Genomic DNA, 72089 nt, shown 5'->3' with positions numbered 1-72089 from the left:
GTCGGGTTCAAGAGCGAGGCCTAAAGCCAAATTAAACAGATACATCGAGTAGCGGAAACTCGTAAGGGCTAAGCGGTGCCCATGCCATCAAGCCTACACCGATAGGCATTCTGACTTGGAAGCGTCCTAGATCGCAGGTTCGTCTCCGACGGCGTACTCGTCGCCAAACTCCGGTCCTTCCATGTCTGGTCAATAATATAACCAGTGGCAAGACAATGAGTACTTTGAATGTACTCGCAAATAGCCCATGATATGAACATTTATAGTGAAGAATAACAGTAACATGCATCTTTAGTGGAATGCAATTTGGTGGAATGATCAGGTATATGCAACAAGTTAAAGAATCACTCTTTGAGAACAGGTTACAGATATCAACATATCTGCTAAGGGTTGAACACACCGGGTTCACCCTATATGCCAAGTCATCGGACTTGTCATAACCTCAATGTATTAATGAGGGCTAAACCATCCGGGTTTACCCTATATGTCAAGTCACCGAACTTGATCATATTATTGTGATTATCATAACAACACCTTTTTAACACCACACACACACACTTACACTTGGTTTATGCGGAAACGCTCGACGTAGTTTAAGCAGCACCACCCAACTGTCCTTGACCATGGACACGGCTATTCGAATTGTTTACACTCTGCAGAGGTAGTACGCTGGACCCACGAGAAACGGGAAACTTCCGTGTCATCCACGACTCGCGGTATATCACATATACCCGAGGTAAGTACCCGATCATCATCTTTCCCCTGACGATACTAGACAAAGAGGTCCACTCGATTGGTACCCAGCCCACATGTTGTACGTCTTACGAGCAGCGACTCTGGACTGTATCAACCATGCAGGGACCAACGGTGTGCCTGGAACTCATAATAATGGCATAGTCGTCCTACCTGGCACGACCCCATCACGAGAGTGACACCAATCACTCCCGCCACTAGTAATGTGGCTCTTTGCTAGTATCGACCAGAGTAATCAACAAAGCCCCATCCCATAAAGGGGTAACGTGGTCGTACTGGTAAGGTTGGGACGGTCGACACATCATAAATCTAGTCCCATTTCCGAAACCATACTCACACAAAATCACCGGTGCATCACTTCACCAAAAGTGATCACCAACTCATCATCACCCTCGGGCATTGGTGGCACCCGACCGGGTTTTCATAAACTCTTTATTTAACTCATAATCATTCTCATGATAATAATATTCTCTATCTTTACTTGTCAACATGGTATTAACATGACCCTCAAGGGGTAGGGTCAAGCTCAATCCAATGATCTTACTCTACTAGTCAACATGACAGTAGCATGATCCTCATAGATGGTAGGGTCAAGCTCATCATGCTTGTTCTCCGAGGAGCCATATGAATAACATCACTACCATGCAAGTGCTTCGAAGAGGCCTTCGGTACCATCACCACAATGATGAACCGGCATCGTGATCACATGCAACGGAAAAGTACTTGCTATTCTGGCATGCATCATTTTATATGCTCAAGTCATGGTCAAAGGGCTGCTTGCCTTGGTCAGCTAGGTATCCGGGGTCTTCGAGGTCTTTCGCTCCGGATCCTCCGTCACTCGGTAACTCTACCGTCAAGAAAGGAATAAATAAATAATAGCTCTCACTAAAACAGATCACAAAGTGCTTTTAAAAATGTTGCAAAGCTTGAATAAATTCAGTTTATTATTTTGGAAAATGTTTCCTATAGTTTTTATTAGCTAAGCATATTTATTTAAAAGCAAACAGAAGCAAACAAATGCTTTTAATATCATTTTATTATACCAAAATAGTTTCTGTTTTTGATAAATGTCAAACGCTACAGAATCAATTACTACACATTTTTCGAAAATTACTGGTGGAAGAATCATATTTTTCTACTGGCTAAATATTTTTATAAAAATCATTTAAGTTGCTGGATTAAAATAAAAGGAAGAAGGCCAGGGGGAGATCCAGCCGGCCCAGCCAGCAGACAGGCCACCAGGCGCGCGCGGGCCAGGATCAAACCTGACCTGCGGCCCCCTGGGGTCAGCATCAGCGGACGCGCGTGCTGGCTGCCCCAGGACACCGACAGGTGGGCTCCACCTGTCGGGTCCTTCTCCTACCTCCAGCCAGAGAGGTGGAGACGGACGCCGGCGAGGCTATCGTTGTCCTCAGGCCAAACTAGGAGCGGGAATGGATCCCTCGTTCCTCCGCCTACCTGCTCGTGGTCGGGATGTCACCGGAGGTGGTCTGGGTCGCCGGCGACGAGGTGACCGTGGCGGAAGGGTTTCGGGTCGGCGTCGAACTAGTGGCTAGGGGCACGGATTCGCTCGGGAAAGTTGGGGGAAATGGTCCTGGCGTCAAGGGGAGTGTAATGGGAGGTCGGGCAGCGCAGGAGCCGACGTGTAGCCGGAGATCGACCGGAGCTCCGAGGCGGAGGGGCCTCGGTCGATCTCGAGCACCGGGGCTCTGCAAGCTCGATTGGGTGGCTAGGGGGAGTCTACTGGTTGTGCTGAAGCTGCCTGGGGTGTGCTGGGGTGCCGGGGGGACCTATTTATAGGCCAGCGGCGGTGAGCCGACTCGGGCGCGCCGGTGACTCACTGTGGCGCGCGTGCGAGCACAGTGAGGTGCTGGCCGCGAAACCATGGGTTCGGGACGTGGTTTAGGACCTCCTGGTGCATCGCCCGCAGAGGGAAAGCGAGTGGGGTCGAGCCGCAGCGACCGTGCATGCTCGGCCGCGTCGGGCGCGCACGGGCACGCGTCGCCTGAGCTCTTGCGCGAGGGGAGAGGGTCCCTGGGGGTAGATTTGCACTAAATGGTTGTCGGGGGAGCGTTTGGACATAACTGGGGAGGTTGGGACCGGCCGGGGCATCATCTCCTTGCTGGAGGCTCTCTGCAGCGCGCCCAGAGCGCAGTTTTGGCATGCCACGGCACGCTGGCGCGCTCTGGGGCACTTGGGATGTGTCCTCCATGTCCTGAGTGTTGCTGGGACTGAGCCTAGCCGTTGTGGGTTAGTGGGAGCACGAGCTGGTCAAGGGAGCAAGGAACACTAGTGTTGCCAGTACGGCCCTGCGGCTCAAATTGAAGTTCTTGTCACTTGTGCTTGGAGTTGGGGAGGGGCTGATTGACTGGGTGCTCAGGGTGTTCTGGGGCTCTAACCCACCAAGTTTGGGGCCTTGCCATTGGGTAAAACAGTGGCTAGGAGGGTTTTTACCTTCCTGTCAGTAGGTGTTCGACAGTGACTTGGGTGCTTCCACTCCACCACTTGAAATGAAACTTAACAGGTTTGGTCTTGGGGTGAAAACATGGGGTTTCCCCAAATTTGAGCTCCATTGAACCAGTTTGGCTTTGTAAACTTGAAAATGCCTCAAAATGACCAGTACTGTCCTTTACAAAGGAAGTGTGGCCAATCAGAGTCTCACAAATCCCATCTTTGGTGTGGAGTCCTCATATGTGGTGTCAAACACCTCTGCAAAGTTTCAGCTCCATTGGAGAAACTTTGCAATGTAGAGTTGTTCCAACTCTTCTCTGGACAAAGAGGGTTTTGGGCTCATTAGGTGCACTTCGCCACCTTGGATCAAGGTGAGATTTTATGTGAGCACCTAATATGGCTTGGGAGGGCTCCTATAATTATATGGGAATTTATTGAGATCATTTCCTTTGGAAACATCTCAAAACGCTAAAACAGACAGAAATGGTTTTCAGGGTTTTATTCAAATAATATTAATATAAAATATGGTTGAAAATCTTATATATGGAAAATATATGTCCTTCTGAGCTTCCATGAATTTATTCAGAATTTTCTAAGGCAGGAAAGCAATTTTCCTTGTGGGAATATCATTACTGGCCTTAGAAACAGACATAGATATAAAATAGGAAAATAATATTTTAAATCACCAATTAATGTTTTTAATGAATGAAAATAATATTTGGGTGAGATCCCCAACTTTGGTTGGAAGTGCCACTTGGCTTCATGAGCTAGTAGTGTATCCCAACATGATGAAGGTGATCTTGATATAAAGGAAAAAGGGTTTTTGAAGAGAGCAAATTAATAAGTTTTTCATGGGTTTGAGTCATCAACAAGCAAGCATTCACTCAAACAAGGTCTGACATTGCACTCACGACATTATTTGAAAAAGTTTTAACAAGCTCTGATTTTTGCAACATAAAATACTTGTAGTGAAAAACAGGGTGTGACAGACCTATCCCTCTTACAAGAATCTCGTCCCCGAGATTCCTAAGCTAAGCATTAAATAGCTCGGGAAATTCTGATCGGAGATAGTCTTCACGTTCCCACGTGGCTTCTGCTTCGGTATGGTTGCTCCACTCAACCTTGAAAAACTTGATGGTGCGGCTTCTAGTGCAACGTTCGGCTTCATCCAAAATGCGGATCGGTTTCTCGCGGTAGGTAAGGTCTGGTTGAAGGTCAATAGCTTGATGATCAATGTCCTTGTAAAGATCGGGACGGTTCGGCACTTGTAAACACTTCCGGAGCTGTGACACGTGAAACACGTTGTGCACGCCCGAAAGCTCAGGAGGTAGCTCCAACTGATAAGCTACTCCCCCGCGCCTTGTCGTGATCTTGAAGGGTCCAATGAACCTTGGAGCTAGCTTCCCCTTGACGTGGAAACGCTTGGTCCCCTTGAGAGGCGTGACTCGCAAGTACACCTGGTCTCCGGGAACAAACTCCACGTTTCTGCGGCGAGGGTCCGCATAGCTCTTCTGCCTTGACTTAGCTGCCTCCAAGTTCTCTCGGACAAGCTAAACCTTGTCCCCTGCTTCCTGCAGTGCTTTTGGTCCGAAAACTAGTCCTTCACCGGTTTCAGACCAATTGAGGGGGGTGCGGCACTTTCACCCATATAACGCTTCGAATGGGGCCATCTAAAGACTGGACTGGTAGCTGTTGTTGTAAGAAAACTCAGCAAACGGCAGGCAGTCTTCCCACTTGGCACCATGAGCCAAAACACAAGCGCGGAGCATATCCTCAAGTATCTGGTTTACCCTCTCGGTCTGTCCACCCGTCTGCAGGTGGAAAGCCGTACTGAAGGAGAGTTTGGTTCCGAGAGCTTCTTGAAGCTTCTTCCAGAATCTTGAGGTGAATTGCATGCCGCGGTCGAACACGATCTCCTTGGGGACTCCATGGAGACTCACCACTCGATGAATGTATAGACTGGCCAGCTGGCTGCCATCGTAGGTGGTATTAACGGGAATGAAATGGGCCACCTTGGTCAAATGATCGACTATGACCCAAATGGAGTTATGACCCTTATTTGACCGGGGCAACCCGGTGATGAAGTCCATGCCGACTTTATCCCACTTCCATTCCGGCACTTGAAGAGGTTGCAGCAATCCAACAGGTCGCTGGTGTTCAGCCTTGACTCGCTGGCATACATCGCATTTAGCAACATAGGAGCCAATTTCTCTCTTCATGCCATGCCACCAGAATCGTTCTCGGATGTCTTGGTACATCTTGGTACCACCTGGATGGATAGAGTACGGTGTGTCATGAGCCTCTTGCAGGATCAAGTCCTTAAGTTCGGCCTTGTTAGGTACGCATAAGCGCTTCCCGTACCACAGTACTCCTTGCTCATCAATCGAGAATCCTCGGGCTTTGCCTTCGCGCACCTTCCTCTTGAGGCCTTCGATACTCTTGTGCCCCTTCTGGGCTTCCTTGATGTCGTCGGCCAGAGTAGGCTTGACCTCGAGGTTGGCCAGGTATCCTGGTTCGACTACCTCAAGCCCGAAGCCTTCCATCTCTTCACACAAGACGGGTAACCTTTCCTTGAGTGTGACGTTTAAGGAACCTGCCTTCCGGCTTAAGGCATCGGCTACCACGTTCGCCTTGCCGGGAATATACTGAATGCTGAGGTCGTAATCCTTGATTAACTCAAGCCATCTCCGCTGCCTCATATTCAGCTCTCTTTGGGTGAAGATATATTTTAGACTTTTGTGGTCTGTATATATCTCACATTGCTTCCCCAGAAGGTAATGTCGCCATGTTTTCAGAGCATGCACTACAGCTGCTAGCTCGAGATCATGGGTGGCGTAGTTCTCCTCATGCGGTCGCAGTTCCCGTGACAAGTACGCCATGACCCTGCCATCTTGCATCAGGACTCCACCGAGCCCGGTTCCAGATGCATCACAATATATCACGAATTCCTTGTTGATGTCTGGGGTAGCCAATACCGGGCCGGTAGTTAGCCTCTTCTTCAACTCCTGGAAACTTGCTTCACACGGCGGTGTCCACTCGAACTTCCGGCCTTTCTTCAAGAGCTGACTCATAGGTCGAGCGATGCTGGAGAATCCTTCTACAAACTTGCGGTAGTATCCCGCGAGCCCGAGGAAACTCCTGACATCCTTCACGTCCTTTGGTGATTCCCAGTTGGTCACTGTAGTAATCTTGGACTGATCTACGGCCAAACCGCGTGCCGTCAGGGTATGACCCAGAAATCTAACTTCGTTCATCCAGAACTGACACTTGCTGAATTTGGCATAAAGTTGGTGCTCTCAAAGCTTTCCCAGAACTAACTTCAGGTGTTGCTCATGCTCCTCTTCGGACTTGGAGAAGATTAATATGTCATCGATGAACACGACGACAAACTTGTCCAAATATTCCATGAAGACCTTGTTCATGAGGTACATGAAGTAGGCTGGGGCATTTGTCAAACCGAAGGGCATAACAGTGCATTCGTATAGACCGTACCGGGTCACGAATGCAGTCTTGGGTATATCTTCAGGTAAAATCTTCAACCGGTAATATCCCGATCGAAGATCGATCTTGGAAAATACCCTGGCCCCGATTAACTCGTCAAACAGGTCTTCGATCTGATGGGAGCGGGTACTTGTTCTTAATTGTGACTTCATTAAGAGAATGGTAATAGATGCAGAGTCGAATGGTACCATCCTTCTTTGAAACAAATAGAACAGGTGATCCCCAAGGTGATGCACTCGGACGGATGAACCCTTTCCTAAGTTGCTCATCTAGCTGCTTCTTCAGCTCTGCCAGCTCTTCGGAACCCATCCGGTAAGGCTTTTTATATATATGCCTTGATCCGGGCATGAGCTCAATGATGAACTCGATGTCTCGGTCAGGAGGCATTCCGGGTAGCTCATCAGGAAAGACGTCCGGGTATTCACAGACTACATGCACTTGATCAAGCTCTACCTCAGATAGACTGTTGACTCGAGGCACTTGAGCCGATACTGGCTCAAAGACAAACTTGACCTTGACTCCTTGGTTGCTTGTCATGGTAATGGCCCTGTTGGCACAATCCAAAAGACTCTGGTGCTTGGCCAACCAATCCATGCCGAGGATTACTTCTACACCTTGCGATTTAAGCACAATGAGGTCTGCCAAGAAACTCATCCCATTGATAACTATCTCGACCCTTCTACACCCTAGGTTGGTCCTCAATACTGCTCCCGGGGTTTGAATTGCCATCTGCCCACGGAGTAGAGTGGGTTTTAAACCACACTTCTCCGCAAACCCTTGAGTAACAAAAGAATGCGAGGCACCACAATCAAACAACACTGTTGCTGGAGTTGAGTTGACGAGGAACGTACCCAGAATGCAGTCCGGGTCTTCCTGTGCCTCTTTTGCAGTGATGTGATTGATCCGTCCCCTGCCATTGAACTGCTGGTTGCGGAGGGCCTAGTTCCTTCCTGGTGCACCTTGACCGGGGTTGGGTGCATTGGGACGCGGTGCGTCGGGCTTCTTGTTGGGGCACTGCCTGGAATAGTGCCCAGTCTGACCACACCCAAAGCAGATGACCTGCCCCGGAGGGTTGGTCTTGACTCCACCGTTGTTCGGCGGGTTGACTACTGGCTTGGCTTGCTGCTGAGGCTGATAATTCTGGCGGAACACTGGATACTTGTACTGCTGCTGCTGAAAGTTGGGTCTCACAAGTGCTGACTGCCATGGTCTTGGTCTTGCGTTACTGGGTCCTCCACTGCCTATCAGTTTGCGCTTGCTGGTGTCGTCCATCACACGACGCTTGTCTTCCAGCATAAGCACCTTGTTAACCAACTCGATGAAAGTCTGGCAGTCGCAAACCACCAGCTGGTATTGCAGGGACTGCTGTAACCCTTTCGTGAAGCGTTCCACCTTAGCGGCCTCAGTGTTGACAACTTCAGGCGCGTACCTCGACAAGAGGTTAAACTTCTGCAGGTACTCCTTAACAGTTCCACTGCCCTGCCTCAAGGCTCGTAATTCCCGCTTCTTAATGGTCATCAGTCCAGGTGGAATGTGAGTCGCGCGAAATCCTTCCTTGAACATCACCCAAGTGATGACTTGCCCTATCGGCATGATCTGGAATCCATCCCACCATGCCCTGGCGGTGCCTCCGAGACAGTGAGAAGCATAAAGGACCTTCTCATGATCGTCGGTGCACTTGACCAGCGCAAGCAGGTCTTCAATGGTGCGGATCCAGTCATCGGCGTCCAGTGGTTCAGTCATCTCCGTGAATATGGGGGGCGTAGTCCGCATGAACTCAGAAAGAGTAGAGCGGCCACCGCCATTCCCATTCCGCGGCGGGTTGTCCACCAGGACTTGAGTCAGCTGCTGAATAGCGGCCTTGCTAGCTTGACGCTCCTCCCGAAGAGCTTGAATGAACTGAGCCATCGTCAAGTTCTCAGGAGGAGGTGGTGGCGGAAGTTCTCTAGGTTGCTCGTGGTGACCTCTAGCGTGAACTTCTCCTTCGGTTCCCTGCGGCGTCCCTGAGGAGCCGGCGCCGGGGTTGCCGAAGGTGCTGTTGCGGGTTGCGTTCACCATCCTGTCATAGAAACAGACAGGTCAAAATGCCACCTTGCTCGGGAATACAAGGATTCGCTCCTAGTAAGATTGGTCCAATACGTGCACGTGCCAAGTTTTCAAAACCAAAGTTTTTTGACAAACTGGAAATTGCATTCATAAAAACTAGGTGATGTAGTCACTTACAGGCTGCCTAAGGCAATATGTGACTTACATCATGCACACATATGAAAATTAAAAACGGATACATGGATACCCTATGCTCGGGGTACTCCTAATTGCCTACGCTAAATCCTACGCGGCGGACTGCTCGGTCTCAAAGGCGGATTCAACAGGATCCTCATCTTTGTCCTCGTCTTCATCAACATCTTCTTCCTTTATAGGAGTGGAAGAAAGAATTCGCACATCACGGCATCTCTTAGGCGAGGCAGCGAAGATCTCAGTGTACTCTTCCGCTGTCAGGCGGCGACTCCGAAGAGGAACTGCCTGGATGGGTAACACACCACCCCTAGTAGCAACAGTTGTCCTCCCTTCAGGTGCGCCTGCCTTCTTTACTTTGCGGTTCTGCATCTTCTCAGTGCGGAGCAGGCCCTTGACTAGGTGCAGCTCTTGGCGAAGCTTGGCTGATTCCTTAACCAGGAAGTGTGTCAGGGTGTCCCACGAGAGGCTGAAGTAGGTCTGAAACCTTAATGGCATCCCATCCTCCGTGGCTGGGGTGAGTGTCCAACTCCCATCCACTCCTTCCTTAATGAAGGGTAGGTGACGAGTGATAGGCTCATTAGCTATCTCAGGGAGGATGCTGCGGAGACGCACGAGCGCCTCTCGTGCGGCCGTCTCCACTGGCAACATCAGCTCTCCCATCTGTGGTCCTTCAAAGAACCAACTAGACGGGGAGTCATTACCCTTCACTATCACGTCCACGTGATATTCCTTAGTGTCGGCGTTGACCCAGTGCTCGTGGTAGAGGAAGATGGGCGTGCGACGTACATGGCACTTCTCGAGACAATCCACCAGGAGTAGTGGAAAGCCGGTCTCCAGAAGCGTCTCAGGTACGGCAGCCATTTACAAGGCATAGGAGAGAAGTCAGAAGGTTGTATGTGCAAAGTCTTGTGCAAGGCTGGCGTTCTAACGTTCTCGGCTAACGTCCATGCTATTTAAGGCTTCCTATAGTCAGGATGGCTTTGATACCAGTTCTGTGGGTACCCCGACTAGCAAGTCGAGTTCGCCGTGCCTAGTGACCCCAAGGATCAATGTTCACTGAACACAGATACTGAATAATAGAGTCTTACATCCAAGTACCGAAATTATTACATCAAACGACCAGAAGGTCGGGTTCAAGAGCGAGCCCTAAAGCCAAATTAAACAGATACATCGAGTAGCGGAAACTCGTAAGGGCTAAGCGGTGCCCATGCCATCAAGCCTACACCGACAAGCATTCTGACTTGGAAGCATCCTAGATCGCAGGTTCGTCTCCGACGGCGTACTCGTCGCCAAACTCCGGTCCTTCCATGTCTGGTCAATAATATAACCAGTGGCAAGCCAATGAGTACTTTGAATGTACTCGCAAATAGCCCATGATATGAACATTTATAGTGAAGAATAACAGTAGCATGCATCTTTAGTGGAATGCAATTTGGTGGAATGATCGGGTATATGCAACAAGTTAAAGAATCACTCTTTAAGAACAGGTTACAGATATCAACATATCTTCTAAGGGTTGAACACACCGGGTTCACCCTATATGCCAAGTCATCGGACTTGTCATAACCTCAATGTATTAATGAGGGCTAAACCATCCGGGTTTACCCTATATGTCAAGTCACCGAACTTGATCATATTATTGTGATTATCATAACAACACATTTTTAACACCACACACACACACTTACACTTGGTTTATGCGGAAACGCTCGACGTAGTTTAAGCAGCACCACCCAACTGTCTTTGACCGTGGACACGGCTATTCGGATAGTTTACACTCTGCAGAGGTAGTACGCTGGACCCACGAGAAACGGGAAACTTCCGTGTCATCCACGACTCGCGGTATATCACATATACCCGAGGTAAGTACCCGATCATCATCTTTCCCCTGACGATACTAGACAAAGAGGTCCACTCGATTGGTACCCAGCCCACATGTTGTACGTCTTACGAGCACCGACTCTGGACTGTATCAACCATGCAGGGACCAACGGTGTGCCTGGAACTCATAATAATGGCATAGTTGTCCTACCTGGCACGACCCCATCACGAGAGTGACACCGATCACTCCCGCCACTAGTAATGTGGCTCTTTGCTAGTATCGACTAGAGTAATCAACACAGCCTCGTCCCATAAAGGGGTAACGTGGTCGTACTGGTAAGGTTGGGACGGTCGACACATCATAAATCTAGTCCCATTTCCGAAACCATACTCACACAAAATCACCGGTGCATCACTTCACCAAAAGTGATCACCAACTCATCATCACCCTCGGGCATTAGTGGCACCCGACGGGGTTTTCATAAACTCTTTATTTAACTCATAATCATGCTCATGATAATAATATTCTCTATCTTTACTTGTCAACATGGTATTAACATGACCCTCAAGGGGTAGGGTCAAGCTCAATCCAATGATCTTACTCTACTTGTCAACATGATAGTAGCATGATCCTCATAGATGGTAGGGTCAAGCTCATCATGCTTGTTCTCCGAGGAGCCATATGAATAACATCACTACCATGCAAGTGCTTCGAAGAGGCCTTCGGTACCATCACCACAATGATGAACCGGCATCGTGATCACATGCAACGGAAAAGTACTTGCTATTATGGCATGCATCATTTTATATGCTCAAGTCATGGTCAAAGGGCTGCTTGCCTTGGTCAGCTAGGTATCCGGGGTCTTCGAGGTCTTCCGCTCCGGATCCTCCGTCACTCGGTAACTCTACCGTCGAGAAAGGAATAAATAAATAATAGCTCTCACTAAAACAGATCACAAAGTGCTTTTAAAAATGTTGCAAAGCTTGAATAAATTCAGCTTATTATTTTGGAAAATGTTTCCTATAGTTTTTATTAGCTAAGCATATTTATTTAAAAGCAAACATAAGCAAACAAATGCTTTTAATATCATTTTATTATACCAAAATAGTTTCTGTTTTTGATAAATGTCAAACGCTACAGAATCAATTACTACACATTTTTAGAAAATTACTGGTGGAAGAATCATATTTTACTACTGGCTAAATATTTTTATAAAAATCATTTAAGTTGCTCGATTAAAATAAAAGGAAGAAGGCCAGGGGGAGATCCAGCCGGCCCAGCCAGCAGACAGACCACCAGGCGCGTGCGGGCCAGGATCAAACCTGACCTGCGGCCCCCTGGGGTCAGCGTCAGCGGCCGCGCGTGCTGGCTGCCCCAGGACACCGACAGGTGGGCTCCACCTGTCGGGTCCTTCTCCTACCTCCAGCCAGAGAGGTGGATACGGACGCCTGCGAGGCTACCGTTGTCCTCAGGCCAAACTAGGAGTGGGAATGGATGCCTCGTTCCTCCGCCTACCTGCTCGTGGTCGGGACGTCACCGGAGGTGGTCTGGGTCGCCGGCGACGAGGTGACCATGGCGGAAGGGTTTCGGGTCGGCGTCGAACTAGTGGCTAGGGGTACGGATTCGCTTGGGAAAGTTGGGGGAAATGGTCCTGGCGTCAAGGGGAGTGTAATGGGAGGTCGGGCAGCGCAGGAGCCGACGTGTAGCTGGAGATCGACCAGAGCTCCGAGGCGGAGGGGCCTCGGTCGACCTCGAGCACCGGGGCTCTGTGAGCTCGATTGGGTGGCTAGGGGGACTCTACTGGTTGTGTTGAAGCTGCCTGGGGTGTGCTGGGGTGCCGGGGGGACCTATTTATAGGCCAGCGGCGGTGAGCCGACTCGGGCGCGCCGGTGACTCACCGTGGTGCGCGTGCGAGCACAGTGAGGTGCTGGCCGCGAAAACATGGGTTCAGGACGTGGTTTAGGACCTCCTGGTGCATCGCCCGCAGAGGGAAAGCGAGTGGGGTCGAGCCGCAGCGATCGTGCATGCTCGGCCGCGTCGGGCGCACACGGGCATGCGTCGCCTGAGCTCTTGCGCGAGGGGAGAGGGTCCCTGGGGTAGCTTTGCACTGAATGGTTGTCGCGGGAGCGTTTGGACATAACTGGGGAGGTTGGGACCGGCCGGGGTGTCGTCCCCTTGCTGGAGGCTCTCTGCAGCGCGCCGAGAGCGCAGTTTTGGCATGCCACGGCATGCTGGCGCGCTCTGGGGCACTTGGGACGTGTCCTCCATGTCCTGAGTGTTGCTGGGAGTGAGCCTTGCCATTGTGGGTTAGTGGGAGCACGAACTGGTCAAGGGAGCAAGGAACACTAGTGTTGCCAGTACGGCCCTGCGGCTCAAATTGAAGTTCTTTTCACTTGTGCTTGGAGTTGGGGAGGGGCTGATTGACTGGGTGCTCAGGGTGTTCTGGGGCTCTAACCCACCAAGTTTGGGGCCTTGCCATTGGGTAAAACAGTGGCTAGGAGGGTTTTTACCTTCCTGTCAGTAGGTGTTCGACAGTGACTTGGGGTGCTTCCACTCCACCACTGGAAATGAAACTTAACAAGTTTGGTCTTGGGGTAAAAACATGGGGTTTCGCCAAATTTGAGCTCCATTGAACCAGTTTGGCTTTGTAAACTTGAAAATGCCTCAAAATGACCAGTACTGTCCTTTACAAAGGAAGTGTGGCCAATCAGAGTCTCACAAATCCCATCTTTGGTGTGGAGTCCTCATTTGTGGTGTCAAACACCTCTGCAAAGTTTCAGCTCCATTGGAGAAACTTTGCAATGTAGAGTTGTTCCAACTCTTCTCTGGACAGAGAGGGTTTTGGGCTCATTAGGTGCACTTCCCCACCTTGGATCAAGGTGAGATTTTATGTGAGCGCCTAATATGGCTTGGGAGGGCTCCTGTAATTTTATGGGAATTTATTGAGATCATTTCCTTTGGAATCATCTCAAAAAACTAAAACAGACAGAAATGGTTTTCAGGGTTTTACTCAAATAATATTAATATAAAATATGGTTGAAAATTTTATATATGGAAAATATATGTCCTTCTGAGCTTCCATGAATTTACTCAGAATTTTCTAAGGCAGGAAAGCAATTTTCCTTGTGGGAATATCATTACTGGCCTTAGAAACAGACATAGATATAAAATAGGAAAATAATATTTTAAATCACCAATTAATGTTTTTAATGAATGAAAATAATATTTGGGTCAGATCACCAACTTTGGTTGGAAGTGCCACTTGGCTTCATGAGCTAGTAGTGTATCCCAACATGATGAAGGTCAGCTTGATATAAAGGAAAAAGGGTTTTTGAAGACAGCAAAATAATAAGTTTTTCACTCAAACAAGGGCTGACATTGCACTCACAACATTATTTGAAAAAGTTTTAACAAGCTCTGATTTTTGCAACATAAAATACTTGTAGTGAAAAACAGGGTGTGACAGCGCATCCGGGTCACGCCAGGTCCCGTTCGACGGTTTTCCCAACCCGGGACCACAGGGCGGGTCTCACCCCAATGATGGGCAATACCAAGTTCACAATCAGCAGTATCACCCGCCGGGAGTATTCCAGCAACCACCCCCGCAAGGGGATCCCCAGCGACAGGAAGATCGTGGCGGGTTCCAGAATAACCCCAAGCAATTAAACAGTGGGCAATATCACGTGTTCATCACCAGCACCTGCAAGCGTGATCATAAGGTGAAGCATAGAACATTCAGCATAGCTGAGCCGGCACTCCCCCGGTACCTTCACTGGTCTGAGCAACCCATAACCTGGAGCAGGGAAGACCATCCCCCCCGAGTAGACAACCCTCGCGACTTGGCTTTGGTCGTTGCTCCCCAAGTCGGAGGATACACCCTCTCCAAGGTCCTCATGGACGGAGGCAGCAAAAACAACATCCTAAATTTCGACACTTTCCGGTGGATGAACCTCTTGGAGAAAGACCTGATGCCATCATCCACGGTCTTCCACGGCATCGTCCCCGGTAAGTCGGCATATCCAATTGGGCGGATTAAGCTTAACGTGGCTTTTGGCACAGAGTCAAATTACAGGAGCGAGTCCCTCCTGTTCGAAGTGGTCAAAATCAAGAGCCCCTATCATGCGTTGTTTGGACGGCCGACGTATGCCAGATTCATGGCCCGCCCATGCTATGTTTATCTCAAACTCAAGATGGTCCTAATACCATCAGCGGCGACAGAAACATAGCCCAAGAATGTGAAGAAGGAGACGCGGCTTACGCTGAGTCGACTTGCGCGGCTGAGGAGCTCAAGTTTCACCAATCTAATGTTGACCCGACGAACATGACGCCACTCAAGAGGCCGACCATCGATTCTGAGCCGCCCCTCAAGTTTACACCAACGGACGACACCAAGGTTATCGACTTTACGCCTGGCGACTCCACCAAGCAGTTCACTATTGGGGCAGGTCTCGACCCCAAATAGGAAAGCGCGCTCATCGAATTCATCTGTAAGAATCGCGACATCTTTGCATGGAAACCTTCTGACATGTCGGGTGTACCGAGGGAATTCACTGAGCACCATCTTAATACTGACCCTAAAGTTAAGCCGGGTTAACAGTACCTTCGCTGGTTTAATGAAGAACGTCATAAGGCGATTGGAGAGGAAGTAGCCCGGCTCCTTGCCACCGGGTTTATCATCGAGGTTTTCCATCCGGAATGGCTGGCTAACACGGTCCTGGTGCTCAAGAAGAACAACACTTTCCGCATGTGCATCGACTACACTCACCTCAACAGAGCATGTCCGAAGGATCCCTTCGCCCTTCCCCGCATCGATCAAATTATTGACTCAACGGCGGGTTGCGAACGTCTGTGTTTCTTGGACACTTATTCGGGATACCATCAGATAAAGATGGCGGTGGCAGATCAGGAGAAGACATCCTACATAACCCCGTTAGGAGATTTCTGTTACGTGTCCATGTCGTTTGGACTCAAGAGTGCGGGGGGACTTACCAGCGCTGCATCCAAAATTTGCTTGCACAACCAGATAGGCTGTAACGTCCACGCTTATGTCGATGACATCGTGGTCAGGTTTCACCGAAAAGAGTCACTCTTGGAGGATGTCAAGGAAACCTTTGACAACCTGCGTGTTTACCAGATGAGGCTTAATCCCACCAAATGCGTCTTTGGTGTCCCTACGGGGAAGTTATTGGGTTTCTTGGTGTCGGAGCGTGGCATTGAGGCCAACCCGGACAAGATTGAGGCGATTACCTCACTAGGGAAACCAGCCAACGTGAATCAGGTCCAGCGTATGGCGGGTTGAATCGCAGCTCTGAGCCGCTTCATAAGTCGCCTTGGGGAGAAGGCCATCCCTCTCTACCAGTTGCTCAAAAAACCGATCGTTTCGTATGGACGGACGAAGCCAATGAAGCTTTTGAAGCCTTGAAGCGGCATTTAGCTAACCCGCCAGTGTTGGCGGCTCCGGCACACAAGGAACCTATGCTCTTGTATATTGCAGCCAATTCCAAGGCGGTCAGCGTGGCAGTAGTTGTCGAGCGGAAGGAGGAAGGAAAGGAGTACCCGGTCCAGCGACCAGTGTATTTCATCAGCGAGCTCCTCACCCTCTCCGAAACGTTACCCACATTGGTAAAATCTGGTTTTCGGGGTGTTCATGGTGAGTCAAAAGCTGAAGCATTACTTCCAGGAACACCCGATCACGGTCGTCAGTTCCGCTCCCCTCGGCGACATCATACAGAATCGAGAGGCCACTGGACGGATTGCTAAGTGGGCCATCGAGCTTGGATCCCATCATGTGCGATATACGCCTCGGACGGCCATCAAATCTCAAGCGCTTGTGGACTTCATCAATGATTGGACCGAGTTACAAATCCCGGAGGAGAGACCCGATCTTACTTATTGGACCATCTATTTCGATGGGTCTAGACAGTTGGAAGGCTCGGGGGCTGGTGTGGTGATAACTTCGCCTCAAGGTGACAAGTTTTTCTATGTCCTTCGGCTCATGTTTCCGTGTACCAATAATGCAGCAGAATACGAAGCTTTGCTCCATGGGTTGAGACTCGCCAAAGAGATGAATCTCACACGAGTGAGATGCCTGGGCGATTCAAATCTGGTGGCGCAGCAGGTTTCTGGCACCTGGGATTCACGAGACCCTTTGATGGCGGCTTACAGACGAGCTGTGTCAGATGTAGCGGGTCACTTCAATGGTTATCAAGTCGATCACATTTACTGGCGGCTTAACGAAGCAGCGGACGCTCTTTCCCGTCTTGGTTCACAACGTAAGCCAGTTCCTCCCAATGTCTTTTTGGATATATTACATAACCCTTCGGTGAAACTGCCTTTAGAGGAAGATTTAGCGGTACCGGACCCCGAGTCTCAACTTGTGGCGGCTCTTCACGCTACTCTAGACTGGGTGATTCCTTACATGGCATATCTCACGAGAGGCGAGTTACCAGCCGACGAGGTATTAGCTCGCCAAATCGTTCGTCGGTGTAAATCCATGGTCATACACAATGGCGAGTTACACAAACGAAGCACTTCGGGAGTATTTCAAAGATGCGTCTCTTCTGAAGAAGGATGTATGATCCTCAATGATATTCACGCGGGCGACTGTGGTCATCATGTCGGATCCCGATCCTTGGTTTCTAAGGCCTTCAGACATGGGTTTTATTGGCTGACGGCTCACGCAGACGCAGAGGAGATTGTTAACCAATGTGATGGCTGCCAAAAGTTTGGACGCCAGATGCATGTGTCGGCTCAGGAATTGCGGATGATACCAATCACTTGGTCGTTTGCAGTCTGGGGGCTTGATATGGTCGGCCCTTTCAAGATGTCTTACACCAAAAAGACTCATCTATTGGTGGCGGTTGACAAATTTACCAAGTGGGTGGAGGCGGAACCTTTTAGCAGTTGTGACGCAGATACGGCCGTCAAATTCTTGAAGAAGCTGATTTTCAGATTCGGATATCCTCATAGTATCTTCACTGACAATGGTACTAATCTATCCGAAGGTGCAATGCAAGAGTTTTGTTCACGAGAGCATATCCGGCTCGATGTTTCCGCGGTTGCACATCCCCAGTCTAATGGACAGGCAGAGAGGGCGAATCAGAAAATATTGCGGGGGATTAAGCCTCGGCTCATGGTACCTTTGGAACGCACTCCAGGATGTTGGGTCAAGGAGTTGCCGTCAGTACTGTGGAGTATCAGGACAACTCCAAACCGCTCCACAGGTTTTACTCCTTTCTTTCTGGTCTATGGAGCAGAAGCGGTGTTATCAAGTGACATCAAACATGATTCCCCGCGAGTCGCCGCCTACGTGGAACAAGACAACGAGCTGGCACGACAAGACTCGCTGGACACCTTGGAGGAGGAGCGTGACTTGGCCGCATCACGATCAACAATTTAACAACAGGACTTGCGACATTACCATAGTCGCCGGGTCAAGAGTCGGGCATTCCAAGAAGGCGACTTGGTGCTCCGTTTGATTCAAGATCATACTGGTATGCACAAGCTATCACCTCCGTGGGAAGAACCGTTTGTCGTCAGCAAGAATCTTCGGAACGGCTCATACTATTTGGTGGATCTTCGCCCAGATCGGCCGACTACAGAGGTTGAGACAACTCACCCCTGGAACATAACCCATCTGTGGCCTTACTACACTTAGAGCCATGAGCTCCCCTTTTCTTTACCAGTTTTCAGAAAATTGTAATCCATGAATTATGAAAGCAATAAAGCCGGCACCCACGAATTTCGGGGTCCTTTGCCGTTTCAGCGTTTGAAAGCATGAGTCTTTATTGTTCTATAAGTCGCCCAAACATGGACGCTATCAAAGTCAAGAGCGTAACTCTCCATGCTGCACTTAGTTCAAAACTAGGCTTTGATAAAGCCAAAGAGGACCAACATTGCCATGTTGCAAGGTTCAAACATAGGCGCCTTATGTGGTTTTGAGAATTAAGCCGGCTTACTTGGGTGCTACTAGTCCCCAAGTCATTTCGCTGTAAGAGCGTATACGCTTCTGTGATCCTATGCCTGGTTTCTTCCTAAATCATAGGTCACTTGGGGGCTTCCACTCATTGAATTCAGCCTGAATACCCTCTTGGCTAGCAAAAAATTACCGCATTACAAATGGTTATACTGGACTATGTGTTGAACAATTCACCACATTGACCTATGTACTCAGGGCGAGTCAATCCGTTATTTGGACCCTGAACTCGCCTTGGTTAAAACATAAAAGGTACCGACCAGAGTCACACATGGAAAATAGAGAAACCATTGGTTCATTGAACCTGCTTCACGGAAGCTTGACTTGCGCTTGATCAGCCGGTCTAAAAATCACAAGGCTTATTACAAAAAGCTTTCTAAGGGTAACACTAGAGTTTTGCAAACTTGTCGTATCCTATCGTAACTCACTGAGTCGATAAAATTTTACTTCTTGTTGGCAAGACCACAAGGTTTCTTGAAATATCTTTGAGTTGGTTTTTCATTATAACTCGCCCTGACTCATTTTTTCAACCATTTTTTGCCATAACCCGGGGGCTGGTTTATTTCTCGACATAGCCCGAGGGCTAATCTATTTTTTGCCATAATCCAGGGGGCTGGTCTATTCTTTGCCATGCACTCACTCAGTTGGCTTCTGTTTTTCCTAACACATTAGGAAAAAACTTGTTTGTCAAAATATGACATTCCCTGGTTTATCAAAATTGCAGACGAGTCATGCAACGATTCAAGGACTAACAGTGGTTCCATTAAAAGGCAAGTCATGCATAGATTCAAGGAATAACAACGTTTCCATCAAAAGGTACTACTACCTGATTGTTGTTCCTCAAACACTAAACAAAGATATTACATGGCTCGCGTGGCCAAAATGGGTGTCATCCCCTAGTGAAAGAAGGATCCATGGACGGATCAGGCCGGCGCCGAGTCACCTTGCCTTGAGCTCTCCCCGCCTTTGATTCGTAAGTCGCCCAGTTTCCAATTACACTTGGACAGGGCAAAGAACTCGTCTTCATCATCAAGGAAGAGAGATAGGTCCATGTCAAGATCAAAAGGATTCTTGGGTCGACTAGGAACCAAACTAGCAGATTCATATGAGGGAGGTGTCACCTTCTTTTTCTTCTCGTCATAGGCGGCTTGGTATTTTCTCAAATCCAAACTGGCTGCCAGTTGAGTCGCCGCATAGCGAGATTCTATGATAACTCGGTGATAGTCCACCTCAGTGAATTCTGACCCGTCATCCTTCAGCTCGGGGTAGCCGACGGCTATTTCTTCTGGATTGAGCTCCAGGGCATAGGCTAAGCACCAACTCAGGGTGTTCAAGACTCCCTTCCGGGCGTCTGACCGTTTTAGTTCTTCTATCTGAGGAGGCAATGTGGACAGAAAGCCGAGCATGTGCTTGATAGTTCTGACTGGCTCATTGCTGCCCATCACGACCTTGATCGTCAGCACGCCCCCGGTGTATAGCTGCTCAGCGAAGGTATATATAGCTTTTAACTTAAGCAGGCAGTCATTTGGAAGATTGGCGGCTCGTGCACCTGCAAAGGGCACATATGTATTTGATAATTTTTGATACCAGATTAGTTAATCAACAGTCAAGGGTTAATAATTACCAAACATAGCGATAGTCATATTGGACACATGCTTCTTTAAGATGGTTAGCTCTTTCTCGGCGGCTTCCAATTTTTCCTCATCCTACTTAGCATGCTTAATAATGGTGGCTTGGTCAGCATTGGCTTTCTTCTCCGGGTTTTTTTGGTCAGCCTTCATCTACTCTAGCTCAGCCTGGATTAGGCGATATTTCTTCTCCAACTCGGAGTGTGCACCTTGTTGGTTAGCCAGATTTTTTCTTAAGTCGGCTAAAGTTGACTCAGTCTGGGTCACAGACTCCTGTACATCAAATTTGGGGAGACAAGTTTCAGCATTACTTCAAGCAATACTCCTGATACTTGGGGGCTAATGTATAATTTTCTTCAAAATCATACCATATTTCAGACCCGGCTCATCTTTCAAAAGATGACTCGGCCCTTGGGGGCTAAAGGTTGAAGACTTTTATTTAATCAAGACCCGACTCATCTTTCAAAAGATGACCCGACCCTTGGGGGCAACAGGTTGAAGATTTTTTATTCAAGACCCAACTCATCTTTCAAAAGATGACCCGGCGCTTGGGGGCTACAGGTTGAAGATTTTTATTTATTCAAGACTCGATTCATCTTTCAAAAGATGACCCAGCCCTTGGGGGCTACAGGTTGAAGATTTTTATTTAATCAAGAACCGACTCATCTTTCAAAAGATGACCCAGCCCTTGGGGGCTACAGGTTGAAGATTTTTATTTATTCAAGACCCGGCTCATCTTTCAAAAGATGACCCGGCCCTTGGGGGCTACAGGTTGAAGATTTTTATTTAATCAAGACCCGGCTCATCTTTCAAAAGATGACCCGGCCCTTGGGGGCTACATGTAGAAGGTTTTTATTTATTCAAGACCCGGCTCATCTTTCAAAAGATGACCCGTCCCTTGGGGGCTACAGGTTGAAGATTTTTATTTATTCAAGACCCGGCTCATCTTTCAAAAGATGACCCGCCCTTGGGGGATACAGGCTGAAGATTTATATTTAATCAAGACCCGGCTCATCTTTCAAAAGATGACCCGGCTCATCTTTCAAAAGATGACCCGGCCCTTGGGGGCTACAGGTTGAAGATTTTTATTTATTCAAGACCCGTCTCATCTTTCAGAAGATGACCCGGCCCTTGGGGCTACAAGTTGAAGATTTTTCCTTATTCAAGACCAGGCTCATCTTTCAAAAGATGAGTCGGCCCTTGGAAGGCTAATGGGTGCAGGAAGATACATAAACAGGCGTACCTCATGCCTAACCCTCATAAGATGAATCGGGCTCTTGTTCATCTCGTAATCCCTCTCTAGATGACTTGCGAAGCCAGAACAAAGTTGGTCGAAATCCAGCTTCTCATACTGAGGGAGCTCGAACTTACTTGTGTCTTGATCAGGAGAAGGGTGAGATGCCTTGGAGCTATGCTTGGAAAGAACTGCAACCGCAGGAGTGGAGTAGCCAGTACCGGTGACCACACATCGTCTGGATCGTGAGTCGCCTTGAGAGGGCTTGGCAGGTTAACCTTACCAGCGGCTTCTTTCAAAGTTACGGGCGAGTCATCCCGAGCTTCGGGAATACTGTCCACAGGAATATCATGAGCTGCCGCCTGCTCTTCATCAATCTCAGGGACAAAGGCGTTCGTGCCTAAGGCGTCACATGTTTTGGGAGCAGAGGATAGGTCACCGGTTTTCCTTCTCTTCGCTTGTGCTCTGAGACTAAGGCACCAAGATTAAAGGCACATATCGTTGTTTAGAAGAAATGGGGATTAACAATGAGACTCACCCTTGCACACGAATCATCGGCGGGGGAGCTGATACTGTCGAGTCGCCAGATGTAGGGGAAGAAGTCTCATAGAACAAAGGCTTGAAGTTAAAGAAGCGACGAGTCACATTTTACACAACAAAGGGTATGATAAAACATATGTGTACCTCACTGGTGCGTTTCCGACCGGTTGTCTTCTCAGGTAGACCGGTGATTAAGTCGCCAGAGCGACTACGGGTCTTGTGCTTGGGGGTATATCTTGCTTTCTTCAAAAGTAAATTAGGGTCCATGTAAGCATATGGGTGAGACATGGGTACTTTTCCACAGATCCGCCTAGCTGGTCTAAGAGAAGGTGAGTTGGAAGAAATGGAAATTACCTCGACCGCATCATCTTGGCTCTCATTGTCCTCGCCCTACACACAAGGATGCATGGTGTAAACATAAGCCGGAATACATAGATAATGAGTGAGGGGGAAGCATTACCTCTCACTGCGCTTCGTCAGCTTGTGACTCGCCAATAAAAGATGACTCTTTGGTGGCGGCTTTCTTTTTGCTCACCGTCTTCTTCTTTTTTGGTGGCGGCTTGGTGGTCTTCTTGGCGATCACTTTAGGGCCCCTTCGCCAAAATGCATCAATTTTCTGATGAATAGAAGCGAATTTCAAACCAAGAGCATTGTTAAGCATAGAAAAGACGAAAGACGGCTTGGATTCTTACTGGCGGCACCGGGTTGGCGTGGCAGAAGGCCTTAAGCCCAATCTTGGCGCATTCTTCCAAGGTCTCACCGGTTTGTTTCTTGATGATTCCGACAATTTCACTCTCTGAGAGTATTTTGCGATTGAAGCACTGCGGATGGTCTACCGTGTCGTCATATTCGTACAACAGCCCATCTCGGCGGCTCAAGGGAAGGATGTTCCACTCTATCCAGCAGCGGAATAGATCAATCCCGATGAGCCCGTTGTTTGTCAAAGACTTCAACTCGGAGAAAATGGGGATAAACTCTGCCTCTTCTTCTTCTTTGAGCTTCTCGGGCAATTTAAAGTCCATGGGCAGGCGATCTGCTCTGAAACCCGGGAGTGGGTTCTCGTCGGGTGGAGAGGTGTCTCGGCAGTAAAACCATGACTTCTCCGAGCTCGTGGTTGGGACCGTTGGGAAACTCGGTCTGGCGATTCAAATGGAAAAAGTTCCAAAATAAAGGAACTACGGGCTCTCTCTACAAATATACCTCACAGAAGACCTGGAACTGACATAGGTTGCTCATGGAGTTGGGTCCCAGATCTTGAGGATGAACATTAAGGAAATGCAGAACATCCCGGAAAAACTTTGACCCGGGCGGTTTAAAACCGCGCTCAAGGTAATCGGTAAAGATGACTACTTCTCCTGCAGCGGGGTTGGGAGTCAAATCGCCCGGGGCGGTTCTCCAACCAATGGTTTCCTTATTGTCGAGAAGACCCACCTTAACAAACTTCTCGAGCGTGGCATCATCCATTTTTGTCCGTAACCAGTCGCACTTCGTAATGGCCATGACTACAAAAGAGAAGGGAACGAGGCGACTCAGTAAAAACAAGAAAGTATTCTAACTCGCCGGTATGGGTCTACGATATGTTCGAAAAGGATTTAGTGACCCGCCAAATGGGAGACATACATCATAACCCGCTATTCGGGCGATTCATGGAAGTATCTTTGAAGTATGGTAACTCGCCCTTTAAATTGGAAATAGAAGGGTCACGGCTATGGTGATAAGTTTAAGTCGCTATGGAAGCTGGAGCTAAACGGCGACTCTCAGGGGTTCTTTTTCCTTAGGGATATTCTCGAGAGACGAGCAAACATGTTTCTAAAAACAGGCAGTAAACTATGGATCTACAAGTGGATCAAAATAGAAGGATCTTGCTCGAAATAATGATAGAGAGTTATGCACATAACGCAGCAACAGCATTGGTTCTACGACACGAAGGTCTAAGCTAACGAAAATACGTGATAAAGTGGCCGAAGCCTGCTACTGCCTAAGGTCTATTGCGAAAATGTGAAATGGATCTAAGGCAGGTAAGGGTGTTCATCGCATCGCGGAAGCTATCTCCCAGGAAACTAAGGTCATGGTGTCCTCGGCCTAACCCTAAATGGAGGGAATGTGTGTACCTGGGAGAAGGAGATCGGTGCCGGGGACGAACGCGCAGTACTTCGTGCTTCTTGGCGCCCAGAAGACCACGGTCGATGGAGGAGCTCCAGGAGCCAGTGACGACGTCGGGGCGCTGATGCTTGAAGAGGAGGTGTGCGAGGAAGACGAGGAAGAGATGGAGGTAGGTGACGGGGTCCCCCCCCCCATTTCTCTTGTTATTTAAAGGGTAGGAATAGAAATCGAGGCTGTCGAGGCGGAGATCGAGGCGACAAGTCAGAGACTGCGATGATGGCTCCTAGATTTTCGGGATAAGTGATTATGAACAAAAGATCCATTGATGGTTGCGGTGCTAAAAGCCCGGGAACTAAGGGGATGAGGTGATGTCATCCAAGACTACACGGCGACTCAGATCAAGTTACAACGGGTGGCGGCTTATCATTCGTCGAAGGATAGAAATGGTAAGAGTCGCCCCAAATTGATGGGAGTTTATTGACATGAATGAATTCAGGACAATCTGGGGCCTAATGTTGGGGATATTACCTGCGCGTAACCCACCCTTAGTGGGTCGGGTCGCAGAAAGGGGTGACTTACCATTTACCGCATGTCCCATGGCCCAGAAGGTGGATGGCGGTTCAAGAGGTCGTGCGGATGATGGATTACCAAGAAAGCTCCTGGTCGTGGAGGACACGGCGACTTAGAGATAAGGAAAGTCACAAAGAGTAGCATGGCAGGACTTTGTAAACCCTAGGGCCTCGACTTGTATATAAAGGCGAGTCCCAGGGAGAGGTCAGGCGGGTTAGACAAAATCGAGAGCTAGGTCAGGCGAGTTAAGCCCTCCTTGTAATCGAAACCACCATTAATCTACACAAAGCAGGACATTTGCTTTTACCTCCTCACGAGGGGCTGAACCTGGGTAAATCCGAGTTTTGCTTTCGCTCACCCCCTTCGAGTCGCCACCAAGGTGCGATGGCTCCATCTTTAAGTCCTTTCACGAGGACATCTGTCGTGACAAAACCACGACAAGTACAACTCGGGAATGGTCTTCTCCATCCCTTGCATGTTGTAGTTCAGCACAAAACCCTTGTAGCTTGGTGGGCGAAACTGGAGGATTCTGTCAATTACAGCGTCATATGGAAGTTCGAATCCAAGCTGAGTCACACGACCATGCAACCCAGACATTCTCAGAATATGCTCACTAACAGAACTGTTCTCCTCCATCTTGCAGCTAAAGAACTTATCAGAGACTTCATATCTCTCGACCCAGGCATAAGCTTGAAAAACTAGCTTCAGCTCCTGGAACATCTCATATGCTCTGTGTTGCTCAAAACGCCTTTGGAGCCTCAGTTCTAAACTGTATAACATGCCACACCTAACCAGAGAGTAGTCACCACTCCGCGCTTGCCACATGTTCTAAACATCTTGGGCTGCCGCGAGAACAGGATGGTCACCTAGAGGTGCATCAAGGACATAAGCCTTCTTGGATGCAATGAGGATGAGCTTCAAGTTACGGACCCAGTCTGCATAGTTGCTACCATCATATTTCAGCTTGTTTTTCTCTAGGAATGCATTGAAATTGAGGTTGACATGTGCGTTGGCCATTTGATCTACAATATTTGTAAACACAACTTTTAGACTAAGTTCATGATAATTAAGTTCATCTAATCAAATTAAGTATGAACTCCCACTTAAATTGACATCCCTCTAGTCATCTAAGTGATACATGATCCATGTTGACTAACCCGTGTCCGATCATCACGCGAGACGGACTAGTCGTCGATGGTGAGCAACTTCATGCTGATCGTATTCAACCATACGACTCATGTTCGACCTTTCAGTCTGAAAGGATCGATATGGTTGACTAGAGGGGGGTGAATAGGCAACGACCACTTTTTAATTAATCTTAGCAAGTTAGGGTAAACAACATACGGGTTCACAAATATTACAACAATGGGGTGAACCCTAAAGAAGCTAACAACGAGAGCTACTAAGACAAGTAAGAGATAGACAACAACATAAGCATACACAAAGTAAAGGTTAGAGATAACCACAAGTGGAACCAATGGAGACGAGGATGTGTTACCGAAGTTCCTTCCCTTTGACGGGAAGTACGTCTCCGTTGGAGCGGTGTGGAGGCACAATGCTCCCCAATAAGCCACTAAGGCCACCGTATTCTCCTCACGCCCTCGCACGATGCAAGGTACCGTGATTCCACTATAGGTGCCCTTGAAGGCGGCGACCAAACCTTTACAAACGAGGTTGGGGCAAACTCCACACAAAGTTTGGAGGCTCCCAACAAGACCACGAAGCTTCACCACAATGGAATGTGGCTTCGAGGTGACCTCAACCGTCTAGGATGCTCAAACACCAAAGAGTAACAAGATCCGCAAGGGATTGGTGGGGGAATCAACATTTCTCTTGGTGGAAGTGTGGATCTAGACCTTCTCAACCAATCCCTAAAGAATCAACAAGTTTGATTGGCTAGGGAGAGAGATCGGGCACTTTTAAGCTTAGGGAGCAACAATGGAGCTTGGGAGGGTGAGAGATAGGGTTCCACAGCTAGAAGAACCCTTTATATAGTGGGGGGAAAATCCAACCGTTTTCCCACTCACATCCCGTGTCTAGCGGCACTACCACTGGATGCAGCGGTACTACCGCTGGCACTCCAGCGGTACTACCGCTGGCTGCAGCGGTACTACCGTTGGGCCCCTGGTAGTGCATAAGCACTACCACCGCCAAGAAAGTCTTCGCAAAAAGGTCCGTCCACGTACAACCGCTAGGCAGGCGGTACTAAGCTCCTGGAGCGGTACTACCGCTGACCAGGGGCGGTACTACCGGTGGCTGCAGCGGTACTACCGCTGGCCCTCCAGCGGTACTACCGCTAGGGCCAACGGTACTACCGCTAGGGCCAGCGGTACTACCGCTGGGGGACCATTTGCAAATAAGAAGGAAACACAAAGGCGGGAGCCACTCCAAAGTTGCCGGCAAGGGGGAAAATATGTGAAGTGTGCGCGTGCAAGATTGATTCCACCCAAACCTTTCCACTACGGTTCCCCTCTTAATAGTACGGCTTTCCTATGACTCAACTAAAGAGAATCGTAGAGAACACCGTGCTTCTGTTCCGAAAGAGGGGGCGACTTGTCTTGTGCCGTTGACGTGTGTTATCTGAAATCCTAATACACGCGGTTACTCCTTTGCGGTACTGTCATCAATCACCAAAATTACTTAGGCATAAACTATGCCCCAACAATCTCCCCCTTTTTGGTGGATTGATGACAATACCGGATTTGCACAGAGAATAATATGAGAACAAAAAGATAGAGATATATGAAAATAAGGAGCATATGACGCACAGCATATGATGGAAATAAATCTCACACAAGTTCATGTCTCACGAAAGATAGCAAAATAGAAGCAAACCAAGTTGAAGCAAAACACAAAAGATAAGCAAAGCTAAGAAAGGTTCAACTCTCAAAGCATATCCAGCTCCTAGACTCTCTCCCCCTTTGGCACAAGACACCAAAAAGGGGCACACCTAACGCCACCGGTGGTTACTCCTCATCCTCAGCATCGCCAGACTCGTCTGTAGCCTCCGGATCGTCCTGCTCCTCTTCATTGTCCTCTTCCTCCTCAGCGCTAGACCACTGGTAACCTTGAGCCCGCATCCAAGCAGCCTCTGGAGTGATGTCGTCCTCTGATCCGCTGGAGATGTCAACATCAAGTGTCCTCAGGACAAGCTTGTGCCTCTGACGGTTCTCCTTCTGAGCCACGTGCGTCTGATACTGGCCCTTAGCCTGCATACAGAAGAGGGTCTTCATCTTATCTTGCAGTTTCATGGCCCAAGATGGCATGGCAGAAGAGCGGGACTGAGAGGCGGTTCCTCTGTCAGATGAAGTTGATGGGTTGGCCCATTTTTCCTTGACGCGAAGCTTGACAGGATCGTGCACAATGTAGTCATCCTGAATGTATAACTCCTCCTGCGGAGAGGTGTCTTGCCACTTCTGACGGATATAAGCAAACAAGTAGGGCCCGTAGATGGGAACCTTGCGCATCATGATGCAGTTCCAGAGCTCAGTGAACATCACATCAGAAATATCAAGAGGGGCAGACTCCTTAGTCATAGCCTCCTCACAGAGCAGTAGCATCTCAGCCAGAGAGCCATGTACCTCGTCGAAGTTGCCAATGTGAGGAAATAGGGTGTTGCGGAAGATCCGATGCATGATGTCCAGATGCCTGGGGAGCACACCTTTACTCACATAGAGTTGCTGCAATCTGTCCTTGGCGGAGGCCCTATCAGTGGTAGCTGCAGCATGAGGACGCGACCCAAGTGGAGTGTCAGCACCCTGGAAATCAACCTTCAGGAATGCCATGAATTCACGCCAGGTACCGGTCATCTTGTGAGTCCCAGTCATCCACACCATGGAGCGCTCATCATCAGGAGAGAAGTGACACGTGACATAGAACTGGGCAACAACATTGGGGTCAAAGTCTGTGTTGAAAGAGATGATCTCCTTGATGCCCAGTTTGTCAATCAGAGAGAGAGCATCACCAAAATAGTCCATGTTCCACTGAAGGTGAGCCAGGTCAATACACTGAACGGGGACAAAGTTCTTCTTGAAATGGTTGATGATATCACGGTAGATCCTGCAGTGATCCTTTTCCCAAACATGCTCGACATTCTTGATCACAGCCCGCTCTTGGAGATAGTGGTTTTGAGTGCGGAACCACAGAAAGTCCTTAGGGGGCATGGTGCGGACGTTGATCCCCTTGTCCTTGTTAGCGGTCTTCTTGAAGGCCTGCTTTTTGGGTTGCAGACCTGAAGTGGCGGAGCCCTCTGGAGCCTCTGGATTGCGAAAATGCTTGGACTGTGTGTCCCATGGGGGGTTTGAGCGGCGAGCACCACCTGTGACACAAAACACACACCGAAAAAGAGCGACAAAAAGGAGTCAAGGCAATGAACAAGAAAAGGCAGAAAAGTAAACACTCATTGCCAAGCACATGAGAAGAGTACACAGAGAATCCTCCTGCCGGTAGTACCGCTACCCCTGGCGGTAGTACCGCTGGGGTTTGATTTTTCATATCTGAAAATATGAATAGAATCCATAGAGATGGCTACATGGATTTTACGAGGGCCATGGGCTGTGTACGATCACTAAGAACTCCACCACAGCCCTAACCACATGAGGACCACAAGTATCATCTAAATAAGCACATGCCTAGTCAAGAGAGTGCAAGTTTTAGATCTAATCCAAACATAGTTCAAGTGCTTGATCTAAAACATGTAAATCCTAGGGCATGGCAAAATAAACAGCAAAGATTCATAGGACCTACACTCCCCTCAAATATCTCCTTCATTCCATCCAAGAACAAGGCACAATATCAAAGACATGGATCCAAACCACCAATGCTCCTAACCCTAGAACAATAACATCAACCAAGAGAAGAAGGGGAGGAGCTTTACCGGGGTCCATGGCACTTGGAGGAGGAAGGAGAAGTCGAGCAAACCCTCCAACTCAACAGAGAGAAGGGGCTCCACGAATAGAGATCGAAATAGGGGGAGTTCGGGGTTGGGGAGGGAGGAGCCGCGAGGAAGAAGAAAGAGGCAGGAAAAAACGGGTTCCCCCTCCTTTATATAGTCCAAGGGGTACGGGCCAGCGGTAGTACCGCTGTGTTCCTGGCGGTAGTACCGCTGGCTGCAGCGGTAGTACCGCTGGGGTCCTGGCGGTAGTACCGCTCCCCCTGGCGGTAGTACCGCTCCCCCTAAGATATCCCAAAAAATGCCCTAGGTAGGTCGTGGTAGATTGGAATCCTAGCGGTAGTACCGCTATGCATAGCGGTAGTATCGCTGGGGTCCCAGCGGTAGTACCGCTGGGGGTCCTGGCGGTAGTACCGCTACCCCTGGCGGTAGTACCGCTGGTGTCCTGGCGGTAGTACCGCTGCAAATGTCACACCGGGACCTAGGAAAAGAGAAGAACGTGGGCAAATGACAAGCTAGTGGAAAAGACGATAGCACTAGCAAGATATACTGACTTGTCATTTTATATCCTTTCTTCTATATGAGAGAAAGGTGGGGGCGGTGGCCGAGGCCACCTATGTTCGAGACAAAGGTATGACACCGCGAAGAATTATCCTTGGGTTCATGACGAATGCTCGTCTTTGACGCACAAGTGCCATTTGACAATGGCTAAAGTGAAAGACTAGATCGATTTATGCATAATGGGGGGAGGAAAAGTTCATTGAGAGAACAACACTCCCCCTATGTCCATGCCTACATCTAGAACAAGATAGAATGCATAGTGAGGTGCAACGTGCCTAGCTTCAATCCACATTACTTGAATCAATGCTATTTAGCTCATGCCTTAACTCCCGAAACCTTGCTTCATCTAGGGGCTTAGTGAAAATATCTGCAAGTTGCTCTTCAGTGTGGATGAAGTGAACCTCGATATCACCTAGCTTGATATGTTCACGAATGAAGTGATGGCGAATATCAATATGCTTGGTTTTGCTATGTTGCACGGGGTTGAGGGAAATCTTGATAGCACTTTGATTGTCACATAGAAGAGGCACTTTGTCACACGTGACACCGTAATCCTTTAAAGTTTGCCTCATCCATAGGAATTGTGCACAACAACTTGCAACTGCCACATACTCAGCTTCGGTGGATGATAGAGAGACGCAATTATGCTTCTTTGAAGACCAACTTACCAATGAGCGACCAAGTAATTGGCATCTTCCAGAAGTTGACTTCCTCTCCACACAATCTCCTGCCCAATCTGAGTCAGAATAGCCAACTAGATTGAAGTTTGCTCCTTTGGGATACCAAAGGCCAAAGTTTGGGGTATGAGCCAAATATCGAAAGATTCGCTTAACAGCCACATAATGAATTTCTTTTGGTGCGGATTGAAACCGTGCACATATCCCTACACTCAACATAATATCCGGTCTAGATGCACAAAGGTAAAGGAGGGATCCAATCATGGAGCAATATACCTTTTGATCCACTGCTTTACCATTTGGATCACTGTCAAGCTTGCACCTTGTTGGCATGGGGAACTTGACCGGTTTGACATCTTCAAGCTCAAACCATTTGAGCATGTCTTGAGTGTACTTGGCTTGTTTGATGAAGCTCCCTTCTAGCCCTTATTTAATCTCGAACCCGAGGAAGAACTTCAACTCTCCCATCATGGACATCTCAAATTTCTCAGTCATTAGTGCAGGAAATTCTTCATTGAAGGAAATGTTAGGAGAGCCAAAGATAATATCATCAACATATAGTTGGCATATGAACAAATCCCCTTTAACCCTCTTAGTAAAAAGAGTGGGATCTATCTTCCCAATTTCAAACCCACGATCTTGTAGCAACTCGGTAAGATACTCATACCACGCACGTGGGGCTTTTTTAAGGCCATAGAGTGCCTTATTAAGTTTGTACACATGATTGGGGAGCTTGGGATGTTCGAATCTCGGGGGTTGTTTGACATAGACCAACTCATTTAAAGGACCATTAAGAAAGGCAGTTTTCACATCCATTTGTTGTAATTTGAAGTTATGATGAGAAGCAAATGCAAGCAACATGCGAATAGATTCTAGACGAGCAACAGGGGCAAAGGTTTCACCGTAGTCGATACCCTCGACTTGGGAGTAGCCTTGAGCCACCAATCTTGCCTTGTTTCGAATCACAATCCCATTGTCATCTTGATTCTTCTTGAATATCCATTTGGTCCCGATGACATTATGTTCCTCCGTCGGCCTTGGCACTAAATCCCAGACTTGGTTGCGCTCGAAGTTGTTAAGTTCTTCATGCATGGCCATAAGCCAATCCTCATCATCGAGCGCTTCCTGTACCTGTTGAGGTTCACAATACGAAACAAACGCGTGATCTCACAATAATTCCAAATCTGTTGACGGGTGGATACTCCACTTTTTAAACTGCCAAGTACATTCTTCATAAGACGTGACTTGACTCTCAGCTTGTTCGCAATCTTGGCTGCTCGACGCTCCAAGAGTTCTTCATTGGATAACGGGGGAGCATCGACTTGTTTACTTTGCTTGCCCTTGCGTCTTGAGCCTGCCTTGGCACCGGCTGTTGGTGTTGCAGAACGGAATTGTGAGACAGTATCCTGGTCATCTTGTCCTTCGACTTCAGCAGGTTCACTAGTTTGTTCTTCTATTTGTTGTTGCTCTTGATCTTGATCTTGTGCTTCTACTTGGTCTGGATCTCGTGGTTGCACTTGATCTTGATCATGAGCAGGTTCGGAGTCTTGGGAGAGTGCTTGAATATCATGAGACACATCATCGTTGTTGGGCAATTTATCTTGACCATGAGCTTGTTCATTTTGTTGAGAGTCTTCTCTTTGTTCATCGGAAGCGTGTGGGGCTTGTGGAGGTGATGGCTCCACTTGAGTAGAGCATTGTCCTTCTCCTTCGGCCACAAGGGGTTCCTCAATGGGGAGTATTTGACCAATCCCATTCTTCTTATGGCTTGGGGAGGAATTTCATCACCTACATCACAAAGACCACTTTGCTCCACTTGGGAGCCATTATTTTCATCAAACTCCACGTTACACGTCTCCTCAATGAGTCCGGTGGACTTGTTGAGGACACAGTAAGCATGAGAGTTTGTAGCATAACCAACAAAGATGCCCTCATGTGCTCTAGAATCAAATTTAGCTAAACGTGCACCTTTCTTGAGAATGAAACACTTACAACCGAATACCCGGAAGTACTTGAGATTGGGTTTGTTTCCAGTTAGAATTTCATACGGAGTCTTGTTCAAGCCTTTGCGGATATAGAGCCGATTGGACGCATGACATGCTGTGTTGATGGCCTCTGCCCACAAGTTATATGGAGATTTGAATTCTGCCATCATTGTCCTTGCAACGTCTATCAAGGTCCGGTTCTTCCTTTCTGCCACGCCGTTTTGTTGAGGGGTATATGGTGCGGAATATTGGTGTTTTATTCCCTCATCACCTAGAAACTCATCCAAGGTGTAGTTCTTGAACTCGGTGCCGTTGTCACTTCTAATCATCAAGATCTTTGCTTCATGTTGACGTTGAGCTTCATTAGCAAAGTTGATGACGGTTTATTGAGTTTCACTCTTCTTTTTGAAGAAATATACCCAGGTGTATCTTGAGTAGTCGTCAACGATCACCAAGCAATACTTTCTGCCTCCAATACTATCAAATGATGGAGGGCCAAACAGATCCATATGGAGAAGCTCCAATGGCCTCTTAGTGTAGATAAGAGTCGTTGGACGATGAGCAGTTTCATGAATCTTTCCTTCAATGCAGGCACTGCAAACACGATCTTTAGCAAAACTCACATTTGTTAGTCCACGAATATGGTCCCCTGTCAGAAGACTTTGCAAAGATCTCATATTGACATGAGCTAAACGGCGATGCCAAAGCCAGCCCACATCAACTTTAGCCATTAAACATGTCGCGGTCTTAGTGGGTCGCTTTGAGAAGTTCACCACATAAAGACCATTTTCGACATATCCAACATAGGCTACTTTAAGAGTCTTGCTCCTTAGGAGGACCACAGTATCAAGATTAAAGAATGTGTAAAAACCCATAATTGCAAGTTGACGAACCAAAAGTAAATTGTAGGCAAGTGACTCAACAAGCGTGACCTTCTCAATAGATAACTCTTGAGAGACGACCACCTTACCAAATCCCAATACCTTTGACGAGGATGCATCGGCAAATTGGACATGGGTGGGCATAGATGGAGAAGGATGCACATCCACCACTAAGTCCTTGCTTCCGGTCATACGATTTGTTGCTCCACTATCGAGCAACCATGACACCCCACCGGAAGCAAACTCCTGCAATAGATCAAGGCTTGGTTTTAGGTACCCATTTTTTAATGGGTCCTTTCATGTTAGAGACAAGGGTCTTAGGAACCCAGATAGCCCATTCAATATACTCATCGTAGGAACCAACAAATCTGGCATAAACATGCCCATCACTAGCACGACATAAGACATAAGAAGAATTGAGTTTGTCGGCTGTATTAGTAGGAATGGTTTTGCCCTTCTTGAGGTTTCCATAGTCCACCTTGTTCCTGTTCACCTTCTGAGTCCCCTCACCCTCTTTGACAAAGATGTCCATGAGGGTAGGAGATCGTTTGTTCCTGTTCCTCCTTTTACCTTTTGACTTGGAGGTAAGTCCAAGTCCCTCCTTTCCTACAACACCTTTTTGAGTGCTCAAGAGGTCGTTCAGGCTCTTCTCACCTTGTATGCATGCCACAAGGCCCTTCTCAAGTTTCTCCTTTAACTTGGCATTTTCCTCCACAAGATGTACATGCTCACAATAGGGATTAGTTGCACAAGCATTATCAATTAACACAAAGGGAGGACAAGTAGAGATGTCCTTGGTAAGCTTTGCTTGGAGTTGATCATGGGACTCTTTCACAGAGAAATGAACACCTTTCAAGACCTTGTGGGCCTTGTCAAGTGTGTCAAACTCCTCTTTGAGTCTGTCATGGCCAACCCCAAGAGCATACTTTTCAGACTTAATCATACGAGTAAGAACAACATCATGATCTAGTTTCTTTTGCATTTTAGCGCAGTCATCGTTATATGACTCCTCAAGAGCCAAACGAAGAGTGCGCTCCTTTTCTAGATCAATAGATAATTCAGCAATTTCATCGGCATAGTCACGACTGTGTCCCTGAAGCTCGGATATGGTCTCCTCATGAGACTCAATGAGGTCAGTGGCCTCACCCAGTTGTTCCAAGAGAGCAACAAAGTGCTTCTTGGATTCTCCCTTAATATGCACAGAAACTTGTCAAGATCATGCTCATTAAGTTCCCCAACATCACTATCATCAACACAATTTAACAATGAAGGAGTAGTAGCGATGTTTGTGTTAATGATGGGGGTTACCTGATTGATACCTTTTGCCATGAGGCACTTGGTGATGTGGTTCTCGTTGGGGGCGTTGAAGAGGGACACCTTCTGGGGAGAGGTAGTGGCAATAGCAATAGTTGTCGTTGCCACTGTATCATCATCATCATCATCATCGAAAGGGTACTCTTCAAGGGCCACCATCCCTTTTGGGTGGGGTTTCTTCGCAAAGTTGTTCTTGACTGGAAATGATTTGGTTTTGTCTTTGCGAATGAGCTTGCCCCCGTTGTCTTCCCTTTTCTCATAGGGACATTCGGCCACGAAGTGGCTCCCGTTACCACAGTTATAACATGTCCTCACTCGTTGTTTGGGTTTGAATCCACTTGAGTTGTTCTTGGTGAAGGTGGGTCTTGAGTTCCTCTTGTTGCCCCAGAATTGCCTTGATGCAAGAGCCATGTGCTCATGATAGGCATACTTTGTGTCTTCAGGGCAGCTCTCCTCTTCCTCATCATCTTCTTCTTCAAACATTGCTTTTGCTTTCAACGCAAGGTTGGGTGAGGTTGTCTTTGAGCGAACACGAGCAAGTGCATTGTCGGCTGTTTCGTTCATGATTGACATTGCAATGAATTCATCCAACACCTCACTGGAGGACAAGGAGTGGAAGTCTGGCCGCTGACGAATGACAGATGACATGGCTTTGTTGAAAGGCATGATGGCTTTGAGAAACTTGCGCTTGACCCATGTATCATCCACATCCTTGCTCCCATGATCCTTGAGTGCCACAGCAATAACACTCACCCTCCGATAGAGATCACGAGGGTCCTCGTCTTCCTTCATCACAAACTCATCGGCCTTATCAAGTATCACTTCATAGTTGGATCGTTGAATGCTTGAGCTTCCCTTGTACAACACCATAATATGCTCCCAATAATCCTTCGCCAAAGTGAAGGGACGCAAGTGAGGAAGATCTTCAGGTGGCACTGCGGACTGGAGAATAAACAAGGCGGAGTGATTGTATTGATTGTCTGCATCTTCTCTTGGAGTGAGGTTGCTCGGATCATGGGGATAATATCCTTGCTCAATGATTCTCCACAAGTTTGTTGAGCTGTGATTCAAATGAGACTTAATAGAAAATACCCAGTTAGCAAAGTTACCTTTCACAAGCTTAGGTGGAGGACCAACAGGATTAAGACGCGGTGCAGGAACGGATCCTCCATAGACTATGGGGGTGGAACTGAGGCATATGTTCCAGTCCCATCCTTTTCGTGAGATGAGGAAGGTCGCATACCTTTAGTCGCTTCCTTAGAGGAATTGGCCTCCGAATCGGTGATGGTGGGTTTAACAACTAACGCCGGTTCGGGTGGACTTTTAAATCCCTCAATTAACTCTTTAAGCATGGTCTTGACTTCGTTCGTCAAGGATGTCTTGAGGGCGGCCATAGCCGTATTCAAGTCGTCCCTTGTGACCGAAGTCAAGTCCATGGCCTCGGGTTGCCCACGGTTAATTCCCTCTTCGCCTTCCATACTCTTCGGGTGGTTAAGCCCTTAATAAAGAGACGTGGCTCTGATACCAATTGAAAGGATCGATATGGTTGACTAGAGGGGGGGTGAATAGGCAACGACCACTTTTTAATTAATCTTAGCAAGTTAGGGTAAACAACATACGGGTTCACAAATATTACAACAATGGGGTGAACCCTAAAGAAGCTAACAACGAGAGCTACTAAGACAAGTAAGAGATAGACAACAACATAAGCATACACAAAGTAAAGGTTAGAAATAACCACAAGTGGAACCAATGGAGACGAGGATGTGTTACCGAAGTTCCTTCCCTTTGACAGGAAGTACGTCTCCGTTGGAGCGGTGTGGAGGCACAATGCTCCCCAATAAGCCACTAAGGCCACCGTATTCTCCTCACGCCCTCGCACGATGCAAGGTACCGTGATTCCACTATAGGTGCCCTTGAAGGCGGCGACCGAACCTTTACAAACGAGGTTGGGGCAAACTCCACACAAAGCTTGGAGGCTCCCAACAAGACCACGAAGCTTCACCACAATGGAATGTGGCTTCGAGGTGACCTCAACCGTCTAGGATGCTCAAACACCAAAGAGTAACAAGATCCGCAAGGGATTGGTGGGGGAATCAACTTTTCTCTTGGTGGAAGTGTGGATCTAGGCCTTCTCAACCAATCCCTAAAGAATCAACAAGTTTGATTGGCTAGGGAGAGAGATCGGGCACTTTTAAGCTTAGGGAGCAACAATGGAGCTTGGGAGGGTGAGAGAAAGGGTTCCATAGCTAGAAGAACCCTTTATATAGTGGGGGGGGGAATCCAACCGTTTTCCCACTCACAGCCCGTGTCTAGCGGTACTACCGCTGGATGCAGCGGTACTACCGCTAGCACTCCAGCGGTACTACCGCTGGCTGCAGCGGTACTACCGTTGGGCCCCTGGCGGTACTACCGCTGGCTGCAGCGGTACTACCGCTGGGCCCCTGGTAGTGCATAAGCACTACCACCGCCAAGAAAGTCTTAGCAAAAAGGTCCGTCCACGTACAACCGCTAGGCAGGCGGTACTAAGCTCCTGGAGCGGTACTACCCCTGACCAGGGGCGGTACTACCGCTAGCTAGCGGTACTACCGCTGGCTCGAGCGGTACTACCGCTGGCTCGAGCAGTACTACCGCTAGCACTCCAGCAGTACTACCGCTAGGGCCAGCGGTACTACCGCTGGGGGACCATTTGCAAAGAAGAAGGAAACACAAAGGCGGGAGCCACTCCAAAGTTGCCGGCAAGGGGGAAAATATGTGAAGTATGCGCGTGCAAGATTGATTCCACCCAAACCTTTCCACTACGGTTCCCCTCTTAATAGTACGGCTTTCCTATGTCTCAAATAAAGAGAATCGTAGAGAACACCGTGCTTCTGTTCCGAAAGAGGGGACGAGTCGTCTTGTGCCGTTGACGTGTGTTATCTGAAATCTTAATACACACGGTTAGTCCTTTGCGGTACTGTCATCAATCACCAAAATTACTTAGGCATAAACTATGCCCCAACACGGTCTCTCGTATTCGAGGTCATGTCTGTACATGCTAAGCTCGTCGAGTCAACCTAAGTGTTTCGCGCGTGTAAATCTGGCTTACACCCGTTGTATGCGAACGTTAGAATCTATCACACTCGATCATCACGTGGTGCTTCGAGACAACGATCCTTCGCAACACTGCACACTTAGGGGGAATACGTTCTCGAAATTCTATAAGGGATTGATACGTCTCAAACGTATCTATAATTTTTGATGGGTTCATGCTGTTATCTTGTCATCTTTGGATGTTTTATGTACCTTTTATATCTTTTTTGGGACTAACTTATTAATTCAGTGCCAAGTGTCAGTTCCTGTGTTTTCTGTGTTTTTGGCTCTTTTCAGATTTGATTTTGGAACGGAGTCCAAACGGAATAAAATCCCCGAAATAAATTTTTCCCGAACGGAAGAAGATCACGGGGCTTGAGGGCCAATCCAGGAGGGCTACACGGGGCCCACAAGCCCCCTATCCGCCACCAGGGGGCGGCGGCTGGCAGGCTTGTGGCCTCCCTGGCGCCCCCTGACCTAGCTCCTTCGCCTATATATTCCCTAAAATATAGAAAAAAATCAAGGGATCCACGAATATACTTTTCCGCCGCCGCAAGCTTCCGTTTCCGCGAGATCTCATCTGGAGACCCTTCTCGGTGCCCTGCCGGAGGGAACTTTGGAGTTGGAGGGCTTCTACATCAACATCATTGCCCCTCCAATGACTCGTGAGTAGTTCACTTCAGACCTACGGGTCCGTAGTTAGTAGCTAGATGGCTTCTTCTCTCTCTTGGATCTTCAATACAAAGTTCTCCATGATCTTCATGGAGATCTATCCGATGTAATCCTCTTTGGCGGTGTGTTTGTCGAGATCCGATGAATTGTGGATTTGTGATCAGATTATCTGTGATATATATTTGAGTCTTTGCTGATTTCTTATATGCATGATTTGATATCCTTGTAAGTCTCTCCGAGTCTTGGGTTTTGTTTGGCCAATTAGATCTATGATTCTTGCAATGGGAGAAGTGCTTGGTTTTGGGTTCTTACCGTGTGGTGACCTTTCCCAGTGACAGTAGGGGCAGCAAGGCACACGTCGTGTAGTTGCCATCAAGGGTAACAAGGTGGGCTTTTTCGTATATATGAGATTGTTCATCTACATCATGTCATCTTGCTTAAGGCGTTAGTCTGTTCTTTTGGACTTAATACACTAGATGCATGCTGGATAGCGGTCGACGTGTGGAGTAATAGTAGTAGATGCAGAAAGTATCGGTCCACTTGTTTTGGACGTGATGCCTATAGATATAATCATTGCCATAGATGACGTCACGACTTTGCGCGGTTCTATCAATTGCACGACAGTAATTTGTTCACCCACCGTCTACTTGCTTTCATTAGAGAAGCCACTAGTAAACACTATGGCCCCACCTATCGTTTCCACTTTCGCTTTTACTTTGCTTTGTTACTTTGTTGCTTTCGGTTCTCACTTGGCGAACAATCTATAAGGGATTGACAACCCCTTCATAGCGTTGGGAGCAAGATTTTTGTGTTTGTGCAGGCACTTGTGATACTCCTTCACTAGATCGATACCTTGGTTCTCAAACTAAGGGAAATACTTAGCACCGCTGCGCTACATCACCCTTTCCGCTTCGAGGGAACACCAACGCAAGGCTCCAAGGCCACGGGGGAAATCCTTTGCATATTTGCATAGGAAGTCCCTTAAGGCGTAGCCGTAGCAGAAGGATTCCTGGTGCCGTCAGCACATTTCTGGCGCCATTGGAAGGTCTTTTGTTGCAGTAGCAGGGATCGTCTTATTATGCTACCGTCGTTCTAAGCAATAAGATGAAAAACATGATAAACATCACATGCAATCATATAGTGACATGATATGGCCATTTTCACCTTTTCTCCTTTGATCTCCATCTTCGGGCATCGCATGATCATCATCTTCACCGGCGTGACACCATGATCTCCATCATCATGATCTCCATCATCGTGTCTCCGTGAAGTCATCACGCCAAATACTACTACTACTGCAGCTAACCGTTAGCAATGAAGTAAAAGTAGTAAACACATGGCGTTGCATCTCATACAATAAATTAAGACAACTCCTATGGCTCCTGCCAGTTGTCATACTCATCGACATACAAGTCATGAATCCTATTACAAAAAACATGATCATCTCATACATCACACATGTAACATCACATCCTTTTGCCATATCACATCACATGTCAAACCGTGCAAAAACAAGTTAGACGTCCTCTAATTGTTGTTGCAAGTTTTACGTGGTTGATTTGGGTTTCTAGCAAGAACGCCTTCTTACCTACGTGACAGCCACAACGATGATATGCCAAAGCTATTTACCCTTCATAAGGACCCTTTTCATCAAATCCAATCCGACTAGAGTGGGAGAGACAGACACCTGCTAGCCACCTTATGCACCTAGTGCATGTTAGCCGGTGGAACCCGTCTCACGTAAGCGTACGTGTAAGGTCGGTACGGGTTGCTTCATCCTACAATACCGTCGGAAAAGAATAATACTAGTAACGGCAAGCAATTGACAAAATCAGCACCCACAACCTTTTTGTGTTCTACTCGTGCAAAGAATCTACGCATAGAAAACCTGGCTCTGATACCACTTTTGGGTAACGTAGCATAAATTCAAAAAAAATCCTACGCCATATTTAGATCTTCCTATGGAGAGACCAGCAAGGAGAGAGGGGTGAGAGCATCTTCATACCATTGAAGATCGCTAAGTGGAAGCATTGCTACAACGCGGTTGATGGAGTCGTACTCGCGGCGATTCAGATCGCGATGTGATTCCGATCTAGTGTCGAACAATGGCACCTCCGCGTTCAACACACGTGCAGCCCGGTGACGTCTCCCACACCTTAATCCAGCAAGGAGGAGGGAGAGGTTGGGGAAGAACTCCGGCAGCACGATGGCGTGGTGGCGATGGAGCGATGAGGTCTCCCGGCAGGGCTTCGCCAAGCACCATGGGAGAGGAGGAAGAAGAGAAGCAGGGCTGCGCCGAGAGAGAGAGAAATTCTCGTGTCTCCAATGGCCAAAACCCCCACTATATATAGGGGGAAGGGGAGGGTGGCGCCCCCCTTAGGGTTCCCACCCCTAAGGGGTGAGGCAGCCCTAGATGGGGCTGGAGGTGGCGGCGAGGAGGGGAGAGGGGGGTGGCGCACCCCTGGTGGGCCTTAGGCCCACCTAACTTGGGGTTTCCCCCTTCCCTCTCTAGGCACCTTGGGCTGGGTGTGGGGGGCGCACCAGCCCACCCAAGGGCTGGTTCCCTCTCACACTTGGCCCATGTAGCATCCTCGGGCTGGTGGCCCCTCCCGGTGGGCCTCCGAAACCCTTCCGGTGGTCCCTGCATGTTGCCGGTGGTGCTCGAAACATTTCCGACGTCCAAACCCATCCATCCTATATATAAATCTTTACCTCTGGACCATTCCGGAGCTCCTCGTGACGTCCGAGATCTCATCCAGGACTCCGAACAACCTTCGGTAACCTCGTATAACAATTCCCTATAAACCTAGCATCATCGAACCTTAAGTGTGTAGACCCTACGGGTTCGGGAGGCATGCAGACATGACCGAGACACCTCTCCGACTAATAACCACCAGCTGGATCTGGATACCCATGGTGGCTCCCACATGTTCCACGATGATCTCATCAGATGAACCACGATGTCAAGGATTCAATCAATCTCGTATACAATTCCCTTTGTTTATCGGTATAGAACTTGCCCGAGATTCGATCGTCGGTATCCTTATACCTTGTTCAATCTCGTTACCGGTAAGTATCTTTACTCGTTCCGTAGCACGTCATCCCGTGAGTAACTCCTTAGTCACACCGAGCTCATTATGATGATGTTCTATCGAGTGTGCCCAGAGATACCTCTCCGTCATACGGAGTGACAAATCCCGATCTCGATTCGTGCCAACCTAACAATTACTTTTGGAGATACTTGTAGTGCACAGTCACTCAGTTACGTTGTGACGTTTGATACACCCAAAGCACTCCTATGGCATCCGGGAATTGCACAATCTCATGGTCGAAGGAAAAGACACTTGACATTAGAAAAGCTTTACCATACGAACAACACGATCTAGTGCTATGCTTAGGATTGGGTCTTGTTCATCACATCATTCTCCTAATGATGTGATCCCGTTATCAATGACATCCAATGTCCATGATCATGAAACCATGATCATCTATTGATCAACGAGCTAGCCAACTAGAGGCTTGCTAGGGACACATTGTGATCTATTTATTCACACATGTATTACTGTTTCCTGTTAATACAATTATAGCATGAACAATAGACGATTATAGTGAACAAGAAAATATGATAATAACCATTTTATTATTGCCTCTAGGGCATATTTTCAACACTAGCATCTGGTTGTTAGATTGTGATGATATCTTCTTTGAATTAGTCCCACCTTACTACCTTAAATCAATTCCTACCTGTTTATATACATAGCAAATTATCAGCTATCTCAAAAAGCAGAAAATAGACGATGAGAACTCACCTCGTGTGAGTGAGGCTAATTAAACATGACCCTTTAGGTGGAAGCTCGAGCCTTAAAGCATCTCCAGCCGTGTCCCCAACAGGCCTCTCCAGAGGACCAAAAAATGCGTCAACAACCCAAGGCAAACCGAGGTAGTCGGGGAACATCTGGGGCTCCTGGGAACGCAATGAGTGGAAAATTTTACCCATTCGGACCAAATTTTTGCGGACAACCCCTCAAGTGGCGAAAAATGTCTCCTCGGGGGCCAAACGGCTGAATATGCCCTTACGAGGAGCAGAATAATATGACTGCCGCATCCCGCCCCGCCTGCAATCTGAGTTGTTACACAAGATTTGTTGATAATGTTAATTTTTCTTTAATTTTTAAATTTTAATCAACCGGGTGAATTGACTCGGGATAATACCTCATGTCCCGAAGAAGAGTTGTAGCTATATCTAGCCATGGGCAGCCCGGCCCGGACCGACCCGGCCCAAAAAAAGCTCGACCCGACCTTGCCCCACGGGCCGGGCTCGGGCCTGATAATCAAACTCGATGATCGGTCCGGGCCTGTGCCCGTGCTCGTGAAAACCTGATTTTACGCCTATGTCGGGCCAGGCCAGGCTTCTTCGGGCTCGGACCGGGCCTGGGCCCAAAAATTAGGTCCGACGGTCGGGCCGTGCCGGGCTCGGGCTTGAATTTTATACCACTACTTTTTTAAACCCGACCTGAGGCCCGAGATATGGTCAGGTATGGTTGTGGCTCATACTCTTATTCCTTTGTGTCATGAGCGACCTATATTTTAACATATTGCTTTTCGACTCGGCTAGCCATGATTCAAAGCGACTCACATATTCTTTCATCAAAATGTATGGACATTTTTTTAGTTGATCCTAAAATAAATTCGGATTTTCCCGACTTTTTATGGAATTACTATTTTTTTGTGCGCATGTTGGTGTGCCCGCACCCTAGAGCCACAATTTCGCTTCCATATATATATCCACCTATTGCCCGTCGGCAGGTTGACGGGGATTTGTAGAGGGTTTGGGAGAGATTGAGCCCTTGTTCGGTTCCTTCAAAATTGAAGGGGTTTGGAGGGGATTGGAAGAGATTAAATCCCCTACAAGTCAAATTCCACCTCAATCCCCTCCAATCCTCTTCAGTGGGTGTTTCTTTCCAGAGACTTTTTGGTGTAGGGACTAAAAAAAGTCCCTTTTAGTCCCATGTGAAAGAAACGGGGGGGGGGGGGGACTTTTAGGGACTAAAATGAGGTATTTGGGAGTCAAGAAAGAAGTCCCTATGGGAGGGACTTTTTGAGACTTTTTTGGCATTTTTTCCAACAGTGCCCCTACTTTTAGCATGTCATTTAATAACTTCTAGTATATTACTAGGGATAACATGGTTTTTTTGCATGTCATTTAACGACCTCCAGTCCATGTTTAGCCCTTGAAAAGAAACGGATAGGGACTAGAGACTTTTTAGTTGGGACTAAAGAAAGTCCTAGTACTTTAAAAAAAACAGAGCCTCAATCCCTTCCTCGGTGGGATTAACCGAGGGCTTGTTCGGTTAATCCCCACCACAAGGGGATTGAAGGGGATTGGAGGGGTTTGAGGTGGATTTTGACTTGCTGGGGATTTAATCCCTTCCAATCCCCTTCAAACCCCTTGAAAATTTATGGAACCGAACAAGGCCTGAAGGGGATTGAATCCCATGCAAATCAAATTGTCCGGATTCAATCCCCTTCGGACAGGGAGTAACTGAACTTCCCTGGCGCCGAACCCTAGCCGCCAGCTCGCCACCGTCCCGCCGGCGGTTGTCCCTCCCCCACACCTTCGCCCCCTGTCCTCGAGTCGTCCGTAGTCGCGCCGCACGAACGCCTCATCTCCAGCTTCTGGACCTTGCAATGGAGGAAGAAGCCGCCGGAGCCAGGCAGGACGGCCTCTCCAACCTCTTCCCTAACAGCCGTCTGCCCTGCCCCCAACGAGCTGACACCGATGTACCGTCTTATCTCGTCAAACGTTGGGATGGTGTCCGTTTCGACTTGGACGTATATATCCAGCATCTTATCTTATATTGAATTTTTCCCATTCTTTCCTTGGATGTAGTAAACTTAGTCGCGCACCCAATTGAATCGAATCGAATTTTAAAACACAAGACCAGGCTTTCGATAATTTTAACTAATATTACTTGACGAGTTACTTCTTTTTAGGTAAAAAAAGGAAAGGAGTTACTCTCTTCCTTTGATCGGAGTACATCTGAATATCTGATCTACTCCCTCTGTTCACTTTTGCCTTAACTGTCTAAAACATCTTACAAAAGTGAATGGAGGGAGTATTAGGAATTTAAAACTTTCAGGTTCTGGCAAGCCTATAATTCCTATAGTTCTAGTAGCACATCTGATCAGACGGGGCAGCTTTTTAATTATCCCGGTCTGATCAGACGGGGCAGCTTTTTAATTCCTGTGATCCTCGTTGGATCACAGGCTATGCCGGCCCAACTAACTCATTTGATCTATTGGAATTAAAAAACTTTCAGCTTGGCTCGGCATATCCTGTGATCTCTTGATTTGCACATGAGTTAGTTGGTTCTAGAACTGCCCCGTCTGAGGTCCAACTCACCAATCAATGGAGCTGGCAAATTAAACCATCCATGTCCACAAGGTTTTAATTGAGTTTGAGTTTTTTTACGAGGAATGGCACAAATGAAACCGTTTCAGGCCTGTTAAATGTAAATTGAGTATTATTATATGCTAGATTGACATAACCAAGAAAGTTTAATTCCTCTGTGCTTGGATGCTTGAATAACTTGTGCACTCACATTTACACGTTTAACATTTTTTGGCTGCCCCGTCTCCTTCAATTTGGATAATTTTTAATTCCTTGGCCTGCAACAATAGCGTTAAATATTGAAATATCTTCTAATAACTACAATATCCATTGCATGAATCTTCAAATTGGATGGTGAACACATTATATACACTCACGTGATCATGTCTCTTAACTTTTCTTAAAGCTACTGCTTCTTTACATCAGAAAATCTAATCATCATCTCCTCTATTTTGAATTTCCCGAGATAATTTCCTTTTCATTTGCACCATTTTTTCGGAACTATGACAATTCAACTCACGATTAGTCGTTTATTTTTCTTCTCATGTAGGTATGACTCAAGGTTGGAGACTTGGGATGATCCCACTCCTAGGGAATTAGAATTTACTGCCTACGATTTTGACGCCGCTTTTGCTAAGGCATGTAAGGAACTTGTTAGGCAAAAAAAAGAGCATGATCGCAAGAGCTTGATGATAGCACTAGAAGTCTATACCAAGCAACATAACATCCAGGTCGCACCCATATCAACCAATAATTGGTGTAGTTATTCTTCCATGACTATATTACTATGTTGTTTAATATTTCCACTTCTATTTATTTTTTCATCAAGAATGCACATGTAGTTTACTATTCTCAGGCTCCATTTGGTTCAACTTTTATAGCCAATGTCTGTTATAAAAAGCTGAAAGCCAACTGATGGCGGGATCCCCGGGGGTAGGCCTAGGCCACGGATTCAACCTAGTAGGCTTGGCGACTCAAGCTCATTTCAGGAAGCCTACTCTGCTGTGCCGAGGCCATGGAGCCCATCTTGTTGAATCAACCCCATGACATTCACCAGGTTGGACCATTAGCGTATCATAAAGACATGTGTTAACATTGTCTTCAATCAAAAGTCAAGTCCTTGTGTCCTAAAGGCAATTCTGATTCCGGAGTTAGTGACACAGACTTGATCGGGGTCGCCAAGTGCCACAACCAGCGAGGTGATTGTGGCCGGCACCAAGATGTGATTGTGGCCGGCAGCAAGATCGCATAAAGGCTGTCTTATAGATCTTGGACTACCAGTGCAAGTTCCACGTATATCTGGCCATGGACAGCCCGACTCCAATGGCCCGACCCGACCAGGCCCGCGCCAGGCCTAATTGTGACATCCGGCCGGGCTCGGGCCTGGAAATTAAGCTTGATGGTCGGGCCGGGTTCGGGCTCGTGGGTAACTCAATTTAAGCCGTAGTTGGGTCGGGCCGTTCGTGCCTTGCTGGGCTTTTTCGGGCTCGGCCCGGGTTTGGCCCCAATATGTTATGCTTGACGGTCGGGCTGGGCCGAGCTTGGGCCTGGGTTTTTAGCATCAGGCCTTTTCCGGCCAGGCCCGACCCATATGCTCATGTATATGCCCAAGTATAGTTCCACGACAGCGAAGAAAGGTCGGCATGTCACTCCACTAGGGATCAACATCTTGGAGCGCATCCAGCAAAAAAAGGTTGCTATGGGTGATAATGAGAAAGCAATGTATCCTCGGGATCCACGACGGCCGTGGAGCGCATCCGTTGGAAAAAAACAGTGTATATTTCAGCAGAAGGGTGTCCTCATCATCTTCCAAAGAATCGTCCCCAAAAGGAATTAGAAGCTCGGAAACCGCGCAATGAATCCATCATTCTTGCGGTTCCCAAGTACTTAAACTGGTCAGAAGTGTTGGTTGGTTTTGACCGTTTTTTACCATCTGACTCGTATTTTGAGTCCGGGCAGGCATGCCCCGGTGGTGGACCTGCAAGTCTGTGGGTTTTGACTTCGCAAGGTGCTCATGGAAGGCAGCAACAACATCAACATGCTCTACTTTAACACCTTGAAACAAATGGGCATCCACTTGAGCCGTCACCAACAGTGCGCACAATGTCCTAGAGTTGTATGTGTCGTGTCCCAACTTTTGCTTTTGGGACGGAACGGCCATGGTTGCTACTTCTACGACTTGATCGTACATCTCCTAGGCATCGTGATCCTGCAGCCACATCTGCGCCTTTGGCTTTAGAGATCTTGTTTCAACCTTCGCGTTCTCTAGGAGCAAACGCGGAGTCGGACCGTGCTTTTGGAGAGGCGGCATGGAATCCATATATCCTGAAAAGTATGAAAGGAAAGCCATGCACTTGGATTTAAAAGGAAATGTAAAGCAGACAAGACAAACATGATATTCTAGTTGGATATCACTAGCAAAAATGTCCGTGCGTTGCAACGGGAGAAAAAATATACATGATCCTCCAAAAAAACAACAACACATCTAAATCTATCAATAAATTCAGTTGCATACCTTTGAGTCGTTAATTAATATTGCACCACTGTTCTTTGATAGATTACCATGCCTCTTCCTGAACTGAAACACCATAAAACAAAACATAGGACAACAGCAATCTCCATTTATCAAACAGAACAAAGAATGGTACTTAAATAAAACTATAAATTTGGTCTCATACTATCGATATTACAAATGAAAGGTTGTTCAACCATTAAATATCAAGACACTAATTAGTATCACATGAGTTGGCAAACGTGAAAGGATTAGCCGACTTGACCTACCAATATTAGCGCATCAATATTTTATTTGGCTAAGAGCAGTGAGCATGTCCATTGGCGTTACAAACCAAAGAATTGGTGTTTTTTACAGAAACTCATGTGAAGTGCTGAGACATACCAGATTCCTAAATCAGGATTGCTCAAACCCCACCATAGTGTGCATGTGCAACGTCAAATCCAGAAAATAAATGACAAGATATGACAAGAAAGAAAGGAAAATAAATATAGAAATAATCGCTGAATTTACAACACTATAGTTGATCGCAATAACATACTTGTGCCCCATAGCCATTAAAATTAGCTAATTTGGCCCGCCGTTGTTGAATTTCTTGCCCCATCAAAATCATGTTCTTTTCCTTTACTTTCGCTTGTTCCACCAACTCAAAATTCCACTTCTGCATGCTCTAATTCACACGCATTCTTATAAATAAATAGAATTATACAAACCAATGATATTCAAAGTTTCCATTCAACAGATTTACCGGGATACTTGAGAGTCTGGTCCTGCAAAAGAGACTGTGTGTCGAGGTGTGTACCTTGCATATGTAAGTTCCTGTCATCTATGTGATTTGTCCCTACTAAGCTCATGCATGAGTGATGCAACCTTTGCAGAGAGTTCTTTCCTAACGGCGTGGAGCTTCTCGATTTCAGCACATAGATGCACAACCTCATCTCTCAAAGACTCATTTGATCTAAGTTCAGCTTGAAGCTTCCTTCTCTTGTCAACGAGCTTGTTGATATAAGCTCCATTATTATTGTCATTAATCTCTTCAATGATCATGTTCAGGTGACGGACTTCCTCCTTTTTTTCTTGGTAACTCCATCCGTTCCTCGGCTAAAGCATGACGATCAGCCATAAACCTACAAAATTCAACCTCGTGCAACTGCATAATAAAACTTGAAGTGTTGCGGACACCATCCACTCATTGCTTCAAAGGTGAGTCAGCAACTCACCAACTCCAATCCATCTTCCCTCAAAAACAATCTTTCTAGACTTGAATCCACTCACCTGTTTTGTTCATCATATTAGTATCTCAAACACCCCTGGCACTCAGGCAAGCACTATGGAGCTGTTGGCAACCATGAAGTTTTGAGTATCAGTAGCAGCCTGAACTCTCAAGAGGTCAGTTATCTGTCTTCTCCTTTCAATTGTGGGTTCCTTTTCTCTTAAACTTCTGTAATCTTTGTATATCTTTGTTTTAGCTGCATCAAATTCTTATAACACACTTCTAGGAATTGATTATTTGCAGCAATCTTGTAGTTAAGTGTGTTGACTGTCATCCTTATCATGACTTGATAGGAATATGTGAATGCTGAATCGAATCTCCTGTCCCTACAGATCAAACTTTCTGAAATCCCCCCCCCCCCCCCCTCTCAAATCTCCCAAACGTTGAGTCTTAGGTCTATAAACTTCTTGATGAAATAGGACTAACGCCATGTGCTGAACCAGTTCTGACAGATTGGTGATCAATTTCTTCTGAATTTATGCAAGAGAGAGCAAACACAAGGATAGGACTCCATCGTTCTGATTACCGTCGGAGAAGAGCACACACACCAGCAACATGGACTGGGTGGAACAATTCAACATTTGTGATCTGAAAGGACCAAAGAATCTGCCAACATCTGGTCCACTGAGTTTCACAAGCAGACAGCACCCTCGAGACTATTACAATGTTAAGTCCATGAAGATAAAGCTTATATGCAACTTTGGTGGTACTTTCTTACCAAGGCCAAGCGACGGCGAGCTCCGGTACATCGGCGGTGACAGGCATCTGATGAAAATTAGCCGGGACATTTCTTGGCAAGAGCTGATCAGCAAGACAACAAAGCTAATCGGGAGGGCTCACACCGTAAAGTACCACCTCCCAGGGGAGCAATTGAGCATGCTCATCTCCATCACCTCTGATGATGACCTTCGGCATATGATTGACTGAGTGCATTGTGCTGGAGGAAAACAGAGAGATAATCAACATGTACCTCTTCTCTCGCAAGGACGATGAGCGCCACGTCCATTTCGTGGTGCAAGGCTCATCTGATGCCGAGAAAGAAGCGCAGTTCATTGCTCTTGTCAATGGAGTCATCACACCAGGTTATGAACCAAGAGCACATAGCGTCGGTAAATCCTCAGTCAATGACCTGGACCAGCTGCTGTTTGGCATCAGTGTGGAAACAGGACCGCCGGCAGGCAGAACAGAGGAAGCTGCAGTGTCCATCAAAAGTAAGCCCTTGCAGAGTATCGCGGTACCGCCGGTGGCCACAAGTGGTCAGCTGGAGAGGACGCCGCTAAGTTCCCAGATAGATCGGGAGAAGACCCCGATGCTTGACCCAGCCTGCCGCCTCCGCGTGCGCCTCCCGCCTCCCGCCTCGCTATCGTCGAGGAGGTCGTCGGCGTCGTGGGCCGCGTCCCTGAGGCGGTGGATCCAGGCGGCGAGGGTGGGGTCGGAGGGGCGGCGCTGGGCGTGCTCGACGTCGGCGGCGGTCACCTTGAGGCGGAGGAGCTCGTCGGAGAGGCGCGCGAGGTCGGCGCGCGCGTCCCCCGCTCCTCCCGGGAGGTAGCGCGCGAGGTCGTCGCTGAAGGACCTGGCCCGGTCGCCGAGGAACTGCAGCAGCGGCGACACCAGCGACACCAGCCAAAGAAAACATATAGGGTCTTAATCATAAAAGTGAAATGTTTTCCTCACTAAAGAAAGGACTGCGGGTTTATTAACAGAAAACGGAAGGGCTTTTTCCAAAAATGCCATAACGGACGACCAGAAACCCTATTTGCTTTATTATTAGGGAGAGAAAAGAACTTACATCCGGACGAAGGCTGCGAAGAGTAAAAGGGGGCATGTGGGGCACCCCGCCAAGCTTGTCGTGCTCCTTGGTGTAGTCTTCCCAAAGGCTTCAGTTAAGAGCTCCTCCGGCAACCTCCTGGCGCAATCGGTAATGTGAGAGTACTACGCCCACACCGGGTGTGCCTTTGCTTGGAGAGGCTCGATTCAGCGATCCAGCCAATGACTATGAGATCGACTCCTGTGGGCCCCTCCTTGAGCGCCCTCATCGACTTCAGGAGGTGGGCGACGACCACATTCTTCGCAGCCAACGGTTTTCTGGTCTGTTCTACAATCGGCCATTTGACGTACATGGGAAGAAGTTCATGTACACCTGGCTTGCGCTCGTCTAGGTAGTAGAACCAACCCTCCTGTCACTTGCGCACTGTTTCAGGGAATTGCAGATCAAAGTACTTGGCACTTGTATTCACTTGTATGTCGGCATCCCAACAGACTGACACGCGTTTGCCGACCTTGGTGTCGGGCCCCTAGGACCGGGGTACCCAGGCCCGTCGGCCTGCGGCCCCGGACGCGACACGGCAGGATGAGCCTGGTTCGGCCCATCGGCGAGTTCGACAAGGAGGACCCTTGCGAAGGCCCTTGCCTCACGAGGTGAATGCTTGAAGATCGTCGCCAAGGGCCTCGGGAGGGCGTCCGTCACAAGGTTTCCCCCTGAGACTCTTACGGAATGGGCCCGCCAATGGCAATCTGGCAGGGTCTCGTGACCCAACTCCTTCACTTGGATGAGGCAGGCTGTGCAGGCGGCGCAGGAACGGTGATAGCAGGCGCGAACGGGGAGGATTTCCTCTTCTGTGCTAAGTAGGTCGGGTCAGCTGGCGTGCTCCTGAAGTGACTCCGAAAGGTTTCCCGATCGATGCAAGGGGACTAAAGTTGGGGGCTCGGTAGGGCGGAGGTCACCCCTGAGCCCACCAACGCGTCATGAAGAGAAGCTTTTGCAGGCGAAGACCGCCTTTGTCAGGGCGGACCGCAGTTCTGTCCCCGTTCAAAAATGGCCGTTGTGGCAACCCTTCCCGCCAATGCTTTCGAGGGAAAGAGGACCAAGGCCAGTATATAGGAGAGAGGCCCAGCCTCCATAGAAGGGGACGAAACCCCATCTCTCCTACTAGGGAAAGAGCCCGCCTTTGTACTTGTCTTCTACCTCAAGCAATCCCAACCACAAGCAGGAGTAGGGTTTTACACCGTAAGGTGGCCCGAACCTGGGTAAACTGCCGTGTGTTCTAGCTCGTCTTCCTAGCTCGCACAGCCAGAGAGTCATCGTGAAGTCGCGAGGTAGGACAGGGTAGGAGAGCGGGCGCACCCAAGTGTTTGAACCTTTTCTTGGGTCTGCGGAGCCCCGATTCTGACATTTGGCGTGCCAGGTAGGCGTGTGCAGCCGCTCTTTCGCTCCAGCTTCACCGAACCCATGACCGACGCTTGCTACGCGCGCCCTGGGAGGTCGGCGTCGGGCGGCCGGTACTGGCCCACCGACGTCGCGACCACCACCGCCGCCGTCACCCGCGGGCAACAGGGCCCATCGTGGCCCCTGGTGCGGCCTGGTGGCCGCTCCGCCCCCCCCCCCACAGCGGACGCCACAGCATGCGTCCACGTTCGAGATCTAAACACGCATGGCGTACTGCTCGTGGCGGGCGATTGATCCGCCACCGCCCGACGAACAGAGGGCACGACGCCTGGGCGGACCACATCGCATAGCTCGTTGTCGTCCCCAGGAGGGCCTTGGCGCCCTATGCCCCGCTTCGTCCCCCGGCGCCAGAAGCGTGGGGCTGATGCAACGATCCGCTTGGGTCTCGGCTCGAGGGGCTCGGGCAAGACACGCCCGGCGCTGTGCTCTTGCTCTTCCGGGTCCCAGTGGCCGACCCTCGGACGTCGCCGGGCCCCTGCGAGGGTGCGCCCAGAAGAGGTGGCAGGGTGTTCTGCGCTAACCACAAAACATGCACCCACGACACGGAGGACTGTCAGGTAGGGTATCTGCCCGAGAAGTGCGCGCGGCCTGACGTCGAGCTCGCTTTCGCGCCGACAAACCAGGGAGAGCCGCGACAGGCATCGGCGCCGCACGCCTCGCGCCTTCGGCCAACGTGCGCCTCCCGCCGGCATAGGGCTCGGGGGCTCCCGCCTGGGGGTCATTGGGCCGGGCTCGGGGGTCGCCTGCCCCGCATGGAGGATCACCTCGGCTCGCAAGCGTGGCGCGGGATGCCAGGGACTCAGGAGATCGTCGTTCAAAGTCCGGCAAGTGGAGGAGCGTGGGAGCGCAAGCGCTTCGCGAGGGGCCAGACCCCGCGGGCCCCGGAGACTTAGGGTCACCCCCGCGAGTGGTCGCCCTCCCCTTCCGTAGGGGTAGTCCTCGACAGTGCGCGTCGTCAAGAGGATCAATATGCTCCCGCGGCAGCATGGCCGCCATGTGACTTTTTGGTCGCCTGACTTGGGCAGCCCCATGTACTTTGTCTCGTTCCAAGCGGGTGTCTTTTGGGCGTGTAAAAACTCGATTAACCTTCGCTTGAGATGGTATGGTTTGTTTGAACTTTAAGCTATGATGCTCCGACGCCATCAGGGAATGATGCGCCCCTGCAACCACCTGGGGAAGGATCGGCAGTGAGGGGTTAGACACGACGTCTGTGCAGGACTCGTCCTCTCAGCGCCGAGAAATCTAAGTGATCGAGCTCTGGCTCGCGGGCTGGCCACCCGTGTTAGCCATCTCACCAAGGCCCTTAGTGTCGCGCCCTCTCGACAAGCCGTCACAAGCGAGGCGAAGAGGACATGACTCGGAGGTGGACAGGAGCCTCACGACTCCTCACAGCGACTCTCCTGATGACGTGCTCTCTCGGCTACGCGGGGTATGAACGACACTCATGCTTGGCCCGGGCGACACGCAACGACACTTCTGGGGGTACGCGGGGTGCGGACGACACTCATGCTTGGGCCTCAGGATCGCGCGTGAAGACTGGGTTAGGAACTCCTGAGCCTTGCGCCTGGGGTATCCGCCCAACTATCGCCGCCCGTGACCCTCTCACGTAATAACTAGTGTTGGGCTGAACATGCCCGGGGGCCTCCTACGCGTAACCCCATGATGAGCCACGTTGTGGCCGCGGTGGAGACCCCCCTCCCATGTCCTAGTGGAAGTCATCATGCTCCGCGCTAGGGAAGAAGACGACCAAGAAAGACGCCTCGCGAGTCGCATCCTTCTTTTTAGGTTAACCCGTATTGAATACGGCAACCAAATTTCTTTCTAAGGCTGACCCATACTGAATACTGCAGCCGTTTTCATTCGCCTTTTCCTTCGACCCATGAGCGAGCCCACCAGGCTGATCCATGCTATTGTGCCAGCCGCACCCCCCCTTTTTTGGGCTCGCAAACAAGTTAGCCTCGGGTTTTCGATGGAAGTTTCGGTCTTCTGATTTTCGGAGTTTCCTTGGTTCGTCCTTCCTTTACCACAACCGCGCCCAGCGGGGGCCCCACACCTCGCCCTGAGGGACGACGACGACGAACGACAGACTGGGTTGCCTTGGCGACGTTGGGGACCTGGGGAGCTGGGCCACGACTCACGGGCACACCCCACGCATGCGCCAACTCATAAAGGCCACGGGGTGTACCTCTCATGCGACGATAAGACACAGAAAGGCAAATGGGCGCCGTCGCAACAGGGCCCTCCTCCTTGGGTCCCTCCCCCCTTGAGGCCTCGCGAACCCTTGAGGGCTGGATCCAAGCTTGACAGAGAATGCCGGGGAGAAAGTTCATTTTCAATTCAAAATAGCATTCGATTCGAAGTTCGGAGAACATAACCCTTACACACCCCGCGGGGCCAGAATGTTGCATTACAGGAAAGGGGAAACAACATAAGGAAACGAAGGACGGGCCCTCGAAGCACGGCGGCCGGCGACTCCGACGCTGGCAGCGCGCGCGTTTAGTCGGAAACCGCCTCCTCCTTCACGAGGGCACCCGGGGAGCCATCGGAGTCGTCGTCACCCCCGCTGTCTCCGGAGGAGCTGCTGCCGCTGTCGTCGATGCTGGAAGGGCCGTTGCTGCGCTGCTGCTGTCCTTCATGTAGTAGTCCAGGCGTACGCCGGTGCTCCTGAAGACTTTCACGAAGAGCGTGGCGGACCCGTCGAACTTGAAGTGGAGGACGTGCCCATCCCACAAGCCTTGAGCGAGGGCGAACGACTTCCACCCGCGCCTCAGGAACAAGAAGCTGAGGGAATTGAACTCCGTCGCCACCCAGACAGGCCGGTTGCAACAGTCGTCCGATTGCAGCCACATGCCCAAGGGCGCAAGCTCCTCCAAATCTTTTGCGAAGAAGTTCAGGAGCCGGAGCCAGGGGCGGGGCCTGCCCTCCACCCGCATGATGAACTCGCAGGCCGCATCAGCAGACTGGCATCGCGCCTTGGGGGGTCAGGCGCCTGCGTCACCCTGCCGGCCTCGTCCACGGCCGCCTCGTCCACCGCGCCCGTGGACAACGCTTCTCCGGCAGATGATCAGGCCACCATGGGCCGTCGGCGAGGAGCGCCCGTGTCCCCCAGGAGGCGCCTTGAGCGCAGCCACAGGCGCGTGGGGACACCCCTTTTTCGTCGCCGACCGTGGCACACACACTCCCCTCTTTACTACCGTCTCCCTTTTGGGAGCGAGGGATCTCTTCGATAGCGCCATCACCGTAGCAATGATAAGCAGGAATGGAAGGCAAGGGCGAGAAGGTCGGGGCAGGAGGTCCCTCCCCTAGCCCTTATATGGGGCCTCCGAGCAGGCGGTTGGTCTACGCCGCCACGCACGTACCCCACCTGTGGAAGATTAACAACGGCAATAATGCCCCCACGGCGCGTGCCAGCTTTATGCCAACACCGGACGGGCACCGAGGCGACGTGAGAAGCGGGAGCGCCCAGCACCCGCTACTCGCCACGTGTCGCACACGACTCTTCGGCGTGGAAGGTCCGCGCCGCTCCGTTTCCCACAGCGGAATAAAATGCATCGAGTGTGCGCCCACGGGCTGAGCCGTTGGGCCCGAAGGCCGAGGGAAGCCCAAAGGTGCCAGTGGTGGCCTCGTGGTGCGTGCTGCGGCCTGGGGATCGGCCCGTCGCCATGCCGTGCTGGCTAGGCCCCTGCGGAGGCACCCGCCTCGTGAGGCTTGCGCCTGCAACGGATGTCAAGGATTTCGAGGCGCCCCCGCGGAGCGGTGGCGAGAGCCGCTCCGCGGGCTTCGCGGGAAGAACGACCGAGGCAGCACGGAGCGACAACCTGGCCAGGCAAGGGCAAGTACTAAGGAGCGCTCGGGGACTACCCCCTCGAAGCCCCATCGCCCGATGGGGAAAGGACCGCCGGGGCGCACCACCGCTGGATCCCCCAGTGGGGACTAAGGAAACGCACAATGCGCGAGGTGCGCCAGAAGGCCTCGCGAGGGGAACAGGGACACGCCAAGCATGACAGTCAAACACCACTCAAAACAAAGGTGTGATTTTGAATGCAACAGGAAAAGTAAAGTCTAGGCGGAGGATGCACTGTCTTCGTCGTGGCCCCCGGAGGCCCCGGCACCGGGGCTGCTGCTTCCCTCAGGGGCTCCGCTCGGACGAACAACTCCACCAGGGAGTCCACGTGCTAGCGCACCTCGTCCCAGAGGGGGTCCTGGAGATCCGCGGGCAACGGCTCTATCACGCGGAGGAGATCGAACGGGGGATCACGACGGTGCAAGTTCGAGAAGACGCGTGTTAGCGCGCTACCTAGGAGGCCGCGTGTGCTGGACTCAATGCCGTCGTCCACCTTGGAGACGCCTGACTCCATCTCCTCCACCACCTTGAGGAAGAAGTCGAGGTAGCCCCCGTCGCCGTGCATGCGAGGCAGTGGCGGGGCATCGACGAAGCGACGCAGCGCGCCGTTCGCGCGGAGGGTGAGCTCGAGGAACTGCTTGGCGCGTTGCACCTCCATCATCCGCGCATGCGCCACGTTGTCCTTGGCCGCCTGCACGGCGTGGACAACTTCTTCAACTTGGGCCTAGAGCGCGGCCAGCTCCTCCTTGGCGCCATCCTCACCCAGGAGGGCGGCCTGAGCGTCCCTCAGCTAGGCCCTAAGCACGCCCATCTCCGCCTGAAGTGTGTCGCACCTGAGCTGGAGGCGGTCCTCCTGCCGCACGGGCCAACTGTGATTCGGGTCCGCCTCGCGCCCGACGCCTCGCGGGGCAGGCATGGCGAGCTGGGCCGTGCGCTCCAGCGGGGGCCGTGGGTCCCACGGGCCTCGCTAGGCTGCACATGGAGGAAGAGGCCTCCCCAGAAGGTGGCGCGCGCGAGGACGCCCTTGGCGAGCCCACGCGACGCCTCTGGGGCGCAGGCGCCCTGGAAGGTCTGGAGATCCGGATTCGTCGGGCTAAGCAAGACACACAAGAAGAAGCAACAGGAACGGTGTACTTACTGATCGCTGGCGGCCCAACGCCCGCCGCAGCAGGGCCAACCGTGGCTTCAAAGGCCCCGCGCGCGTCTTGTCGCCGGAAGCATCCCTTCTAGTCGCCATGGGAAGGGAGGAGGAAGGAAGGAGGCGGCGTTCGCGCAGGAATGGTGGAGCGGCACAAGAGCAGGATGAAGGAAGAAGCGGTGCGACGACATCCCTCGGGGGGATGTTTTATAGCCGCGATCACGGCCCCCCGAGGCGTCGTGGAGATGGTGGTGACGTGTGCCCGTCGTGCGTCGTGTGCCACGATTGGCCCATGGGCGGTTTCGGCTTGCGTCGCCTCATTCCCCAACCGGTTGTGTCGCACGGAATGGACGGCACAAGTGGGAGGCATTGATCAGGAGCAATGATGGCCGGTGCTGAGCACATGCCGCCTGTCGACTCGCTTGGAGCGGTTCCCGAAGCGTTGCAGGAAGGAAGGGCCCCACGTTACGTCGGATGCCATGCGTCGAGCATGGCCCGCAGGCGGTTGGGGCCTGGGTCGCTTTGCCCCCCCTCCCCCCTAGTGGACGGGGCAGTGCACAACACGGGCCCGGGGGCTACTATTGGGCCCCTGGGACCGGGGGTACCCAGGCCCGTTGGCCTGCGGCCCCGGGCGCGACGCGGCAAGATGAGCTTGGTTCGGCTCATCGACGAGCCTAACAAGGAGGACCCTTGCGTCGCCAAGGGCCTCGGGTGGGCGTCCGTCGCGAGGTTATCGCCCGATACTCTCACGGAGTGGCCCCACCAAGGGCAACCTGACAGGGTCCCGTGACCCAGCTCCTTCACGTGGATGAGGTAGGCGGCGCAGGAGCGGTGCCAGCAGGCACGGACGGGGAGGATTTCCTCTTCTGTGCTAAGTGTGTCGGGCCAGCTGGCGTGCTCCCAAAGGTTTCCCGATCGATGCAAGGGGACTAAAGATGGGGGCTCGGCAGGGCGGAGGTCACCCCCGAGCCCACCAACGCGTCATGAAGAGAAGATTTTGCACGCGAAGACCGCCTTTGTCTGGGCGGACCGCAGTCCTGTCCCCTTTCAAAAACGGCCGTTGTGGCAACCCTTCCCGCCAATGTTTTCGGGAGGGGGGGGGGAGGACCAATGCTAGTATATAAGAGAGGCCCAGCCTCCGTAGAAGGGGACGAAACCCCATCTCTCCCACTAGGGCAAGAGCCCGCCTTTGTATTTGTCTTCCACCTCAAGCAATCCCAACGACAAGCAGAAGTAGGGTTTTACACCGCAAGGTGGCCCAAACCTGGGTAAACTACCGTGTGTTCTAGCTCGTCTTCCTAGCTCGCGCCGTCGGAGAGTCGTCGTGAAGTCGCGAGGTAGAACAGGATAGGAGAGCGAGCGCACAAGTGTTTGAACCATTTCTTGGGTCTATGGAGCCCCGATTCTCACACTTGATCATATGTGCCTTCAAATAGAAAATCCGCTTCCACAACCCCTAACCGGGCAGAGTCTCCAAGAAGCATTCACACATCGTGATGAAGCATGCGGTGTGGATGACACCTTGGGGTTAAGGTGGAGTTGGAGGCTGTAGGCAAGAAGCCCCTGCACGAAGTCATGCAGCGGTAGCGTCAAACTCTGCCCAACGAATGACACGAGGAACATCTGCTCATATTCATGCGGGGCAGGCTTCAACTTCTAGAACGGTGGCTGCCAGCTGCTGATCTCCTGTGCCGGAATCATGCCTTCATTGACCAGGCCTTTTAGTAGCTTCTCGTCCACCGCCGACGACAGCCAGTCAGTCCCTCTTTGGGATACACGTACCCTTACGTATCGGTGCGTATCCCTGTTCCAGTACCCCTTTGGGATATGCGTACCCCCTACGTATCGGTGCGTATCCCTCTTCTGACCTCGTATTCTGCACCAATTCGGCACCTCCATGCTGTATCCCTGCATCATAAGCCAGTGCCCTAGCCCTCCTCTCATGCTTCTGTGAGCTGCAGTCGCCGTTTGGTGTGCCATGGCCTAGTCCCGGCCTCTCCTAAGCCTTGAACCAGTGAGCTGCACCGCGGCGGAGCTACTCGTCCCGACCTGCTCCTCCATGCCAGTTCGACCTGCTGCCCCGTCCCCGTGTGAGATCTAGCTGGAAACGCCCCTGCAATATCTAGCAGGTGGCCACTGTTCCCTATCCCTGTGGAAGATTCGGCATGCAGCCCTCCTGCAATTATCCAGGCGACCATTACAAAGAATGTTCTCTTTTTTCCGGTTTCTGCTTTGTTGTGGTCCTTGTGATTCAGGTATTATTCTAGCTAATCAATGGCTAATTGGTCGCTCGTATCTCATCTCATCTTGCTCACTACGTGATTGATGGATACTTCTCTGTTGATGTTAGCTTGTTGTAGACAATTGGTAGATCATTATACTGCAATGTTCTTTGCTCTGCGTTGTTAAATGGGATCCATATATGAGATCCTACTGATATTATTTGCATAGTTCAAAAAAGCGCTAGGGTTGCCCCTGCCTTGCGCTTTTTTGACCGAAGCGTATGCTTATGCGCAGATTAAGCACAGTTATGCATTAGGCGTTTTGCTATCGCCTAGAGCCTAGGCGCACTTAAACGCCCGCTTAGGCGTGCCTTTTTTAACCATGATTATTTGTGTGACTTGCAAAGAGGAAACGAGTTATGAGCAAGTAATGTCAATCGGTGTATAAATCGGTTCTTTACGGTCAATTGGCATATAAAATAGTCTTTCAGGCCTAACGGGCAATATAGACAATTCTTACCAAGCCTATAGTTTCACATTTGTCTCGACCAAATGACTTCCAGCTTTCTGGCAGTTGTCTGTTTCACAGCTCAACCAGGCGGTACCCTTATTCAGTTTTTAGAATGGACATGCAGTTTACCTAAGTGAATCCGCCCACATTAGTGAGTGTTCTTTATTCTTTTGCAACTGAGACCACTGATTTAGCTCCTTATTTAAGCTAGCTGCAGAATTGAACTGCAATCTACTGTATTTGTCTAAAGTGGGTCTGTTATATTGACATGCATTTGTATTGTATATTGCAGCCCAGTGACCTTGAATTCTTGGAAGTGAAAGAAAGAAGCATTATGCATGATGAAAACAATAAAGGATACTTGCATTTCAACTTTTTAGTGAAAGGACTCGATGGTAAACATACAATGTTTTTTGCTGAAGTGCACCATAATCTCAAAGGTGAAAAAGACGTTTATCTCTGTACGCCTTTGTGCGAGGATGACTTCAAGGCATCAAAAGCGAATGACCAAGGTATCTTCACATTTTCGTTTCATTGTTATGCTAATACACTGAGCTCTAACTATGGAGGTCATTTCATCCATTTACTAATGCACTGTCTTTCTTTTTAAGCTCGTTGTAAAGCGTGTCAAGATCAGGCTAAAGATCTTATACATCCCAGTTGTGGTAGGCTGTTAGGTGGACAGGTGGAAGAGCCTGATGAGGATTACTTCAGTTGGTGAGATGTTTATCGAAAACCCACTTCAGAGCTGGGGCTCCATAAAGTCTTAATTTTGGGGAATTCAAAGATTATACTTTTAAGTTCTATTTTTTTGAAAAATCTAAATATACAAAAGGATGTATGTGTAAATTTTGATGATGAAATATGAGAAAATAGGAGCTATAAAAAACAAAATTTATGGCTTTTTGGCACATGTGTGTCCATTCTTAAAATCAATGATTTTGTTTTTTACAGCTTGCAGTTCAAAGTATATTCATTGTTAAGTTTTACATGTATCACAGTACTGTTAAGCTTCATGCACTAGCCAATGCAACCAAAAGTCTGAACTGATGGAAAGGGCTAACGCAATTCATGTATACTGTAACACCCCCTCTCACGTGTGACGGGGAAGACATGTCAACACGTGTAACCGGAAGAGAGCGACGGCGCGCGAAACTCATGTATGACTCAAAAAGCCTCTACGTGGACACAAAGGGGGGCTATCAGCCAGGACTTAACTCAAGAACTTAGCTCTGATACCATGTTAAGCTTCATGCACTAGCCAACGCAATCAAAAGTCTGAACTGATGAAAATGGCTAATGCAATTTACATATATTGTAACAAGCACATGGTTATGTAGTAGGGATGTCCTCCATACTCCATGGCGTAGACTCCCCATCATAGAAAGAAAATCTTGTCTCGGAAATCCTGAAATTGGCAGTGAGGCTCATCCTTTGAAACCTAGAGTGATACTCAGAGTTTTGGCCTTAGTTCATAGATTTGATCTTGGAGGTGATTGCTACCTCTTGAGCTTGTGTTGGTTTTCCCTTGAAGAGAAAATGATGATGTAGCGAAGTAGATAAGTATTTTCCTTAGTTTGTTGAGAATGAAGGTATCAATTCAGTAGGAGGAACAAGCAAGGTCCCAATAATAGTACCTGTACAAATAATCAAACACTTGCACCCAACGATATAAAGGGGTTGTCAATCCCTTCGGGGTTATTTGCAAGGATGAGATATGATATACATAGATATAAAGGTTGCGGAAACAAAAATAAATAAATTGCAACAAAGTATTTTTGCTATTTTTGGTTTATAGATCTGAAAATATAATATGAAAAATAGACCAGGGGGCCATAGGTTTCACGAGAGGCTTCTCTCATAAAGGAAAATAATATGGTGGGTGAACAAATTATTGTCGATCAATTGATAGAAAAGTGAATAATTATGAAGATATCTAAGGCAATGGTTATGCATATAGGCATCATGTCCGTGTCAAGTAGACCGAAACGATTCTGCATCTACTACTATTACTCCACACATCGACCGACTCCTGCCTGCATCTAGAGTATTAAGTTCATGAAGAACAGAATAACATATTAAGTAAGATGACATGATGTAGAGGGATAAACTCAAGCAATATGATGAAAATCCCATCTTTTTATCCTTGATGGCAACAGTACAATACGCGCCTCGCTATCCCTACTTTGTCATTCGGTGAGGACCCCGTAAGATTGAATCCAAAACTAAACACTTCTTCCATTGCAAGAATTACCAATCTAGTTGGCCAAACCAAACCAATAACTCGAAGAGACTTGCTAAGATATGAAATCATGCATATAAGAATTCAGAAGAGACTCAAATAATATTCATAGATAATCTGAACATAAACTCACAATTCATCGGATCTCGACAAACACACCGCAAAAGAGTATTACATCGGATAGATATCCATGAAGATCATGAAGAACATGGTATTGAAGATCAAAGAGAGAGAAAAGGCCATCTAGCTACTAGCTATGGACCCGTATGTCTGTGGTGAACTACTCACGCTTCATCGAAGAGGCAATGGAGTTGATGTAGATGCCCTCCGTGATCAATTCCCTCTCCGGCAGATTATCGTAAATGGCTCCCAGATTGGATCTCACGGGAATAGAGGCTCCTCACGGTGGAAAAGTACTTTCATTTCTCTTTTTGGCGATACAGGAATATTTGGGAATTTATAGGCCAAAGAATGGGGTTAGGAGGCCTGTATGGAACCCATAAGCCAGGGGCGCGACAACCCCCTAGGACGCGCCCTGTAGGCTTGTGGCCTCCCGGCAGGTGCCGTGCCCCTACTCCAAGTCTCCTATGTGTCTTCTGGTCCAAAAAAAATCTTTCCGGCGATTTTGTTCCATTTGAACTCTGTTTAATATTCCTTATCTGCAATACTCAAAAAAGTGGAAAAGATAGAAACTGGCACTAGGCTCTAGATTAATAGGTTAGTCCAAAAAATAATATAAAACAACATATTAATGCATATAAACCATCCAAAACAGATAATATAATAGCATGGAACAATAAAAAAAATTATAGATACGTTGGATACGTATCAGTGATCGATTCGTTGTTAGAGCTTAGAAAGAATCTCTCCCACGTCCTTATGTCCAACTTGTTTTCCCGGATAAAATCCGTGATCATAGAGTGGTTTGCACTCAAACCACGCTCAACCATCCCTTGGCACTTGAATATCTCCTGCTGCACCGTTGCAAGCATGGCCTTCTCATTTCCCTCCTTCTTGGGACCCTGAACATCCCGGATGTGGAGAACCCCGTCATGCATCTCAATGGCTTGGGGTGCTTCATCACCTCCGGCAGCTATAGGTTGATGACCTTCTCAAAGAACTTTTCTTTGGATGCGCTTGGTGAAGTCATGGCGATCTAAATCTACCAAAAAACAACTCAAAACAAGAACAAAGGAGAAAGTCGCGATGCGGTGGTCAATCCACACGGGAATATATATAATAATTTTTTTTCTAGATCAGAATACGTGCTCGGGAAGAATTCGGAGTTCGGGAGACACACGAGGGCCCCACAAGCCATTAGGGCGCGACCTAGGGGGCTTGCGCCCTGTTGGCTTATGCCTCCCTCTTGGTCTCGTGGACTCCTTTTTATTTTCATATTTTTTTCTAAAATACCAAAACTAGCAGAAATTATTTTTTTGGAATTTTTGGAGTTGGTTTACTTACCATACCACGTACCTACCCCTTTTTCATGTTTCTAGAGTGTTTCGGAAGACTTCCTTTGTGTGCTCCTACAGTGTTATGACTTGGATGATATTAGCTTCCTCATTAATGGGTGTTCCTGAAATATAATGCCTTATTATTTGCCCATTCACCACTCTCGGGTTTTTACCTTCGAAGTTATTAATTTTTACATCACCGGAGTGGTAGACCTTCTTGACAACATATGGCCCTTCCCATTTGGAGAGAAATTTCCCTGCAAGAAATCTAAAACTAGAATTCTACAAAAGCACTAGGTCTCCTGCATTGAATTCTCGTTTTTGAATTCTCTTGTCATGCCATCTTTTAACCTTTTCTTTAAATAACTTAGCATTTTCAAAAGATTGTGTCCTCCATTCATCTAGTAAGCTAATATCAAATAACCTCTTTCCAACGACAAGTTTTAAAATCATAATTAAGTTCTTTAGTTGTCCAATAAGCTTTATGTTCTAACTCAAGAGGTAAATGACAAGCTTTTCCGTATGCCATTTTATATGGGATATCCCCTTGGGATTCTTATAGGCAGTTCTATAAGCCCATAAAGCATCACCAAGTTTCTTATACCAATACTTTCTAGACCTATTGACAGTCTTATGCAAGATTAATTTTATTTCGTGATTGCTCAATTCAACTTGACCACTAGATTAGGGATGATAAGATGATGCAATTCTATGGTTAACATCATATTTAGCTAAAAGTTTACGGAAAACACCATGAATAAAATGTGAACCACAATTAGTCATTAAATATCTAGGGACTCCCAACCTCGGGAAGATAATGTACTTAAGCGTTTCAATATAAGTGTTATGATCAACACTACTAGTTAGAATAGCTTCAACCCACTTAGTAACGTAATCAACAACCAAAATATGAGTATACCCATTAGAGGAAGGAAAAGGTTCCATAAAGTCAAAACACCACACATCAAATGGTTCAATAGCAAGTGAATAGTTCATAGGCATTTCCTGACGTTTATCAATATTACCAACTCTTTGGCATTCATAACAAGAAAGTTCATACTTACGAGCATCTTTAAAAAGAGAAGGCCAATAGAAACCGTATTGTAATACCTTGTGTGTAGTTCTGTCACCGGTGTGGTGTCCTCCGCAGGCCTCGGAATGACACTTCCTTATAATTTGTTTCTATTCACGCTCACGTATACAACACCTAATAACACATCTACTCCTTCTTTATAAAGATGTGGGTCATCTCAAAAGTAATGTAGTAAACCATAGAAGAATTTTTATTTTGTTGATAGGTGTCGGATCAATAGAAGGGGTGTCTAGATGGGGGGTGAATAGACTACTTGCAACAATTAAAATCCTAAGCTTTTCCCAGTTTATTGGTTGGCAAATTTAAGCATTTCTAAAAGTTTAGTGCACCCTACACATGCTAGACAACAAATGTGGCAGCGGAAAGTAAAGACATTGCACATGTAGTAAGGAGTAAAGTTTCGGAAGATCAAATGCAAAGGTTGACATAGCAATTTTTAGCGTGGTTTCGATAGGTACTCGACGGGAGGCTTTAAAGCCATCGAAATGAGAAAGCGCAAGAGAAAGTTTTCCTCCCCTTTTGTTTTTCAAACGTCAGGAACTCAGAATTAAAAACCAACTTTTGAAATCGACAAGTTTAAGTTCAGCGGAAGATACTTCGAAATCCAAGAAAAGCAAGCAAGCGCCACGTCCTGCACTCAGACTGGCATAGTCATTGGTGGACTATATGGATTTCCTTGCAAGCTGCGGGCATAGTCATTGGTGGACTAAGTTGATTGTCTCCGTCTGCACCCAACGCGGAGCATAGGTCTTCCACTAGGCGTGGGGTGGACCCCCTCCGCGTCCTCGAGGGGCCCTGGGCGTATACAACCTCGACTCGTTATTACGTGAGAGTGTCACGGGATGAAGTAGGTTCCACAAGGATTGAAGGACGATGCAGAGGTGCGACGGGTCGATGTAGGTCCTGCGCGCTCCTTCTCCTGAGGCCAGTTAAGGTGTTTTCTATGGCTCTATGTCGACAGTTCCTAGTCCCGCAAATTTCCCTGCCGTCGTAAGGCGCCTCATGAGGCGAGGCCCTGACACCCCCCGGTACCGACCAAACCCGGATGACACCAGGGTGTTCAAGTGGCTTTGTGACCGGTAAGGCTCATGAGATGCGATGCTCAGGAGCCCCCTTTTACGTTCGAGCAGCTCTAGGTCGGTAGGATCCAGCCCCGCACATTTCCCAATCGTCGTTGCGTGTGACCGAGTGAACAGATGTAGCTACGGGGTCAAGCCCCGCCACCCCTGATAACGACTGTATATCCGAGGACGATAGCAAGGGCGACAGGTGGCCTTGTGACCGGTAAGTCCCCCGAGGCGCGATGCTCAGGAGCCCCCTTTTAACGTTCAAGCGACTCTGCGTTGCCAGGACCCGGTCCCGCACATTTCCTAACCGTCGCTGCTTGCGACCGAATGAACGATCTCAGATACAGGGTCATGTCGTGGCACCCCTGATAACGACCGGATATCCGAGGACGATATCAAGGGCGGCAGGTGGCCTTGTGACCGGTAAGGCCCCTGAGGCCCGATGCTCAGGAGCCCCCTTTTGACGCTCAAGTGACTCTCATTTTATCCTGTCGATTGTGGCCCTGTGGAGCCGCGGGGTTTCCCCAGTCCCCACGTTGGGGGGACGCGCACTGGCCGAAGCCCCCGAGCGATGGGGATAGATCGCCCGATGATGCAAGTAAGGCAATGTGTCAGGTCGCCAAGTGGATGCAGCAGAAATTATAGAAGATTACACAAACTATACGATGGGCAGAAGCATGCCGTGAATATTTGAAGTCCATGCGGTAAGAAAACACTTCCTAAGGCAGTAAATCCAAAAAATTACCTCGAATAGCTTCCTTGTGGCTGAGGAGCGCCTCGCGAGGCCTGGACCTCGGGTCCCACGCCTGCATCGTGATTGCCGCGGGTGACCCGTGCCATTTGTGTCTCTTCGCTACATTTGACTCGTCCTCCTCAGACCTGGGGTTCAGCCCTTCGTAGTTCTTCAGCGGGGAAGGCGGCTGGTGCCGTGTCCCGCGGCTCGAGGGCGCCTCCCTGCCCGCGCCTCTTGGGCCCGGCTCGAGGAGGGGCCCAGAAGCGTTCCTCACTCCTGAGGAAGATAGGCGTCCAAGGGGGACGCCTGAAGCTCTTCCTCGTCGGTAGGGTTAGGTGATGCCACATACTCCGGCACGTACGGTTCCATGTAGGCGTTCGATCGTCCTGTGTGGCCGTTTAGCAGCGCGACGGTGGCTGTCCCTCTCGGTGGTGGAGGGGGGGGGGTCCCCGGTCGTACTGCTCGGAGATCTTGTTGGGATAAGCTTCCGCGCGAAGTCGCTTGTTCCTGTTGTTGTCGTTGGTTGGTCCCGGTGCCACTCGGTACTGATTCCCGCCTTGGTGCCCCGGCATGTCTCCGTTGTCATAGTTCCCCCACGCCGATGCCTCCGCCCTCTGCTCGCTGTGCCGGAGGGAGCGCTCCTGTCTGGCCGCCCCGCGGCAACCATGATGCAGGCATGGGACCCGAGGTCCAGGCCTCACGAGGCGCTCCTCAGCCAGAAGGAAGCTATTCGAGGTAATTTTTTGGATTTACCGCCTTAGGAAGTGTTTTCTTACCGCAGGGACTTCAAATATTCAGGGCATGCTTCTGCCCATCGTATTGTTTGCGCAATCTTCTATAATTTTTGCTGCATCCACTTGGCGACTTGACACATTGCCTTGCTTGCATCTTCGGGCGATATATCCCCATCACTCGGGGGCTCCGGCCGGTGCGCGTCGCCCTGACGTGGGGACTGGGGAAACCCCGCGGCTCCACAGGGCCACAATCGACATGATAAAATGAGAGTCACTTGAGCATCAAAAGGGGGCTCCTGAGCACCGCGCCTCAGGGGCCTTACCAGGCACAAGGCGACCTGCCACCCTTGATATCGTCCTTGGATAACCGGTCGTTATCAGGGGTGGCAGGGCTTGACCCCGTAGCTGAGATCGTTCATTCGGTCGCAAGCAGCGGCGGTTGGGAAATGTGTGGGACCGGGTCCTGGCGACGCAGAGTCGCTTGAACGTCAAAAGGGGGCTCCTGAGCATCGCGCCTCAGGGTCCTTACCGGTCACAAGGCCACGTGTCGCCCTTGATATCGTCCTCGGACATCCGGTCGTTATGAGGGGTGGCAGGGCTTGACACCGTAGCTACATCCGTTCACTCGGTCATACGCAATAGCGGCTAGGAAATGTGTGGGACTGGATCCTAGCGACGTAGAGCTGCTCGAACGTTAAAGGGGGCTCCTGAGCATCACGCCTCAGGAGCCTTACCAATCACAAATCCACTTGACCACCCTGGTGCCATCCAGGTTTGGTCGGTATCGGGGGGTGTTGGGGCCTTGCCTCGTGAGGCGCCTCACGACGGTAGGGAAATATGCGGGACTGGGACCTATCGACGTAGAGTCATAGAAAAGACCTTAAGTGGCCTCAGGAGAAGGAGCGCACACGACCTGCATCGACCCGTCACACCTCAGCATCATCCTTTAATCCTTCTGGAACCTACTTCATCCCCCGACACTCTCATGTAATAACGAGTCGAGGCTGTATACGCCCAGGGCCCCCCGAGGAAGCGGAAGGGGTCCACCCCATGCCTAGTGGAAGACCTATGCTCCGCGCTCGGTACAAACGGAGGAAATCGACACAATCCACCAATGACTTCCGGAATCAGGCGCCTATGCCTCGGGGGTAGGGACACTCGCGAGGCCAAAGCATCCTCGCGACCTCCCATATACACCCCCACCGTGGCACTCTCACGTAATAACGAGCTGAGGCTGTATGCGCCTAGGACCCCCTGAGGACGCGGAAGGGGTCCACCCCACGCCTAGTGGAAGACCTATGCTCCGCGCTGGATGCGGACGGAGGCAATCAACTTATTCCACCAATGACTATGCCCGAAGCTGGCAAGGAGACCCATATAGTCCACCAATGACTATGCCAGCCTGAGTGCCGGACGCAGCGTTTGCTTGCTTTTCTTGGATTTCGAACTATCTTCCGCTGAACTTAAACTTTTCTATTTTAAAAGTTGGTTTTTAATTCTTAGTGCCTGACGCTTGAAAACCAAAAAAAGGGGGGGACTTTCTCTTGTGCTTTCTCATTTCGATGGCTTTAAAGCCTCCCGTCTGAAGGACGTTTTTGGAGATGAACGCTCCACACCGCCCCTAGGAGTCAAGGAGCATGAAAGAAAGGAATTGCCACCCCACGGGCAAACATTTTTCAGTAGTCAACCCCCGCTCGGGGGTCCGGACCGAAACATGATACCACCACAAAGTGTCTCGGGAGGCCTCAGGCCCCGCTGGGGTGATGACCAAAGGAACGGAGTGCGGAATCGCTCGAGCGCCAGAAGGGGGAGCCTTCTGGGCACCACCTCAGGAGCCTTACTGGTCATAATGCCACTCGCCACTGTTGGCACCGTCCGGGAGCTTCGGTCGGCGTCAGGAATGGCAGGGTCCCGTCCTGTGAAGCGCGAGCCTAACGGCGGTGGGGAAAATGGTCGCATCATGGCGGCTCGTCCTCTTGGGCGACTTTAAATCTTTTGCCAATGCGACAGCAGCCCCAGGGACCGAGTTGTCTTTCCTGCAATGGCCCAGGGTTCTTGAATTATTCATCCCGGTTGAATCTGCCGAGCCATGTCTGTGTAGCCCTCGAGTCTTAAGTCGACTCAAGGAGGCGGCTTGAGAGTCTCCATACTTGAGTGTCACATACGCTGGCATAAGGTTGATGGCTGAACGATGGATTTTATCCAAACTGGAGACGACATAGTGAGATGATGAACTTTGTGACGCTCATCATATGTATTTGGCAAATATCGTGGCCAAATTGAGTGCATATGCCACTTGTCCCATGCTTTATTCTCATGTAGTCCGACTCTCCTGGATCCTACATGGCCATTTTTCTTTTTCTTTGCCGCTTGCTTTGAATTGCGGGCTCAATGATGGCTGGATCAAATTGTAGCTTCACCAGGGATGTTTCCTTCATGACAAGCTCTCCTGTTCCGTTTGATATGTTAAAGTATATAGTATTGCCAGGATAACGGGCCAATGCGTCTATCCATTGAGCAACCCGACGCGAGTGGGAGGTGGTGCGTGTTTTGATGATGTTGTGTAAGACATGAATGTCATTTTTTTCCTTTGCTCCAATGTTGTTGGAGGATACGGGCCGCGGGGGCAGTTTGCGTGCGTCCGTTGGGCGACCCGTATAGGCGAGCGTGGCACTAGCATGTTGATGTAGACCGAACCGCGGGGGCGGCGTCTTGCGCGCGTCTGTTGGGTGGCTCGTTGTGATAGCCTAGCTTATTAGGGAAGATAGACTACTCATATCAATAAGGAATTCCTTCTTTTCCGGGATCCCATTCCAACAGAACTTACAGGTTAAGCGTGCTTGGCTTGGAGTAGTCTAGGATGGGTGACTGACCGGGAAGTTGGTCCCGTGTGCGCATGAGTGAGGACAAAGTGCGCAGAAAAGACTAGTATTGATCTGTGGGGGTCTAGATCCTGCCAGGAGTAATGACCACCGGTGAGTGTGTCCGGGGTGTTACAAGTTGGTATGAGAGCCGAGTTCTCGCGGTTACACAGATGTTTGCGGACAGGTGCACAGTCATGTTGTTGATGACGTTTGTGACCCTTCATGGCACATGGGATGGCACATGTACTGGACTGGATGCACAAACGCTTGTACCAAGAGGGAACATTCATGTGGCCCGACAAGTACGTTGGTTCCTCTGAGTGGTGGTGTAAGTGATAGCCTGGCTTATTAGGGAAGATAGACTACTCATATCAATAATGAATTCCTTCTTTTCCGGGATCCCATTCCAACAGAACTCCGAGGTTAAGCGTGCTTGGCTTGGAGTAGTTCTAGGATGGGTGACGGACCGGAAAGTTGGTCCCGGGTGCGCACGAGTTAAGACAAAGTGCGCAGAAAAGACTAGTATTGATCTGTGGGGCAAGTCTAGATCCTGCCGGGAGTAATGACCACCAGCGTGTGTGTCCGGGGTGTTACAAGTTGGTATGAGAGCCAGGTTCTCGCGGTTACACAGATGTTTGCGGATAGGTGCCCAGTCATGTTGTTGATGACGTTTGTGACCCGTCATGGGACACGGCATGGCACATGTACTGGACTGGATGCACAAACGCTTGTGCTAAGAGGGAACATTCATGTGGCCCGACGAGGACGTTGGTTCCTCTGAGTGGTGGTGTAAGTGATAGCCTGGCTTATTAGGGAAGATAGACTACTCATATCAATAATGAATTCCTTCTTTTCCGGGATCCCATTCCAACAGAACTCCCAGGTTAAGCGTGCTTGTCTTGGAGTAGTTCTAGGATGGGTGACGGACCGGACAGTTGGTCCCGGGTGCGCACGAGTTAGGACAAAGTGCGCAGAAAAGACTAGTATTGATCTGTGGGGCAAGTCTAGATCCTGCCGGGAGTAACGACCACGAGCGGGTGTGTCCGGGGCGTTACAACTCGTACAAGCGAGCACTGCACCGATATGTTTATGTAGATCGGACCACGGGGGCGGCATCTTGTGCGCGTCCGTTGGGCGGCTCGTATAGGTGAGCACTGCATCGGCATGTTGATGTAGACCGGACCGTGGGGGCGGCGTCTTACGCGCGTCAGTTGGAAAACTCGTATAGGCGAGCACTGCAACGACGTGGGAAACCATCGCACATGGTGAGTGAACCATGGCATTGTTAAGCTGGCGCGGACGATGAGTTGGCCGCGACATGTGTAAGCCGACGTGGACGGCGAGTCGGCCGTGGTGTTTTATACTCGCGTGGATGGTGAGTCGGCTGCGGCGTTGTAAATCATTGCAGATGATGAATCTACCGCGTCGTGTTTGTTGAAAACTGGATCAACTGGTGCGGTGGCTTGCACACGTGTGAGTCACACAATGCGATGTTGATGAATGCTGACACATTATGATGTTGACGTGAGCATCGTGCTTCAATATAACGTCACTTTTTCTAATAGACAATTTTACTATAAAATATATTACAGGCCAAAAATAATTATCTTTGAACGAATAATATGTACTAAAAAAATAGATAGGACAAATAGGACCTGATTTATTTGGACGACAGATGATCTCTGATTCGCGGCCGTGTCTTTATGAAAGATAACACCTGATTTTTTATCAACCAAATGCCCTCTCCAACCGGCCCTGTTATCTCCTCGGATCCCCGCAGGGCGCAGCTAGTGGGGCGAAGGGAGGCTGGCGACTTGTGCGGGCATGCAGGGGCGAGGCGATGGCAGCTCGGAGGCGCCATTCTGCGACGGAGGTTTGGCCACGGTGAAGGTGGGGCATGGCTAAGGCGGCTCG

The 72089-nt window shown here is 49.4% G+C and overlaps 1 protein-coding gene across 5 annotated transcripts; it reads right to left on the bottom strand.

The window, feature by feature from the left end:
- Positions 1-47315: 47315 nt before the first annotated feature.
- LOC123444173 lies at positions 47316-49594 on the bottom strand. 5 transcript variants are annotated; one of them, XM_045120808.1, is made up of 4 exons: positions 48520-49594; positions 48313-48441; positions 47775-47837; positions 47316-47584 (listed from the first exon to the last, which is right to left on the bottom strand). In XM_045120808.1, exons 1-4 carry the CDS (start codon positions 48595-48597, stop codon positions 47525-47527), a joined length of 330 nt encoding a protein of 109 aa, XP_044976743.1. In that variant the 5' UTR covers positions 48598-49594; the 3' UTR covers positions 47316-47524. The 5 variants fall into 5 exon arrangements, 4 of the variants coding, with proteins under 4 accessions (XP_044976743.1, XP_044976744.1, XP_044976746.1 ...); XM_045120809.1 differs by having other exon boundaries at positions 48313-48432; XM_045120811.1 differs by having other exon boundaries at positions 48574-49594.
- Positions 49595-72089: the final 22495 nt, after the last annotated feature.

The sequence above is a fragment of the Hordeum vulgare genome, chromosome 3H, assembly GCF_904849725.1.
Source record: "Hordeum vulgare subsp. vulgare chromosome 3H, MorexV3_pseudomolecules_assembly, whole genome shotgun sequence".
Taxonomy (NCBI): Eukaryota; Viridiplantae; Streptophyta; class Magnoliopsida; order Poales; family Poaceae; genus Hordeum; species Hordeum vulgare.
Note: the sequence above shows the minus strand (reverse complement) of the source record. Positions and strands in the feature narration are given on the sequence as shown.

Coding starts and splice junctions, on each gene's coding strand:
- LOC123444173 (XM_045120808.1), bottom strand. CDS start 48,597: ATGACAGGAACTTACATATGCAAGGTACACACCTCGACACACAGTCTC. Junction 48,442..48,519: donor CCAGACTCTCAAGTATCCCG/GTAAATCTGTTG, acceptor CGTGTGAATTAG/AGCATGCAGAAGTGGAATTT. Junction 47,585..47,774: donor TATTAATTAACGACTCAAAG/GTATGCAACTGA, acceptor CATACTTTTCAG/GATATATGGATTCCATGCCG.